This window comes from Lissotriton helveticus, assembly GCF_964261635.1.
Source record: "Lissotriton helveticus chromosome 1_1 unlocalized genomic scaffold, aLisHel1.1 SUPER_1_unloc_34, whole genome shotgun sequence".
Lineage (NCBI taxonomy): Eukaryota > Metazoa > Chordata > Amphibia > Caudata > Salamandridae > Lissotriton > Lissotriton helveticus.
In genome coordinates, this window is record NW_027611675.1 from 1,345,535 (window position 1) to 1,406,482 (window position 60,948).

At 45.8% G+C, this 60,948-nt stretch overlaps 1 long non-coding RNA gene and 1 pseudogene across 1 annotated transcript; one reads left to right on the top strand and one right to left on the bottom strand.

The window, feature by feature from the left end:
- Positions 1–18,785: 18,785 nt before the first annotated feature.
- Positions 18,786–20,154, top strand: LOC144805948 (uncharacterized; annotated as a pseudogene).
- A 22,937-nt stretch (positions 20,155–43,091) lies between these two features.
- Positions 43,092–49,748, bottom strand: LOC144805943 (uncharacterized). Its single transcript, XR_013605636.1, has 3 exons — positions 49,635–49,748; positions 43,515–43,638; positions 43,092–43,338 (listed from the first exon to the last, which is right to left on the bottom strand). It is a non-coding gene; the product is annotated as an uncharacterized LOC144805943 (long non-coding RNA).
- Between the last annotated feature and the right edge of the window lie 11,200 nt (positions 49,749–60,948).

A 60,948-nucleotide genomic window follows, 5' to 3' on the forward strand; every position in this document is an offset into this window, starting at 1 on the left:
ACCTGGCGATATCTCGCTTGGCCACAACAAAACCTAGACGGCAAAACAACATTTTGGACCTCAGTAGATCGACATAATTGGGAATCCCAAGGAGAAAACATTTAGGGAGGGTCCAGTAGGATCGAGTCCTTAAGAACTCTGTGAAGATCTCGACAGTCTTTCCCGAGTAGGTCTGAATCAAAGGACTGCTCCAAACAGTATGAAAGAAGAAACCCTTCCCGTCTAATCATCTCAAACAATAAGAATCTTGTTCCGCAGCCATGGCGTGAAGCCTCTGCCTACCATAGCATACCCTATGAAGAATTTTGAACTGTGTTAATCCGAGCCATAACTTTATGGCCATCTCACTTCGGTGCATTAATGCTGCCTTCTAATCAATATCTTCCCACTGTCCCCCACGCGTGAAATATTTTTGTTAACTATCCAAACCGGGCTCTGTCTATCAGTCGGTTGATACTTAGACGGTATATCCAGGCCACCTTAGAGGTGTGAATTTTTTAATGAGTTAAACACATTGGTCTCAAAGTGCGACATGCTTTTAAAAATGCTTGAAGCACTGATTCTCGCCTATAGCTGCAAAATCTGCCATATTGCCAGTTCAGTTGTTTTGCCCAGTTTGTCCGATTTTCTTTGATGGGAAAAGTCCTTAGCCGTAGGCATAACATTGGAGCGTCTAGTCATTCTATTTACTGACTCTTTAGGATAAGGCTGGATCTCTTAAGTTTTTGTTGGATTTAATGATCAGATGTTAGTACGGAGCATCTCCTATTTTTTTTTTTGTATCAGCTTTACGAGAGGTGGCTGTACCTTATTTTTTCAGAGTAAGCCTGATAGATGAGGATGTAACAGTTGATGCAGAGACTAACTCTAAACTGATTTTTAAATCATTAGCCGTTGCTTCTAAGTTTAATCCCCAAGGGGTCTTTATATCTCAAGTAGAGCTTAATGTTCCTGGGTCAGCAGTAACTAGAGAGTGTTAGTATTTCATATATAATGGCTTGCACTCCAGCTCTTGCCTAGTAAAGCTTAACTTCAGCCATAGCTACGACTGCTTTGTGTGTTTTAGTAGACAAAAAATTTGCTTGTAGGAATTAAACTGTATCTAGAGTGATTTACAGTTTCCCAGGGTATGTTTGATGGCCGTAGGAAACGGTAGGCAGTAGTTTGGCAAGCACAACTCAAAATATTGCCTTGGCCGATGGACTGTGCAGGTGTTTGTTTAATTTGCAGAGATCAAATATGACTGCAGACGCTCTTCTCTTAAGATACTGTAGTTGTGAGCTTGCTCTGCTTGCATTTATTAGGCAACCATACTCCCAGATAGTTATAATTTGATGAAAAATCTTCAATTCTAACCTCCAGTGCTTATTCGACATATGTTTTTAGTTGCCGGATATCACGACCGTAGTGTTTTCAGTTTTAGCAGTAAGCATATTATAAAAGTTAAATGAATTCAGCTGGTCCAATGGTCCCTGCGTTTATTTCTAGTGCGGTCGAGGAAGATTAGGTTTTCCGCATATTGAAATACAGGGAGTCTGTAAGACCCAATCCTTGGTGGTATTGTTTTATCTTTTGACATGACTTGGCACAGGTCTGCTGTATATAAAGTAAACATAATCTGTGCTAACACACACTCCTGTTTTAGGCCTCAATTTATCTGTATTTTAAATGTTACTCTGTTTTACGTTGTCGAGCTTAATGTGGACCCGTGTTAGAAGAGAGAGAAATAATTGCCTTCTGTAGGGAAAAATGCCTAAAATCGATTTGGTATTACAGAATTATATTTTCCTCTATAGACCCTCAAATTCTTGCAGTAACATTTTTGCCTATGATTTTGCTTCTAGGTCTCAGTGCAATTAAATGATAGTTCGATGGATCAATGGTGGATCCCTTTTTAGGTCTCGCCTACGCAGCGCGCATGCGCTGCATAGGAGGACCTTTAGCCATCGCTCTGCTGTTTTTGGAAGCACATACTCGTGCTTGTGACGGCACCCCCCTTGCGGGAGCGAGCAGCGGCGCGCATGCTAATTGGCTGTTGCTCGCTCCTGCAAGGGGGATGGTGCCACAAGCATGAGTGTGTTTGAAAACAGCTGCTGCTTCTTAGCGCGATCGCTTTCACTGTCGCGGCCGCATTGCTTTTACAGCCGCGCGGCCAATGCTTGTTTTATATTTCATCATCAAAATCTTTATTTCGGCTAAATTGCCATAAAAGAGAATGCACACATACATACAATACAACAGGAAAATACATTTCAAAAAATTAATCAACAATTGTAAAAACATTGAGCCAGCTTCTTGGTGCAGGTCAGCCTGGCAAAACACTATAATTAATCCATTAAAAAGTTAAAAATGCTACAAAATAATTACATATGATGATGATTTTAAAATTATACAATTAATCTACGGGCCTAGATAGGAAACTTCTTCTCTTCAACCAAAAGGTTTCCACGTATTTTGCTACTGCAGACACTATCATGGGAGAAAGGTCAGTTTTAAGAACCCTTTATGCCTGCATGCAGTGAGTAAAACATAGATTTCTGCAGGCCGGGACTATCCACTTCCTTCTTGCTTGCCCATAAGATTGGCAGAAAAAGAGTATATGCAACTCGGTTTCCTATTTGTATTTAGTCATTAAAAAGTGTCCACGCGATATGCATTCTTAGTTTCTTGAAGAGTATCAACATTCTAGTAGGCAAAAAATCGCAGGCTACAAGATTAAGAGCGAAACATAAGTATGATTTTTGGGCCAGGAGCTGTGACTGTGTTATCTTGCTGACGGGACTGTCAAACATGCAGTCTCTTGCGTCACTTCTTAGCCTCCATATGTCCAGGTCTTCTCGAGGCACCTCGTCCTTCAGCCACACCAACTGCGTAACATGCTAAACATTAGGATCGACAGTCCCACTTGTGAGCTAGTGCTTCGAAAACAGTCAAAGGAGCTGCGCATCCCCACCAGTGCAAAACCTGGTAGCCGGTGCAGATCCACCCCAGTGCACACGCTAAAGCCAGTCAGGGCTCCGAGAGGCCGTAACCTCTGCAAATTAACATGGAAGCCAAGCCGTTGCAAATGAATGCATAAAGAAGCAGTATTTTCTTTCTCCCGCTCACCAGTCAGACTTAAGGAGTACAGACCAGCCCCTCCAACAAAGGCCCACCCGAGAGGTACACAACTACCGCCTTGGGTGGCATGGAGATGCGGAGGTGCTCCTGAGCAAACCTAGCACTGTCAACGGACACCAAATATTGGTTGAGATCAGAACAACGCATTCCGAGACTTTGAGGCCCATACGCTGGAAGGCGGAAAGGAGATGTGCACTCTACAGTCGGCTGAAATCCCGTACTCGCTCAAGGGCAAATGAAAATATTCGCTGATCAAACATCATCTTGGGCCCGATTCACAGAACTAACTTAAGACAAAATCCTAAACTTACTACTTTTGGTATTCACAGAAGTTAGGATTTTGTCTTAAGTTTGTCTTAAGACAGACTTAAGACAAAATCCTAACTTAAGTCTGTCTTAAGTCTGTCTTAAGTCTGTCTTAAGACAAACTTAAGACAAAATCCTAACTTCTGTGAATACCAAAAGTAGTAAGTTTAGGATTTTGTCTTAAGTTAGTTCTGTGAATCAGGACCCTTGTTTGGAAGTTGAACTTTGTTATGAATTCCGGGATTCTCCCCGTGAACACCATAGAGTCCAGTTTTCCTGCTGCAAACCACTGCAATCTAGCAATTTAGTCCAATTGAGGTCAACAAAACTACAACCCACAGAATGCATTTGGTTGTTTGGACAAAAAAATCCGGGACTGGATATGACTTTCCTGAAAACAATAACCCATCTATTAATTTCGCTTTAAACGCTTTTCTCCCATCATACAAAACCAAAGTAACACTCATGTCTTGAGCAACCAGATGCTTAAAATGCACGAGTATATTATACGCAAGTAAACTTCTGGGTTCATCTCAAGGAGAAATGGGTACATACGGTTCTATCGATCCGTCAGTCATCCCTCCTTTACAGAGCTTCGCTGTAGCGCGTGCAGAAAACACACGCTCACTTTCTGCACCGGCCTTATATATGCACACAAAGGCAGAGCTCGGCCGGTGCCCAGATAACGCGTTTTCCACGGCAGCAGAAGATAGATATCTGTACTTTGAAACACTGGTTGCATAATATGTAAACAGCCACAGGTGCCGGACCCGCCCACCGCCTCGTGAGACTGGACAAGTGAAGAGGCACACCACGCATGACAAGGCACCCCCCCCTGCACACCGGTGACGGATTTCAGGCCAGAATCGCGCAGAGTCAAAGTTGTGAACGTTCATGTTCCCACTGAAGAGGCTGACTTTTGACCTAAGAGTACAACAATCACAAATACTCAGAATATTTTGCTCTCATGGCAGAGTCTGCGTTTCACGTCTCAACCAAAAATTAACCTATCTTTAGTGTTTATTTAATCTGTGCTGGCGGCTGCAGGTGGCAGAAACTAGCACACTTTATTAGGTCATAGCCTACCTGACAGCACAGCTGTCTTGTTTGTTACCGACATCTAGGGAACATGCTGAAAGGTCCCCTGGGAATACTTCCGTCCATTGCTTACTACTGGCTTTGTGGTTTTTAACTCGCATGTGCCTACTTTTTATTTGTTGACTCTGTGTGTTTTTGTCTGTTCAGCACACACTTGTCCCTTCCCTTGCCCAAGCCGTACTTACTGAATTAGTCACCCACACCACTTCACTAACTCTGCACCACCACTCCACACGATGCCACTCACACCACACTGCGTTGTACTTTGTACCACTTCACGCCAGTGCACTCTGCCTAGCCACTCTGCGCCCCTCTAATCTACTCCGTGCCACTCTACGCCACTGTACTCTGCCGTGCACCACTCCACTCTAAAACACTCCACTCTGCGCCACTCCACTCTGCACCACTGCACTCCGTGCCACTATACTCTACTCAGCATCACTTTTCGCAACTGCACTATATGCCATTGTACTCCAAGCCACTCTATTCTACTCTGCGTCGCTGTGCTCTATGCCACTCTAGTCTGTACCACTGCACGCTTCTCTACTATACACCACTGTACTCTACAACAGTCTACTCTGTAACACAGCACTCTGCCACTTTACACCACTGCACTCTGTGGACCACTCTAGGCCCCTACACTCTATGCTACTTCACTCTACCCTGCATCACTGTGTCACTTCAGTCTACGCCACTCTCATCTGCAACACTGCACTCTCCGCCACTGCACTCCACTTTGCACCACTCTACAGCGATGCACCATACGTCAAAAAACACTTAAGTACTCTAGACAACTGCTCTCTACAACACTGCCCTCTACTGTGAAACAATCTATTCTACGCCACTGCACTCTATGCCATTTTATTCCACTCAACGCCTCTGAATCAACCTTGTGCCACTCAATTATAATCTACGGCGCCGCATTCTATGCGACTGCACTCCCTGCCAATTCGGTCTACACCACTTTACTCAAAGCCAATATACTCTATGCCAGTAATTCTTAACCTTTTGACTTCTGTGGACCCTGATTTAATCATTACTGGAATCTGGGGACCCCCACCAAGTCATTACTGAAAGCAGGTGACGGACTGAAGCATTTTCGATAATTTTAACTACAAAACAATACACAAATACAGAAACAAACACTCAAGCACATAAGTTATGAAATATTTTATTTATTTCACCAACAAATCTCAACATTTTAATGGGAAGGTTGCAGCCTTTCTAAATTCAATTGAGGCCACAACCATACATACTCCATTCTGTTGGATGCACTTGCACTGCTCTAACAAATTAATCTGGAGGAAACTAACTTAATTTCTAGCCTTAAATTTGAAATTCCTTCACATTTATAGAAATTTTTCAAATGTAAAATGTTGCCTCTTTATTTGTATGCTCTTTATTAATCTATTTATATTATTTCACTATCTGTGCAGTCACACACCGCCTAAGTAGGCTTTGCGGACTCCCAGGATCCTTCTTAGTCAATAGGCCTCGCCTTTGGGACCTTATAAGTGTTTAGCTATTCAACAGTTGATGTTGTTGCACCAAGGATATTGTGCTGGATAAGTAAACACTTACAAGGTCCCAAAGGCGAGACCTATTGGCTATGCCAATGCTTTTTGTTGATTGGGTGTAATATGGATCCTCTCCATGAGTGTGGAATTCGAGCTGACTCGGAGCAGTAATAATATTGGTGTCAGTATCGATTTTAAACACGGACCCAGACAGTCCAATCGGGCCGGGTGCCCCATACCTTCAGAATGTTTTTGAGACTTTACTAACAGCTTTCTTATTAAACATGATAGCTTGTCTATCTTTATCAATGTTTTCTGTGATCTTCATCTCTTCTGCCACATTTGAAGACTTAAAAGGAAATTTGATTGGTTTGCAGTACGGCTGGTGGACAGAATTTGATGGAGTGTGGGGTGCTGGTTTTTGTTCATTATATAAGACTTTAGCGGTTTTAACCCATGATTCCATGGCAACCCCATTTCCCCTTACACAGGGTTTACTAACTAATTTGTAAATATATAAATTTACTATGGTCGCTGGTAGCAGCTGCCTATCTGGTCTATCATTCACAGTCCAGTTCTGGGTCATGGCATTGATCTGTGTCATTTGTGGTGGCCTCTGTATATCTGTTCTTATCTGTGACTTTGCTTTGCGGTTATGTTGCGGGTTTTTTGAATGATTGTCAGTTGATTCTAGAGGTGCGCTGTAGAGTGCTTATGGAGCCCTCAGCGTTTTTCGGTTGGGAGGGCCGTGCCCTCCGCTCTTTCCCTTCTATGAACTTCCTCCAGTGGCAGTGGGGATACCCTCAAGTGATCTCCAGCACATCGCTATTGCTTGGCGGGCCGTGATCTAACCTAAGTCCATAAATCTAGACTGCACTTTCTGGGGCTGCGAGTGAGGATATAGGCCCAGTAGACATGTCTCCATGGTTAACACATGTGCCTTCTCCAGGTTGCCCACTCCCTAAGTCTGCTGTGACCTCTCGCCAATGGATGGGCAAGTCCATATCACATGTTTAAAGTCTGCATCTGTTCTGTGGAAACTGGGGCATTTTTTGTCTGTTGTCAACAAAATAATGTTGTCTTTGGGTGTAAGTACATGGTGTGTAGATAGTTAAATCGCGTGTAGTGAAATCTAGTGTGTCTGGAGTCCTCACATGGATATGCCCCTATATGACCCCACTCGTTGTCTTAGTTTTTGTCCTATTACTTCCTCCCAGTATGGCCTTAGTTTAGTCCGTGGGGTTGCGGTCAATGCCTACAGGTTTGTATAGCTGAGAAATGAGCTTGCACCCACTGCCAAAGGTAAGTACAACCTGTAAGACGTCATGTGTTTTGGATTCAATGTGGCTGCCCTTCCACAGTGTCTGTAGGGAGCATGTTAGTGTCCCATGGGTCATAGATTGTGATTCTGGGAGTGTGTCCTAATCAATCGGGGAGGATAACTCTCGTAGTTGCCCCTCTGCGTAGCAGTCTCCACTGTGGCAACCATCAGAAAGAGCTGAGCTGGACCCAGAGCCAAGTCACCAGTGTTCTGGGCCCGGCTCACCCTGACTGGGCCACATTAAAAGGTTGCCAACACTAACATTGACATGACACATGCTGCACTGAGATCAAAGCACAACTCTGCCAAGTGCCACGCTTGCAGGGGTAAGCGCTTTGAGCAAGCATGAGGAGCTAAATATGCATAACATTTGCGTTTTAGTGGGGTGATGAGGGACATGACCTTATCTGCTACTGAAGATGGCTCTTCTCACTGGGAGTGCAAGTTGCCAGATCCAAGTCTGAGCTTCACAGTTTTACGCCAGTCGTATTGAATGCATCTAGCTCATTCCCACTCAGCACGGAGGCAGCTTACGTTAAAAGAACATCTTGGGAGTAAATATGTGCTGGTGTCTCAGCTGACTATTGTGGAACCTGGGGATCCGGGTGCTGGTTCCAGCTTCAGCGCTTTCCTGAAAATCTTAAGATCTCTTAATCTTCCTTTGCCTAAATGTTAATTCAAGAGATGTGGAGCTCAAATGTGTAAATCCTCATTTGATGGGCACAATATTGTTCTGTCTGGAAACACTTGCATGGTTGTATTGTGCTCTGTTTCTCTTTAGCTAGGGTAGCAACATAAAAATACCAGTACCCACACCTATACACAGCAAGGTGGACATCTCAACATGCAAAGTGAGGCATAGGCACTCCTCCGAAACCTTTTTCTGTTTCTTGACTGCTGTCATTTCTTCCAAAGTTGTAACATTCACCCCCCAATTGACCGCTTCTGGTCCATGTCTAGTTAAAGGTCACTCATCTATGCTCAGCTCGCCTGATGGTTACAGGCCTACTCATCTGTCCATGTTTGCTGACACTGCTCTGAAGCTCGGCACTTTACTAATTTTTACAATTCATCATAATAATGTGGGATCTGCAGCATACACCCCCTGGCTGCACGCCTTGATTCTTATGGCAATTAGTAATGCTATCTTTAGCAAAAGAAATGTCTTCAGATCTTGTGCAGGAGCCTTTGGAATGAGCGGAAGGAGCACTGTACTTACATTAAATGGCAGTGAGGCTGTCAACTTCCTCGTTAGTAGAATGTTTTCTGGGTATAAGAAACATTCCTAGCACTGTAAGCTTCCCTAGGTCTCTCCAGTGTTTGCCGTTGTATGTCAGAGGAACGCGCACATGGATGTAAACTTAATTGGTCTTACGTACGCATGACCCAAAGGCAAATCATAAGCTTTGCTTCAGAAAGTGGAGACTCACAAAACTTAGTTGTTTAATATTATAAGCTTCAAGATCCAGTTTGGATCTTCTGTAGACTTGTATAGCTCAACCCTTTCTACTGTAATCTAGGGGAAAACAGAGACCTTGTTGGGGGTGATCAGTCCCATTCTGTTCTAGCCTTCTGTTTGGACGGCAGTCCTCATGACGGGTGCCCGAGTCGGTTCAGTGCTGCAGTAGTTACATTTAAATTTGGTTTCTGTGTGATGAGCAATCTAGGTGCATCAAATCTAATCACTTTGCTGTTCGGTAACTGGAATGTTTTGTTTTTTAATATTCATTTAAAGTACTAGAATGGTGCTCAAATGCACTGTTAAAGAGTTACAATGGAAGCTAGACAGTTGCGCAAGTAGGGCATCAATATATGAGAAAACTGTGAGTAGTTCAAATGGCTAGTGGTAACATGGTAAACAAGCATTGCAAAGCTGAAGATTTTACTACCACTTATCCGTCATTATTTGTAAGAAATTGGATTGTTATTTGGGGTGGAAGGTTGACTTCCCACTTCAGGGAATAATCACAACCCTTTCCAGGGTTAACCCTCAGCGTCCCTGAGCTCGTCCCCATAGTCCCTTTGGCACAGAGCAGACAGGCTCACCTAAGGGCAATACGCAAGGTATTTATGCAGCACTGAAACAGTAATAACGCTGAAATTCAAAACCATAAAAATATCAAGCCAAATTAGAAAACGAGTGTACAATTATAAAGCAAAATGAAAAAAATATCCATTAAGGGCTCCGGTGAAATAGGAATTTTTAAAGTTTTATGTGAGAAACAAAGTGCCAATGAACGTGGTGTGCAGCACCTAGGTGTAATTAGAGGCTGACTGTGATGGAGCACAGATCAAATACACCAACCAGGTTCGCCCTGGTCAAAGATTTTACCTACTGATTTATCCCTTTAATCCCTAACCCACCACAGAAGTAAAATGCTAAAGTCCCTCAGGGGTGGCACCTAGATTCTCAGAGTGTCGGGCAGAGGGTCCATTTGGCACTGGTCACCTGAGCAGTTGGAGAAAAGGCTTCTTGTAGCTTATTGTACACCTGTAGCTTGAACATGTGGTCATCCAACTGACCCTTGGAATCCACTTCTTTTTCCTGGATTTAAAAGAAAGCCGGTCCAGTGCCTCAGGGTTCCTCCTAGGTTGCCAAAGAGCAGGTTCAGTCATTTTCTGATCTTCATCAGGTCAGGAGTGTTCTGTAGTATGTGCCTGGAGGTGTCACATTTATGCCTCTTGCATGCTAACGGTTGGGAATGACAGCTGGGCAGCCCCTAACCAGTGAGGTTAACGTTTCTGGGGCCAACCGTCCCCAGTTTTGGCACTTCCTCATTCACCCTATATATTTTTTTTTTTATCTCATCTTTGGAACTTCGATGGATCGGGTGCTGGCATCTTCAATCTTCTCTCTGTGCTTCGATTTGACCCGCCATGAGTTCTATACAGATTTTGTCCTGGAATATAATAAAGTAAAAAATATACTTTCTTCGTTCTTTAAGAGCATGGTGTTACATTAACAAAAGAGAAATGTAACTTCAGTAGGAATGAAAGAGTAGCTGGGGTGCATTATTTCGGTGGAGGTGTTTGTCCAGCGTTATGCCTAAAGATCTGGTGGAATCCACAACATGTGGAATGCAATTGAGGGCCGTTGGATGTTTGAGCCAGTCTTGAATGGGGGTAGTATGATTGTGGGGGGCAATAAGTAGAAATTCTGTCTTGAGGGTATTCAGCATAAGGTGATTGTGAGGTAGCCAATGTTGAGTTTTCACAAGGACAGAAGGAGAGTTTTGATATTGTCAGGTGAAGAGACTTTTAGGTATATTTGATTGTCATCTGCGTATATGTGACAATATATGTTCGAGCGGTTCAGAATTTCTGTAAGTGGTTCCATGTACAAGTTGAAGAGAGTGGGTGATAATGCAGATCCTTGAGGGACCCCAGTTGCGATCGGGGTGTTGTTAGAAAGGGAATGGTTGACTTTGATTCTCTGTGATCTATTGTTATGTTATGTTAATATTTATTTATTAAGCGCTCGTACACCCTTAGGTTTCATGGCGCTAATGTCAATGATCCTGATACATTCCTTAAACGTATGCCTGTTTGAATAACCACGTTTTCAGGGACTTTCCGAAGATCAAAAGATTGTCACAGTTCCTGAGTGTAGTAGGGATGGAGTTCCACAGAGTGGCCGCCAAGAGCGAAAAACAACATCCTCCATGCTTCTTCCTTTTAAAGTGAGGGGTGGTGAGCAAGTTAAGATGGACCGATCGCAGGTTGAGCTAAAGTTTATAGACAGTAAGCAACTGTCTAATAAATTTAGGGCCCTTGCCCTGCAATGCTTTGAAAACTCTGCAACCAGTTTTGAAAGTGATCCTTTGGGCCAATGGTAACCAATGAAGTTTTTCCATACCAGGTCGGGCTGATTGCCATTTAGGGAGTTTCCATATCCGTCTGACCGCCTGGTTCTGAACCATCTGGAGTCGTTTTAGTAGTCCAGATGGGAGCCCAAGATAAATAGCATTTGAAAAATCTAGGCGGGAGAGCACTAAGGCTATGGTTACCTGTACAACTGCAGAATGGGTGAGCAGGTGGGCAATTTTCCTAATTTTTCATAGTTGGAAGAAACTGGGTGATACAACAGCTCCCACCTGACTTCTGAGTGACAGGTCGGCCCCAAGGATGACCCCCAGGCTTCTGACTGACTGGGAAGCCTTGGGCGGAGCTCCCAAGTGTAATGGCCAAAAATGGGGGCCCCAACTGAGGTCGCTCTTCCCAGGCAAAACTAATTCTGTCTTGCCTGGGTTGTGCTTGAGGTGGTTTAGATCCATCCACCTTTGTATATGCAACATAGTTGCCTGAAACTCGTCAACAGAGTCTGGTGTATTCAGGGGAAAAATTAGCTGCAAGTGCGTCAGCATAATTGAAGATGGTGACTTTCCGATGTTTCAAAGAATATAGCAGAGGTCTCAAATATAAGTTAAATAGGAGTGGTGAAAGTGACCATCCCTGTGGCACTCCACAGAAAGAGGGTAAATACTGAGCTGTGAATGTGCCTAATCTCACTGACTGCAACCGATAAGGGGGCGCCCACGAGATGCGGGAGACACAGCAGGGAGAGCAGAGCCCGGTGTCTGGCCCGGCTCTGGCCCGGTGCCTGGCTCGGCTCCTCGAGCCAAAATGAACCGCTCTTTGGCTCCCTCCCGCCTTAAACTGCTTCTGTTCAATAGAAGTTAATGAGGGAAAATACAATCTCCTTATTATTATTTATAGATCTCCCTCTTTTAAAATATTTCCATGCATGCATTGGTGAAGTAAGAGGCAAGACCCTTCCCACGTCAGCCCTGTGTATCGACCAGGTCGATATCAGGCAACATTGAGGTCCATGAAATCAAATACAGCCGGTATCCTGAACTCAGGTCTTTGAAGACTCTTTATACATAATTATGAAGTCAAAGGAGTTTTGGTGACATTAAATATGTGCCTAAGATCACACAGTTTTAGCCTGGAAGCTATGATTTATCCAGGAGTTCTGGGTTCACTGTGTAAAAATCAGCCACTAATTGCGTATTTATTTGTTTTTCCTTTTTAGTGTTAATGATTTGTTTTGACCCTTTTCTGCAGTTCTTATATGTTACAAGCTCAACCCAAAGTTATTTACATGACCACTAGTTACATTACACAAGGTCACCTTCGTCTTTTAGGCACAGTAAGATTAAGATCATGGCAAAATTCACCTGAACATAGGCTAAGGAAATTTTGATCACATTCGTACCATCACCAGTATTCCTTACTATGACCAGGGACCAACTAGACAACCTAGTCATTATATTTGCCATTGTCATGAATCAACGGGTCTTTCCTGTTTTCTACCCTATTGCTTTACGTTGCACAGGATGTTATGTATACGTGATTTACCTGCATTTATCTGTTGTATAATTAACCTCACTAATTGTAAAGCGCTCTGATATCCGCAAGGATCTTGTTCGCGCTCTATAAAACTTTCAAAATAAATAAATAAATAAATAAAGGAAGCAATCCAATCCAGCGCGGTTCCGCTGAGGCCGGCCTGCTCGACACGGCTCAGCAGGATGTTATAATCAACCGTGTTGAACGCGGCCGACAAATCAAGGAGTACCAGCGCCTGGTGGATGTCTTTATCTGCGTTGGCTCTAAAGGTGTCTTGAACTGCAAGAATCACCGTTTCCGTGGATTGTGAGGGGCGGAAGCCAGCCTGATTCTGTTCAAGGTAGTCAGTTTGCTCTATAAAATTTGAGAGGCGGCTAAACACGTGGGCCTCCAGGAGTTTAGACAGGAAGGGAGCAAAGAGATGGGTCTATAGTTTGCCAGATCCAGCGGGTCTATACCCGGCTTCTTCAAGAGTGGTACACGTGTGGAATTTTTAATCGAGACAGGGACCTTGCCCTGTGAAAGAGATTAATTCAAGAGTGAAAGGATGCTCAGAGGCAAGGCTGAGCAGACCTCTTTCAAAATATGTGGAGGGCAGCAATCATTAGGGGACCCAGATTTAACCCGTGATAGAAGCGCCGGGAATGAATTTGAGTCAATGAGAGGGAGAGTTTCCAAATTGTGTGGATTAAAATATACGTCGTCTCTATACTCTGAGTCAGAAGACTCAGAGATGCTCTTCTTTATGGTTGCAATTTTCTCTATGAAAAACGTGTTAAGTGAAATACAGAACTCCTGGGTAGGTGCCTGAGTGGGAGCAGTTCTGTCACTATTACAGAGATCGTTGACTATTTTGAAAATATCCTTAGATTTGTTTTGGGACTATAATATTTTCCTGGAAAAGTATTCGGTTTTGTTCTTTAGGATAGTTTTTAAATATTCTCTACGGGCGATCATATATTCTTCCTTATCTTGCGAGCAGTATTTTTTGCTGCAGGTTCTTTCTTTCTGGCGAAGTTCCAATTTCAAATTTCTCAGTTCGGGGGTAAACCATTTATGGGCCTCTATACTACAAGCGCGAGAGAATTTAACCACTGGGGCATGAATGTCTGCCACCTCAGATAACCAGTCTGTGATCTTTCCTTCCATTGTATCTACTTTGTTGCCTAATGTAGGTTGTTTGGATTTCAAGGTGTCTATAAAGGCCGACGTGTTGACAGAATTCCATTTTCTGGTTATACCTCCCGATTTAGGTAGAGATTTAATGTGGCCATCCAAAGTAGTCGTAAACTGGATTAGATGATGGTCAGACCAGATACAAGGTAAAATGGAAGGGATTGAGAGTGATAAGTTGTGCAACCATATCTGGTCCAATATGTGACCCCTTTTGTGAGTAGGAGCAAATATGTGCTGGGTCAAGTTAATGTTCGCGAGCAGTTCCTGAAGCTCGGCTGCCTGAGCTCTACCCGCTTCATGATTAAACCAGTAATTCAAGTCCCCTACTAGGAGTACTTTCGGGAAATTTACTACTAGGGAGGCTATCTGTTCTCCTAAAGATATGGGGAATGTGGTCATAGGACGAGGGGGGCGATAGATCAATACCAAAACCAGAGCGCCACTATCTGCATCTAGCTTGATGATAAGATTCTCAGACTCAATGAGGGCGAGAGGGGTAAGGGCCCGAAATTTAAGTTTTTTGTTGATGATGGCAGCCACCCCGCCGCCCAATTTTCCAGGAGGACAGTTGGGTACTAATATATAATACTCTGAGGGAAGTGCAGCTAGAATATCCGGTAGAGAATCTATTGTGTAAGGAAACCAATTTAAAACTGTGCCTGATAAGCCCATCCTTTTTTAGAGAAGATCAATCAAGTTATCATGTTTGACGGTGTCGAACACTGAGGAGAGATGCAGGAGAAAAATGTAGGCAGCTTTCATTTCGGTCAAGATATCTGAGTGTCATCAGTAATGTGCGTCAGGGCAGATTCAGTACTGTGACCCGCTTGGAAACCTGATTGGAATTGATCAAGGAGTTGAAACTGATTGATGTGATTACGCAGTTGTGTGTGAACATATTTCTCAAGTAGTTTGGCTAGGGTAATGATATTGGAAATGGGCCTAAAGTTGTTAGGATCATTTAAGTCTGCATTTGGCTTTTTAGGTATGGAGGTGACTTGGCCAGTCTTGAGGCAATCTGGAATCCTGCTTTGTAGGAGAGATTCATGGACAATCTTGGACCAGAGTGGGATTATGGAAAGTATAAGATCTTTGAAGAGCTTAGCGGGCATTTTCCCAAGGGTTTTTAAGAAGACGGGCAAGGGTTTTGCCGACCTGGTTACCCTCCCCATATTGGCGAGCGCGCTCCTCCGACCTAGGAAATGCGTTTCTCTGTGTTCAGCATCCTCAAATTCCGCTATCTTAGCCTTGATCTGACCAAGGGTCGTGAGCTGATTGGACTTGAAGAATTCTAATTCAAGCGAGTGAATCTTTATCTAGCCACTGCCGATCTTTCCTCAGTGAACGTAGAACACCTGCTCCCAGCGGGCGCCAGCTGGAAGTCTCCAGCTGAAGGCTCTATTTGGCGCGTCTGTTAAAATAAATTCTAATAGTATTGTATCGGTTCAGGCAAGATGGGCACAGTGTCTAACCCAAGTGTCCACGTCACAGGATATGCGTTGGTAGTCAATTTTTGACCACGAGGGGCCCACAGAGGAAATGCAACTCCCCTCTCGGCTGGATTGGTGTTGGCTGCGCCAGAAATCTATCAGATCCTGGTCTTCCATAAGGGCCTGCAGTTGAGCCGCAGCTCAGGCGTGAGGCCGGCGAGAACCATTTGACCTGTCCTAATTGGAGTTGAGAACTACGTTAAAATCACCTCCCCATAGCACTGCCCCGGGGCCTAGGGTGTCCGCCAACCGCCGCATCTCACTAAAAAACTGGGGCTCCTCGGTGTTGGGGCCGTATATTGATATGAGTCTCACTGGGCGACCTCCACTATCACATACGGACCCTGTGGATCGCATATTGCAGTGCGCGTGTGCCATGGGAAGCCCTTTCTGAGAACGATGGCTGTGCCCCTGGCGTAGTTGAAGTATCCCGCTACGAACTTTTCACCCATCCTTCCCACTCGCAGGCGCGAACACGAGGCTCCTATCGGATTCAGCTCTTGTAAAAAGCAGAGTCTGCTCCATATCAATTAAGAAACGCGCCGCATCTTTCTACCGCACTTCAGGCCCTTCACATTCCAGGTTACAGCTTTTAGCGTGCGTGTCTTGTCAGCAGTTGCAGTCATCTCAGCGTTATCATGCATCCACGCGCGCCAAGAGGGAGAGCAGAAGCCAGCATCTTCGGACTCGTGATACAGATTCTCTAAATGAGTTGGAGGAAATAGTCTGGATCTTGGATGGTGGGAGAGAAGGTTTATTATGGGCGGTATTGTAATGAAGTAGAAAGGAGTGAATGTCAGCATCAGACATAGTCAGTGATCCTATGTGGCATGGCGTGATGGTTAACGAGGCCTAGATTTCCAGGTAAAATTTGTCTTGTTTTCCAAGATGAGTCTTGACTTTGGCAGAGTTTAGCCGTAGTGTGGAGGCATGATTGATTATTCTTGAAGGACATGTAGAGATTACACCGCTCCTCCATCATTGAAGAAATGATTGATGTCTGCTTGATGTCTTTCAGTTCAACCTCAAGGGGGGGTGCGGGGGTATAAGGAGTGGTTAGTTGGTCTGGTGATAGGAAGGGAGTGATGTCGCCTCGTAAAAGGAACAGTGGTAGGTAATGTAGGTTCCACATAGTCCCGGATGAAAGTATAAGTGGAGTTTTTTTGGAGGTTGGGGGCTGGTGGTTGGTGGCATGGAGGGGGTATGAAGAGTAGAGGGAAGTGGTGTTCTACAGTTTTCCTCCATGTGTCTTTTGTGCTCTAGGGGAGTTGAGTGCCAGGTGTTGGGAAGCACAGTGGATGAGTGGGGTGCTTCTTGAGGTAGGAGTGATGAGAGGAGGGGAGTTTAGTAGGCTTAGTTATCTAGAGTGCTGTTATTTATTGTTATGGGGGTGAGCATAGGGTGATGATGTGTGAGTAGCAGGAGAAGGCCAGTTCCCTCCATAGGTGAAAGGGTGGTCCTCAGTGGGCTTCTTGTGTTGAGGGGCAGCAAATATCCAATGGTTAGGGGGTCTGGTGGATGGGTTGGGTTCCACCTTGGGCGAGGATGGGGAGGAAGAAGGGTAACGATTTGAACTCAGGACCCCTAAATTGCTAATGATGGAAGTTTAACCTGGGTGAGGATTAGGAGCCAGTTTGCAGTGAGCTCAACCACATTTAGTTCTGTCTGCAGCAGTCTCTCCCTCACCTTATGGCGATCCAAATATTACTATCAATGAATATGGAATCCATTTATTCTTCTAGCATCTGTTTCAGTTGGGTAATAGCCATCAGTATCTGTGGAGTGGACATTTCATCCGCCCGTGGAAATAGGCCTTGTCTGCTCTGCTTGTTCCATGCTGGGCCTCCTCTTACCTCTGTATATCTGTACATTTTTAGTTACTGGCCTGTTCTAGAAGATCTATCTCGGCCCATAACTACACAGAATAGTTTTTGCCACAGGGGCCTATCCCGCTCCTTCAAATTATATGTCTCAGCAGGTGCTCTGCTATCCCCTGGGTACCCCCTCAAAACAGCGGCCCAGCCCAATGCAGGTCAGACTGTCTTCTTCAGGTCTATCTGCCACTTTTTACCTCCAGAACAAGAACATGAAGGAGAACCAGGCAATGTCCCCCGAGGCATGAGCAAGGACCTAGCCCTCAAGCCTCCCTCTCATCCACTACCGCCCACGTCTCAAAGGTTAGTAGCTGGAAGATCCCTTCTCAGCAACCTCTTATCAGTTGGAAGCTCAGGGTTACCGGGTCACAGTCCCAACTAAATGATCACGTCAATTGGGAGGGAGGAGGGGTTGCACAGGTGGCACCTGTATGTCAACTTGTATGCACTTCACAGGCCCGGCCCTCTATGCCTTCTCAGGCAGGCCTCCTGCAACTGTATACGCTCTCTGCATCAGCAGTCCGCAACGCAGGAAGGGCAGGGGCAGTTACCGCTTGGGGACTGTGCTGACCTCATCTCCATTATCTAGCCGCTGTCATTGTGGCAACCATCCTCCAGGCTTCTAGGCTCCAACCAGCATTGCGTGCCCCAGCGATCAGTTTATTTCTAGGAAACCATTCAGCCCCAGTGTGCCCGGCTGTGCCAGTACATCTCAGCCAAGCCTCTGCAGACGTCTATGCGCTTCCCATCATGGTTTCGTGGGGCTCAGGAAGTGGAGTCTGCGGCCCCCTTGGTCCTCCAAGCTCAATTTACAATTGTTGGGCTGCCACTGTATGGCACTCACCTTGGCATCTGTGTGCTCGATCATGGTAGGAAGTCAGTCCGAGCCCCCTCTACCACCTGGAAGGCTCTATGCGTGGAACCTCTTCTAGGGGTCTGACCTCTAACTCCTTGGGAGAGTACTGGATTCTGTAGGATTAGGCTGGGTGCCCGGCAGCGCAATCGATCAAGGCTTCCATTCAGCCATCTTCCTGTGTCTGCCTTTTACAAGATTATGCAAGTTTCACATTTAGTTTATTCATTTTGATATCATTCGACATGGCAAAACAATTTGTTTTTAATTCTTTTACGGTCTATACAAAATGTAAATAGATTTATCATTTTATGTTACTGATATGAGTGAGTGCACACTTATTGTTAATATATCAATCTGCTTTATTTTATGTTGGTCTCATTTATCCTTGCCTCAAAACCTTACTAACTCTATCCCATCGGAAAAGTACATGCATTACTTCCAGAATGCTGCTGTTCACTGTTAAACATTTTTGTTAAAATTAGTTTACACCTTGAAAGATTTTTTACTTTTTTTTTTTTTTGTTTTGTTATACTGCAGGTGACCACAAGTGTGGACAGGAACAAAACTTAAGGATTCTGTCATTTGCAGCAAATAGACTACAAAGAGAGCGATGTTCCAGAGATTTTAGAAGAAACCAATTTCTAAAAGCTCGATTTGGCCAGGAAGTAACGACAATACTGAGCAGAGTCGCCGACTGATTGTAAATGCAATTTCTGCATTCTCTCTAATTTCTTATATGTCAATGAACCCTTAAGTTGGGGGCAGCAAGGACACACATGATCGAGGAGATGGAGGGTTTTGTGACTGTAAAGCAAGAGCCAGAACAGCAGCACAATTTGAATCAAAAAACAGTGTACATTATTTATAAGACTGTGCAGATTGCAGAAGTAGTGTACCCATGCACTTCACAAGAGACAAACCTAGCTTGTAATTTGAACAACACAGTACAGAAAAAGAGGTGCACAGGAGAGATACCTTATCAATGTTCAGAATGTGAGAAAACCTTTACTCAACAATCCTACTTGACTCGACATATGAAATCGCACTCTGAACAAAAGCCTTATCAGTGCTCTGATTGTGAGAAAAGATTTAGTCAGAAACACTATCTGACACGACATGAAAGAACACATTTGGGACAAAAAATATATCAGTGCACTGAATGTCCAAAAATGTCAGCAAAAAAGTGAGTTTAATTCAGCATGAAGGTGCACATGCAGGAGAAAAACGGTATTTGTGTTCTGAATGTGGTAAAACCTACCGTCATAAAATCAATCTCACATTACATGAAAGATCACACTTAGGACATAAACCATATCAGTGCACTGAATGCCAGAAAAGCTTTCACGATAAAAGTACTCTTGCTAAGCATGAAAAAATTCACACCGGAGAAAAGCCATATCAGTGCAATGAATGTCAAAAATGTTTTACTAAGAGATGTAGTCTAACTCAGCATGAAAAGACACACACCGGAGAAAAACCCTATAAGTGCACAGAATGTGAAAAAAGCTTCAGTCAGAAAATCCATCTCGTACATCATGAGAGAACCCACACAGGAGAAAAGCCCCATCAGTGTGAAGAATGTCAAAAAAGCTTCAGTCAGAAAATTCATCTGACCCAGCATGAGAGAACTCACACAGGGGAAAAACCCTACTGGTGCAGTGAATGTCAGAAAGGATTCAACCACAAAATTAGCCTGACTCACCATGAGAGAACGCACGCTAGGCACGCCTCCGCTCAGGAATGATGTTCATTCACATAGTTCCATGTAAACTAAAAGAAAGTACAACATATGGACATTAACCTGAACTTAACCCCTACAAGTGCAGTGAATATTACGCAAGCTCTAATTCTGAAATCAGTCTTAAGGATGAGATAGCATGGAATTGCCCAAAAAAAGTTAGCAGTGCGCTGCAAAACCAAGCGGCTAGGGTTTGAATGTATGAATAACTCAGTCTGCCTAGGCGTATGAGGGAGAAAATATCCGGTTTGCATGAGAAATAATATCTTTGAAAAGCTAAAGTTAGAATGGTAATCTGACTTAATGGGTGAGCGCAAATCTAGCTTGGTTGCAAACCCTGTTTAAGGTGGAACTTGTAAGGGCTTTTTTTTAATTACAAAATCCCCCAATGCCCCCGCATTCCCGCCAACGCCCCAGCATCCCCCCAACGACCCCGCATCCCCCCAACACCCCCGCATCCCCACAACGCCCCTGCATCCCCACAACACCCCCGCATCCCCGCAATGCCCCTGCATCCCCCCAAAGCCCCCGCCTCCCCCAACGTACCCGCATCCCCAACGCACCCGCATCCCCAACGCACTCCAGTCCCAATGCACTCTCACCACACACCCCATTCACCCCTAATCACACACCCCCCACCCACACACATCCCCCCCACAACACACTCACACTGTTTTATAAACATTCCCATGCCAAACGTTCAGCAGATTGACATAAAATAAGTTGCAGTAGTAAGAGAGCTGCTCCCTCCGGTGACTTTGCTCATGGAAAAGGTCAAGGCGATTACATATATAAAAAAGAAAATTGTGATGAGCAAAAAAGTGGAAGCAGTTAACTGAAATGCTCTTCTCTACATTCCTACAACAAGCTAATGAATGAAAGCCAACAGGGTAATTTAAATGTGCTGCTATTCAAAAAGCCAAAGAGACTCTAGCCTTGGGACGTTGTCATACTAGTAAAACAAATTGAAACTAGTGAAATGATTTAAGCTGCTAGTTATTGAAACGTCCTGACTCTGGTGAACAGTATATTAATGTGGCAAGTTGTTCATGGACCCTAGTGTGGGAATTGTATAATATGTACCAGCGAACAATGCATGGAGATTTTTTGAAGAGTGTCAAATGTTGGAATATGCCTTTAGGGACAAAAAATGAAAAATTACAAACCATTCTGACCAAGTGTAATCGATTGCGACCAATTGTTGCCCAGTATGACCTATTAAAACCACTTCAAAGATATTGCCTGTGAAAGGGAAAACACAATCAATTCTACGAATGTATCTATTTTTGCACAGAATATATTGATAGTATTTGTCAATAGTGTAAAGATTAGTAATGTAGAACATTTCACTAACGTATCCTTCCTCATGGAATCTTTTGTTGTGACTCCTGCTGTGTGTAAAATGAAAGCCTATTCAGAGACCTGAATCAGAAGAAAACATAAATAGTCTATCTATAAAGATGAAATCTCGCAAACATCCGAAATATGGTAATATTGCCCCTGTGCACAAATTAAGAAGTGCAGGTGTTTGAAAAAGCTACTGCAAAACTGATCCTAATGTTTCATAGTGCAGAATACAAATGGTCCGTCATTTTTCACGATAGATGCAACTTTGCCTCGGGGTGGGGCTGGGGGTGGGGGGAGGGTCATCCAGCACCAACAACCCGAACTGACATCTGTTACCAAAACCCAGAACTGACATTAGACACCAACATCCAGGACTCACAATAAGTTAACAACTTCCAACAACCAGAGCTGACATCAGTCAACAACATCCAGCACTGACATCAATTATCAGCATTCATCAACTGATCCGTGAGTGAGACTGAGGCCAGGCTGACTGACAGTTGTTGAAGCTTAACTCACTGGTAGCTAAGGGCCGTATGTAGAAACCATTTTTGCGGTCTGGCCATTTCTGGCCCCAAAACATACTTTTACACATGTACAAAACATACTTTTACACATGTACAAAACATACTTTTACACATGTACAAAACACACGTTGTGATTCGGTAGCACATTTCCGAATTTTAATTTGTCTTTGCGATTCAGTATTTGAAAGCGGCGTGTTTAGGACGTCCCTCCCAAATACTGAATCTGAATGGGATGTATGAATGTTTTGCGACCAAATTACAGTTGCATAATTTTCAAGTTTTACTGACTCCTTGAAGGAGGTGTTCACCCATTCGCAATGGGGCCCCTTCCCGTTTGAGAACAACAAAAATAATATATTTTAACAGCAGGGAGTGGTCCTATGAAGACCGCTGCCTAATCTTAAAAAAATAAAATGATAGTTAAACTTCAAGTTTTTTTTTCAAAATGCATCCTGTGTCCCTTTAAAGAAAATGGGCCGCATATAATAAAAAAAAAAGTTGCTTCATTAATAAGCAATCACAGATATGGTGATCTATGATGGCTGCTATTCCCAGTGGGTCTCAAACTGCGACTTACCTCATGAATATTCATGAGGTAGGTAGATTTACAACAACCTAGGAATCGCTGAATAAAACTGAAAGAGTTTCATACATTTGGGATAGCGATTTCCTATTTGTGATTCACAGAGAATCGCAATTCGGAAATCGCTAACCCTAAAATCTGTACATATGGCCCTAAGCTGCTTCTTATATCACCTGAACCTGCCGAAAACACCTGAAATACATCAATTTATTTTGTTCTTGAATCCTCAGGTGATTAAGTCCTCACATCCATAAATGTTCGCTTTTCATTGGTTCAGGCAAAGTGGTCTACTGAATCAAGGCGGACAACTTATTGGTTGTCTGCGTTTGCCTGGCCCCAGTCCCTTCTCAAAGCAGTGTTAGCGCTGCAGCCTGCTGAGTATAAGGGGTTAATTACCAGGGCATGTTCACCCTCAGTTACAGAACTCTATAATGTGCCGAAATAAAATTAAAATGTGTCTCTGAGGCAAAGTCTTGTCACTCCTGTTCAGTTAAAAATAAAATAAAAAACTCAGGAAGCACACGAGATGAGACATTCAGGGAAGGCTGTAAGACTCTACATTTGGTAACCAGACAGTATTCCGAACATCTTGGCTTCTGTGGTGTGGCTTGGAGTGACCGTCCTATAAATCTGACTCCTCCCACATACTCTGAAAAATGTTACTGATTTTGTGTATCACAGACCCTGAACATGGGGATTGTTTCCACTGTAAAAATAAAATCCCACTCATCACCCTTTACCCTGGTTTTTCTGCATAATGCCAGAAGCTGAGCAGTATACATTATCCAGTCTAAATCGATGAAGGTCGTTTAACTAGGGTTTCTGCCCCCATTCTGTGTTATGTAATATGCTCTTCCCTGTGTTCCTCCTTTGGTTTGTAAGCCTTTCTGTTGTAAAGCACAATGTTTTCATTTCAGTCCTTTGAAACGAATAAAGCCTAGAAATTGTACTTTGTCATGTCGTGTATAAAACACAACCACCCCTTGAAGACATCAACATGGAGGGAAACCATTTCCATTGCCCTATATGGATGGGAGAATTATTTCTATTGTGACACTCATTCTGTCTGCACACAAGAAGATTTCTCATTTGTGGCACCTCATCAAGATATTGTATGATTACATGTATTGGTGGCCTGCTTCCTTCAATGCAGGCGATGTTCTGGTACTGCTCCCTTAAGAAAAACATTTACTGGGCATCTTTCCGCTGTTTCTTTTGAGGAAAGCTCTTTATGTTTGTCTCCTTCCGCGATCTGCCACCAACCAGAAAGGAAAACTGTATACTTTTGTCTTCAGTGCAAGTCTGCGGGCATGCTATGATGTGGCCGGGTCACTAATGTGACCTAGGATCAGTTACGTCACCATTGTTTGTCCCTTTCAGCTAACTTGTAGATGCATAGCCCGGACATCCTTTTGCTCTACATACCACGCCCCTTCTAAAAACAAATGCTAATATTTTGATGCCATTAAACAAAACAGTTGCATCTCTGAAAAGCTTGGACGTGTTTTAACTCTTTACAGATTGATTTAGAGAGACTCACCGGTGTACTCTAGTTCTCCTTTTGCAAGCTCCTGCTTGGCCCACTGGCATTTTATGACTAGTTTGGACCCAGAAGAGGGAAGAGTCCCTGCTAGAGTCAAAAGGAGGTTGTTGCATCGAGAGGAAGATTGAAAAGGGTCTCTCCCCATGTGGCTTGAATCTTTACCTTCAGGGCTTGATTCTGATTCACAGGATTATTTGACCAGATTATGTTGCAAACACTGTCGGTTGGATGAAATTGCTTCAAGAAGCTGCGAGATGAAATTTTGCAAGGGTTTTTTAACCAGAGGAGTACAGATGATCACAGAATACCCCCGAAAGGGCTCTAGGTTTGGCAAGTCCTAGAACTCTCCTGAAGAGGAGAATTATGTTAAAATAGCTTACCCATTTTAGACCAGTGACAACATGCAAGTTGAGCCATGATCCACCTCCTACTGTGCCAGCTTTGAGCCAAGCCAACAGCTTTGCTTCTTTGGCAATGATCTGCCAGGCACCAGCGACAGTTTTAAACGATGGACTCCATCTGTGATGCAGAGGGCCATACTGAATGGTGCTCGTTCCCACCCACGTCTTGAACATCAATCAAAGGGGCGTTCAGTCCACAGGGCCAATAGCCGCTTCCACTCCTTTCACAGAGGTGCGGATACTTTTTTAAACATGTTGTTTGGCACCTTTGAGCTAAACTGCAAGCACCTATATGCCGCCTGGCTACTCTCTGCCACCCACGCCTAGATTGAATACCCCCTCGTTTGGCCAAATCTTTTTCCCCCAATCCACAGAATTACAGTTCGAACTGAACAACACTCCCCAGCAGAAGTGCAAATGCGCTATACTCCCATAAGATGTCTGTAGGTGGTAACCCCGGGCCAGGGATTGTTTTTATAGACATTTTAAAATTTGGAATCCAAAAATTAGCTCCAAAAGTGTTATTTTTATTCATTCATTTTTTTTCTCTTGCTAAATTCCAATCTGTCCTGGAATATTACATTCTTTATTTCATAACTGTATTGTTTGTGTTGGAGATAACACCTCCCACTACAAACACCCACCACTCCCTGAGGAAAGAAGAATCATAAGGCTTTTATTGCCATAAATCTCACCATGTGGCCAGTTCTGTTTATTTTCATCTGACACTAGATAGTCACCAGATCAATCCTATTGAGGACATTCCTCTCGTTGAGCTGCCAGCAACCCAAGGATCCTCAGGAACGCACAACCCGGAATATTTCCCACAAGTCGCTAGTTCCTTCCTCACAGCCCTAACAACGCCACTCAAAAGGAATACTATTCTCGGAAACCACCGTTCGAGTACTTGCAAATTATAAGTGTGATTATTAGTCGGATGGTAAGTGGATATTACTGGTCAGGTTGTCTAACTCTAGTTCAAATCATTGCAAAGCTCCACATTTCACATCTATCTGTGTGAACCTCACTGTAATCTGCAAGAGCTTGTCTTGTACAAGCCTAAAGTCAACAACCAGACCGAGGACTACCAGAGACGTTCTTTCATCCTAATTTGAATGATATTGTGCCCGATGTATCAAGATTGCATATTGCGATTCTATAATTGCGAATTTTACCGATTTGCTATTATCGAATTGCAAAATGCAATGTATGTAGGTTTTGGCAAAATTTTTGCGAATTCTACATATTCCTTTATTGTGACTCGCAATTTGCAAGTCGCAAATAAGGAATGGCATCCCATTCATTTCTATGGGCCTAGAGGCCCATAGGAATGAATTGGAATTGCATGCACAATTTGTGAGTACCCAATAGGTACTCGCAAATTGCCCATGCAATTTCAAGGGTGCCAAATGGACACCCTGTTGCACCACTGAAATATGCGTGTATGCACATCTGGTGCACATACATGCCCTAAGAAAAATGCTAAATTGTGCATTTTTCTAAGGATTTGCAATTTATCACCAACTTTAAGTTGATGGTAAATTGTGATTCCTTAAAGCAGGGGCGCAATTTAAAAATAATCTCAAAGATTGTGATTCCTTTTTTGCACTTGACTTTTGGGTTGATACATCCCAAAAGGCATTTTCGCGTTTACAAAACGGGCTAATTCTGTGAATCGGTCCATTTGCGAATGGGAAAATGATTAATACATCTGTCCCTCTGTCTCTCCAGCACCTTATGCAGACCCATGTGATATCGGCACCATTAAACAAATAATGTATAACTTAAGTCATGTGGATCAATTGAAGATAATGAGCCCTACTCACTCCTTGATTATTACAAAATGTGTATTGTTACAACTGCTACACCTATTGTTATATACACTGTTTTATGCTTCACATGCAATTTATAATTACAGTAAGCGTGTGAATAATATCCTTCCTGACCCCCAACTAACATACCAAATCCTACATCTATTCTTGTTACTGTCGCTATTCATAAAATTGGTAAACTTTCAGTTGTGGGCTAAGGCAGATTCTGTTGCATCTATTAAATATCAGATGCAACAGCTCACACTGACAGTTTGAACATCAATAATCTTATTGTGGCTCTTTTTAATTAGTGAAGTAAAAAGCGAACGAGTTACTCCCGCGCTGATGGCAAACACAATTCAGACGTCTCACCCATACTTTCACGGCTCTACATAAGACTGGCCCAGAATACCTCAACAATCACATCTGCTTTCACAAACCTTCCAGACACCTCTGCTCGTCCAGACTCCTACTTGCACAAATCTCAGGCATAGTGAAAACCAGATTCAGTGGTCGAAATGTCTCGTACATAGATCCTAAAACTTGGAACAAACTGCTGCTACACATCAATACCTCCTCCTCAGTTGATGAATTCTGCAAGAAGCTGAAGACGCGGCTCTTCGAGTAGTCCCACTAGGCCCAAGGGGTGCCTCGACTCACAACGACTCCGCGTCGGGCTACCCTGCTGGGTGATAGTCGCTCTACAAATCTGCATACCACAACAACCTCGCGCTCCTCTTACTCACAAAATGAAGTAATTGAACGCATCAGAACAATTAACAAGAACATTTTATGGTAGTTTTTATCCATTATTCTAAATGTCATGAATATTTGTTCTAGGAAAATATATTCACCATAGCTTTATTTGATCACTGAAAATATAATAAAATCATGAAAGCAATAAAAACACGCATGATATTAAATACATAAAATGCATAAAAACATCCAAAGAGAAATGTGGCCATTCGGTCATATTAGTATAAGCAAAATAATGATTACAACTCTGACTTATTGATCTATCATTGCCTGTGATGACATTCAAGGACATATGTTGTTCTTAAAACCTTAGGTTGTTCCCAGAACATTCATGATTCCTATTTACACCTTCTGTCCGGTCCACCTTCTTAATACCATTTCCATGTTATTTTTAATGTATATTTTAATATTATTATCATTAGTAGTATGTTATATTCTAGTAGCAATTCAATAAGTTTTACTTCGACAATTCATGGCATAAAATCATTTTACAGTTACAGTCGGCATATGAAGTATTACTTTTTTTTAAAGAATTACATAAATTACATACTATTTTTTCTCATATGAGGGCCAAAGCATCGCAGCATACAAGTAGGTTAGATTCAAAATCCGGGCACCATCCATTTTCCAATGTCCTCAAATAATGCTCCATAGTGTTGATGTAAGGCATCTATATGATACATTAGATTAGAGTAGGGCTAAAATATGTTTAGTTATAAAGAATTGTATTCACCTGAGTCCCATTTGTTGGTAAAAGATTTCAAAGTTGAAGTGCCAACTCTGAAGTGAAAGTAGAGATTTCTTTCAAGACGCACAGTGATAATGTCCCAGTAGAATTTCACTAAGGAGTGACGTTTGAAATCTAGGAACCTTCCTGTCCATGGCTCTCCACCTCTCGCTTCGCATTGCCAGATCCATAGCCAGTAATGAGATTTCTGATGAAGGGATAGGTTTGCCGGATGGGATTCCCCAAAGTACCCTCATACCCATATCTAGTAGAAAGCTTTTAATTTGCTGTAGCCACTTGATTTTGTGAAGCCTTTCGGCATCTATAACATCCAGTTGAGCCAAAGCTTAGTGAGCAAGTTCAGGTGTGGACCAAGCCCTTCTCCATTACACTAACGGGTGTAGTTTGACTTTATTAACTAACCCTGTTCTGCCCAGATCAAGTATCAGAGGTGGGGGAAGGTGAGTTGCACTTTTTCAGAAACTTGTTCTCTGAGAGTGTTAGAGAGGAAATGTTTGCCAAACTCCCCAATTTCTGAAGCATATGGAGCCCACCCCAACACTTTAGCATCATAGATTTTTAAAGTTGGACCGAATTGATTTAGAAAAGGAGCGACTGTGTTCCTTCACTATAACTCAGATAATCTGTCTGTGCTTAGGAACCGTGGCATCCACTTGTGCTTGCAGGACATGGTCGAACACAAGGAGACACCAAGATAATTAAATACATCTTCCCTCAGGTGGCTTGTCCACCAACATTATTCTTCCCTAGTAAGATCTATGTTGTTTGAAAGACATATATTTCGTCTTGATGGCATTGATCTCAAGATCTTGCACTCTGCAGAATTCCTCAAAACGGTGCAGGTCACGTTGTCGACATCCTGGTGTTTCTGAGATCAGCAAAATGTCACCCGCAAACAAGGATATGGGGCGTTTTGTACTGGCCAAAGTAGGGGCATTGGTAGGAAAGCAAGAGAGAATATGAACAGTGCCATTAAGGAAAACCTTGGCGAATACCTTTGCTTATAGGTAGCTGAATCGTCTCTACCAGATACACCGTTACCGAAGGTAAGTAACTCGTACTTTACCCTGCCCACTCCAACGAACCTGGGCAAAATTGCCTTAATGCATATGATTTACCAGAGAAAGTAGATCTAACGTCATGCTCAATACAAGGTACCTTATTAGAAGGGGGATGGCGGCATATTTTTTTTTCTTGTCCTATGCTAACAACATTTTGGGAGAGAGTATTTGAATACTTTAGTAGGGTGATTGAAAAAATGTACAAACCTATAGTTGAAGCAGCTCTGTTTGGCATATCTTGTAGGGAGGCTATTCTTTCGAAAACTGAGAGTCATTTCCTTGCAATTTCAATGTTGGTTGTTCGTTCATTCATTTTATAGAGCTGGAGATCACTCAAAATACCTTTGTTCGAAAAATGGCTTATGAAGATGAAACGTACAAAGCTTTTTGAAGAAGCTTATGCGAAACGAGTGGGGGCAATTATGACATTTTCGTGGATTTGGAAATATTTTGTTGACTGCTAATTTGATGATGTATTTAGCTGTATACGCATTTTTAACTATTAACCCAAATTTTTATTTTTGATCAATTTTTTTGTATTTTGTAAATATTTTTTGATTCACGATGGCTGTGCTCACTAAAAACATTTAAAAAGAGGACTGACCATAACTACTTATGGGGAACCCAATCAAGTGCTGATTTGAGGTCGACGAAGGTAGCATACATGCTGCCTCTGTCGATTTTCACTACCCCCAGTACAGAAGTAAGAAACGGAAAATGTGATCGATAGTGCTGATCTTCTTGCGGTAACCTGCTTGCAGGCGTGAAAGGATATCATTATCAATTATGCAATCTTGGATTTTAAACAAAACAAGTTGGGCAATGATTTTTGGGCTGAATCAATTAACTAATAGGCCACTAGTTCCCAGGCAGGCACTGGTCTTTTTTATAAATACAAATTAGTGCAGCTCCCTTGGAGGAAGCAGGAATGGGGGCACCACTCGAGATGGCAATAGCCAGAATGAGTAGATACTTAGACCACTTTGCCCCATCTTGCAAAAATACATCAGCAAGAATGCTGTCTGGGCCTGACGCTCTGCCTCTGGTAATTGCATATAGGGCTTTAGCGACATCTGCACCATCATATGGACCTCAGACTGAGGCTACAGGAAAAGATGCCAATGGATCATTTAGCTCACTCCTGGCAGCATTAGAGGAAGTGACCTCAGACTATAGATGGAAAAAATGAGCAACGGACAAGGGCAATAGAATTATGGGGCGGGAGGGCTTGCCCGTCTCTACCCCACTTAACTAGGTTCCAAAATCTAACAGTCTTGGCAGAGGAAGCAGCTTGGAGGTCTTTCCATCTCCCCTCATCCCTCTCTCTTTTCACCTAGGCCTGAGTTTTATAGAGTTTCCTTGAGAAGTGGACCTGCTGCATATCTTTAGCTTTTATTGTCCTGACCAATAGGGAGCGATTCTACTGTGCTCCTTATTAAACCAACTTTTTGCTGTGAAAGGGGACCTGCGAGTTCATGATGCAGGATTGAGGAAGTAAGACTATTATTAGTCAATAATTGTCCCTATGTCCTGTGCGCTAGATAGCCTAGTGGACACCTCCTCTGAGCCAGGTCCTCAGTAATTGCAAGCAAAATGTCAGGGAGTCAACAACCTGGACCCATTTAATGCACCGCGTGTCACTTGACGAGTATCCCTCCTTGAAGTGAGTTGGGCATCTTTTTTAATACAAAAAGATTCCAGAGTGAGACAGCGGGGATTATGGTTCAATCTCTCGAGGATACACGTATCCATCAGGAGTGACCGAAATCTCAAGTCTAGAAACATGTAGTCCATGAGACTAGAATGAAACAAATTATTATATGTTTTGGCCACTTTCCTGTTAGTGGAGGATGTACCATTGACTGCTCTGAGCCTCATGTTAAGACTTTGTACCATCTGGCCATGGAGCACATCCCCCTGAAATTCCAGGGAAGGAAGTTGTACCTAAAGGGTTGTGTCTGCATTACATGTGTTGCTCATATGTTAACCCCCCCTATCCAACTCTTATACCCTAAAGATAGGCATCACATTCCCCTCCTAATAAGCTTGGGTACAAGTACAACAAGAAAACTTAACTTCCCCTCCCCAGACTGAGCTGGCAACAGTCAGCTGGCCAAACCGATACATAGCTTGTAGCATGAAACCGTTCAATAAACCCCCACCACTACTACTCCGTCTGCTGGGCCTTCTTGCAAGGGGTGGCTTCTCCTGCAGCTGCCACAAATTTGCAGTTGTCTGGATCCATCTTAAATGTGACTACCAGCCATTGTCTCATGCAGCATGGCAGGCCAGACCGCACAGAGTATCTATCAGTTACGCCTTCCTCTGAGCCAGTCGTCGGTGGTGCCCCCCGGTCAGGTTGTTGTGGGGCTAGTGAGTAAAAGTCCCCATTAAGTTATTCATCCTCTGCTGTCTGCAGAGTAACCGCGGGCCCATATCGCAAAGATCTCAGTGTGCTCTCTCTGTTCAAGGACCAGGGGATAACTCGGAGCACTACTCCCTATCCATTCTGGTCCACTGGGCATGAAAGATGGATGGCACTTTGAGAGCCGCTGCTCTTGCCAGCACTGTCTGAGATTCAGAGGGCCGAGTTGGTCTCCCCGGCCTTGCTTTTCTAATGTCAGTAATTTGTAAAGGGCCTACCCAGTTGCATGCAGTACGGACTTGAGAGCGTGTCTAGGCAGGATTAATTAAATTCTGGTAGCAAAATGAGGGCCTTTTCCAAAGAGGATAGATGTTACCAAGGAATACCATCTCCAGTTACAACTGATAGAGAAATTCCATGTACCTGGAGATTCTTGAAAAACTTTCTGCACTGTGCTAGTACAGTCCGTATGTTTATTCACTCATTACCATTTGCCGGTGGAAGTTCAGATCGATAAGCTGAATTAATTCTTGGAACTGTATTCCTGGCATCAGCTCTTGGAGTCGTGAATACCATGTGCTTGTATTATAATACAATAAAGTGAATTTGCTATTCCAAAGGTATCACATCCAAAAATTTGAATTATGCTACTCGATTCCTATGTTTGTAAACTCACTGTGTGCTGAGAAGAAATAACCACACTGCACTACCCGTGGCTGAAAAAACAGGAAGATTTATTTTAAGATACACTCGTCATTAAATTCTTGGTTACATAATGCTACCTCCTCGTCGTGAACTCTACTTATGCACACCGGAGAGGTCCTGCCAGTCGCTCTGCTGCTAATGCCACGTTCTGTCTGTTCAAAGTTGCTTCCACTAAACTCCTCCTGTACAAATAAAGTTATCAAAGTTTACCCGAGTTCCAAGCTACACACAACTCTTGGGTGTTAAAGTTCCACTCAATAACCCTTATACTGTACCCGTGACACAATTTCTTACCTAGTAGTTCGCGTGGTCTCCGCCAAGGTACTCCTCTGCTCCCTCAACGTAACGCGTCTCAAACGACCAGATGTTTGAGCACTGGCTGATGCATGCTGGCTTTGAGCCCCTCAGTAACAATATAAACAAAGGACGAGTGCCCTCTAAAAACAACCGCCTTCTTAAATCATGTTGTTCTCTCCCTTGCTACTGTGTTGATATAATGATAGAGGTAAAAAATAAACACGACAGATTCTAGAATTATTTTAATAGGAGTCAAAATAAACTTAACAAATTCTAAAAAATTGCTTACTCCTAGTCCTTATCCCAATTAAATGCAGAATTTATTGACTTCCCTACTAATGCCCATGTATGCCAGTTGGGAATATCCCAACACTATAAACAAAAGATTCACCCCCATTTTGAAGTATGCAGTTCATACTATTCAGATGTTGTGTGAGGGACCAAGATAAACAAGTTGAATACCAGGACTCATGAGGATAAGCTCGTAGTCCTGACTGCACTCTCTGTGCCCCTTATAACAGTATATGTCCTGCACCAATGCTGCCTTTACTCATCACTTTAACATTTTAAACATGACATACAGGGTGCTAAAAAATGGTGCTTAAACAAATACAAATGTAATGTCTAAAATAGCAAGAATCCACCACCAGAAATGTAACAATTGGCATTATTAAGAAAACCATCTGCTTTATAGAAAACAACTCATGTCCACGTTGTCATTGAGCCCTCTAGGCTCTATAGTGTCAAATCGCTTTATCCAGTAAATCTCCCTTTAAGACAGCACCTGGGCATTATTGCGTCCTACTCGTACATCCACTTCTATCATTTTAAATCTCAATTGTGAAACAGTGTGTTAAGACTCCAACCAGTGTACCACCAAATTCGAATTCAAATTTTGACTTCTCATCATGCTATTATGTTCTGTGATACAAAATTCAACTTTTCGCTGTCTTGCCAATGTATAATAGTCCACCTGGACATTTTATACCATATATGACGTTTTTTGTGTTGCAAGTGGTGGAGTGGCATAACTTGATCATCTCACCTGATTTAGGATGTGTAATACTCTCCCCTATAATTACATTATTGCATTGTACGCAATTATGGCATCGTTGTCTGCCTGTCTTTTTTTCAACCTATTTTACAATGGTAAACTTGAGTTTCTCTTTTAAGTTTCTGGCGCGAGTATATGCAAATATAGGTCTGTTCTCAAGAAGTCCCTTAAAATCTGGCTCATGTTGGATTAAGTCCCATCTGCGATTTATGATTCTCTTGATGTTCCTTGACTTTGTGGAACATTTTGACACAATTACCAGTCTTCTTAGGACGTTGCTGTAACAATTCATGCCTGCCCATCCTCATCACCTTGCTCTCCGTGTCTTCCAAAAATTCTGCTGGATACTTCCTTTGTAAATACTTTCTTTTTTGTGCTTTGGTGATCTTCAACCCTGTGTCTTGAGCTGAGCATATTCTTCTTATTCTGAGGTATTGAGAGAAAGGTAGATTGTCCACCAACTCTCTGGGATGGAAGCTCTGATAGAGAAAAGCATTGTTTCTATCAGTAGGCTTAGTATAAACCTTGGGGCTTACTCTGTTCGGTCTTTCTGTATGCTGACTTCTAAAAAATACAACTCAGTCAGACTGATGTTGCTGCTGCATTGTAATCTACTGTCAAGAAGGTTCAATTCCACTATCTTGTGCTCCAAAGTATCTGATGACCCCTCCCAAATTAGGAAGATGTTGTCAATGAAACGACAATATAGTAGCAAGTTCTCCTTCCATAATGGTTTTTATGGAATATTTTCCCCTTCAAACTAGCCATCAAATATTTGCATATGTCGGGGCGCCGGCAAATCCCATTGATGTTCCTCTCAGTTGTAAGTGAAAGTTGTTGTTCCACAAAAAGTAACTATAATACAAACAGAAGTGTAGAAATTCCAATAGAAATACTCTATGAGCTTTTATGTCCAATTAATTCAACAGTGCCCATTCCACTGCTTTTATACCTTCCCGGTGGGGAATTAAAGTATACAATGATGTCACATCGATAGAACATAGTACCCGTTGTTGCCACACTTCCATTGGTAAAGCACCTAGCTTGTTCAGAAAGTGCATGGTATCTTTGATGTAACTACACCATAACTGGACAATAGGTTGCAGAAATGTGTCCAAATATTTCCCGATTGGTTCAAACAATGAGCTGCACCCTGATACTATGGGTCTGAATGATGGATCTACCAGATTTTTATGAACGTTTGGAAGCATACACAAGTGTGGCCTCCCAGGGAACGATGTTGTCAAAAAACATTTGGTCACTAAAGTGATCCATCCCATATATTCTACTTTCTGTAAGGTGACATTCAAGACCCCTGCTGTTTTTGGTGTGGGGTCTTTTTCTAGTAACATGAAGGTTTGTACATCTCCAACATGATCGTCGACTTTTTGTTGGTAGAAACTTTGATCCATCATTACTAATCCTCCTCCTTTGCTGTGGGTTAAAACACCAGATTTGTGTTCATGGGCAATGTTTTGATAGTATTCTTTTCCTGATTTGTTAAATTGTGTCTGCATTTTAGGTTGTATTACAGTTGCTCCGAATCCTTTTTCACCAATATTTCAAATGTGTCCAATAACTTATGGGATACTGGTGCCTGGTACGTGCTTCTAGGTTTGAATTCCATGAACTCGCTCTTATTCAAAGTTCCTTGTGAGGGTGCTATATTGGGAAAGAAGTGTCTCAGTCTCAGAGCCCTCATAAATTTAAAAAGAGATATCTCACTTTCTAGCCTGTTCGTGTCATATGTACCCACAAATGATGTTCCTTTTTCTAGGACTTCTGATTGTTCTGTAGTTAAAGATAAAAACGACATTTTAATAATTAGACTTTGGCCTGCTTTCTTAAGTTCTTTCTTGCCTTTTCTTTTTCCTCTGCATATTTTCCTTTTGTAAATTGGGCTTTTGTTGATACTGTTGCATTCAGTGGTTGCCCTGATTCGTGTCCTGAGGACAAAAAAGTCGATTGAGTAGAGGCAGTTGCTAGCTTCGGTTCTTGTGTGGAGATCATTTTTAGGTACTTGGATGCTGGCCTATGGAGCTCTAGATGGATCTATGTCTTTCTCCGAAACTAGGCTCGCCGCTGATGATTTATTATTAGGTCTCTTTGTGTTCCTTCTCTGAGAGTAAACCTCTGCCCATGTATACACCTCATTGAGCTTGTAGTCTATCGTATCTCTTTTGAACTTGCGTAATTTGCTTACCTGTATCCCCTTCGAATAGATGTCTCTTTTCCTATTTATTTCCTCCAAAGTGTTTTGCCACACTTTATCCCCCATTCTGCGTGATAGCTCCTCCACTAGCAATAGGATCCGATCCAATGAATACTTATTTAGAATACTGTACCATCTGTCCATGAATTCTGTTAAACTGAAATCTGTATAACATGGGTTTTATGGATAATCCGAACCCCCGTGGAATCCTTTTCACTTTGTGATATTCAATAAGTGTGGATGCAAGAAGACGTTGGTTGAGTCATCTTCTCAATAGATATTCTAACTGTTTCAATTGTTGGGTAGTTGAACCTCTTTGTGCATTAAACGTTGTTGTTTCTCTTTCTAAAGCATATATGTCAGTAGCCTGCTCTGCCGTATATGCCTTAGTGTTTGCCCTGTTGTCTGTTAAACTTGAAATGGAGTCAAACGACATTTTAAATGTGTAGGTTATGTGCCAGGGTGTCAAAAATGACCTTCAAACCTACTGTAAATGCTTGTGCACACTAATATACCCTCTACGTATAAATCTATGCAGTGGCCTGCTCGCCGGGTGTGTATGTTGTCAATCAGACACTCCTCCTAACTCCTGGACCTTCCTGTTTATTATTGTTTATGTTTGGTTTTATTATAGCTGCAAATATAAGCCCCTGAAGAAGGTTGTGATTGTGACTGAACTTTGGATCAAGAAGTTGTTTTATTGCATTAGGTGTAAAGATGAATAAACCTCAGTAATGGCCTATATGTTCATAAACCAGATAATTGTTTTGAGTTTAATGTTAAAGATTTTTATATGAGACAGTCTTATTACATGAGTGATTAACATATATGATACATTCGTTCGGCAGTGCCCCGGAGTCCAAAGTAGTGTTTTCTTTGGCACAATTAGGGGCAGTAGCAATGGACACCACATCCTGTATCTTCTCAGAATCTGCCCTGATCCTCTCACTCTCTTTTTCTTGTCTTTGCAGTTCCTGGATGGTCCCAGTCTAGTCTTGAGTCTGACGTGCAACCTGTGCTTTGTACAACACAGATGCTTCTGGTCTTGGTACTAAACCAGGAGTAATCAAGTCCATAGACCTCTCCTCTCTCTCATCCTTCGTTGGCACCGGTAGACTTACTATCAATGTTCACGTCCACTCCGGCAACCGGGGACGCCATGTCATCGCCACTGGCTGGGTAACCTGATGAAATTGGGGCTAGATAGAATCTCCCCATTCTTGGTGCAAGAAATTTAATTATTCTTTTCTCAAGGAATAATCATACCTCTTGTCAAGGGTGAACCCTTAAAGGTATTACATTAACCTGAGTTCAGCCCCCTGGTAGTTGCAGCACAGAGCAGACAGTGCCAAACCAGTAATAGAGTCAAAACACCAAGAAATAAAAATCCCAACTCGAATTAGAAAAACAAACCAAAATGACAAAAACCGTAAATCTGAATTTTTAAAGCTTAGATGGAATAAAGTGGCTAAAAGAACTGAGTGCCAACGGTAGTTAATGCTCCTCCTGGTACAGATCTTAAAAGATTCCTGCGTCTGTCTTTCTAAGCTGGCCTGTCTGTCCGATGCACGGTCACTACTGATTGTTTAAGTTTTGCTCTGTTCTGCTCTGGTTTTCTCCATTGAATTTCTCTACTTATTTAACACTCAAAATATTTTCAAGATTTTAGCTCAGTTTTGCTTAGTGTTTGTATCTTTTAGCCTAGAATACTCTGCAGCTGCTCTGGAACATGACGATGCATGGAGCTAACTCAACTCATCTTATTGGCTGCTTAATATCTGTTTTGGGAAATTACAAGATCACATCAACAAAATCTATATTTTCTGAATTATTTTATGATAACAAAACCAGGTAACTGGTACCGCACACATTTGCTAAACACTTTGCTGGATTAAATCAATCAATCAGCATTTGTATAGCGCAGCCCTGTCACCCTCTAGGGGTATCTGGGCGTTGTGGATGTGACAACTCTGTTGAAGGGGCACGTTTTGGGTTTTTGGTGTCCTGGGGGAGGGCGGGGCACTAAGGCAGTAGAGGGTAGCTGACTTCTGGCTAGCTTGACAGGAGAACTGTTGCAGGGGAGCCGGCACATGGGCCTGCTCCTGAGTGTGGATTTCTTCAGTTTCATGACAATGTAACGTGACCATATGTCTCCCCATCGGATCCCTCCTCCTAAGGCGACAGGCCCATATCTGAGCAGCCTGTCATCCTAGGACCCCAGCCTTCCTCACTTCACCCGAAGTCTGTAAGTGGCCGGTCCTGGCACCTCAGATCCTGGTGTGGTTCTTTAGAACTGTAAATGTGAGATGTGAACGCAGGGCTGGCGCTAGGCGTGGCCAGTGTGGGCAGCTGCCCAGGGCACCGCGGCCTTCTAACTATGACTGGCCCCCCAGGAGGCCATCATCCTTTTGAAAATGTGCCATTGTACCACTTACAGGTGGGAAACGCACTCGCTCGGGGTGTGCAACCGTGGTGCAGCTCAAGTCCAGAGGCGGGGCCGTGGGCTGAAGGGGAAATATGACCCCCGCATCCCTTTCAGTTGCGGCAGGCTGGGCAGGGCAGGGTTTGTGGCCGTGATCAGCTTTCCTTTGCTGGCAACTCTTTCCCTTATCCTAATCACCGCATCTGCACGATAATTGCAGATGCTTGAACTGGTGTGAGGTGTGAAGTGAACCCTGCCCCTGCATGAATGAAACGCGGAGCATCCAGCAGGACTCACAGCAGAGCCGGACTGGGAACCAAAACCGGCCCTGGCAAAGTGCTCGGCCGGCCCCCCCGCCCCCTGGGAGGGAGGGGGGCGAGCGCTTTGCCGGGGCCGCTTTTCAGCCGACCGGGGGATTGCCCGGTGCCCACAACAGCCAGTCCGGGCCTGAAACCGAGTGACCTCACATCACGATCGGCGCTGCTCAAGTTCAAAGAAGGGAAAGGGCGAAGAGCAGAAAACGGATTGAGAAGTTATTATTCTTGTCTTTATTTTTGCAACTCTGTTATATTGTTTTTTTTTCAAACAAGCATGTTCATCCATAAGAAATGTAAACAGATAAATAGTGACTCCAGTGGAATATACGCTTGGTGTTTTTTTATTTTAAAGTAATTTACATGAAAAAAAGGACTAATGAAAAATTGGGTCGGTAAAAGAATAGTGGAGATAACATTGAGTTGGTATGAGGGGTGACCCCACATCCATCCTCACAACATCAAGGGGAGTGCAACGACCCCTCCAAGGTACACCCAAACTATTTAACCTATCAAACCACACTCCATTCCTTGTTGTACACATCTGAAAAGGTAGCACTACTCCCCTGCATCATGTTTGTTCATATCTGAAATCCCGAATTCCAGTGTCCTCGAGGAGGTCTAGTGCTCTCTTTTGCTTTTAATAGAATTATTGAGGGAGAGGCACATCTAAAAGGGGTTAGGCAAACGAAAGACAGTAAGAGGTGGGGAGATGACAGAGTAGAACAGAGAGGAGCGAGCTGAACATAAGGGGCAAAACAGATATATAAAACAAGACGCTTAAGGAAAGGGAGATGGGGGAAAGAGTGATTTAGTGATGGGTATGTAATGGCAGAATCAATGAGAGAAGGGAAGAATCTTAGTTAGGTAAAAGGAATAGCATGCAAAGGATAAATGTAATAGGCTTGGGGAGAATGGGAGGATGGAAGGGAAGACAATGTTGTAAAGTAACATGAGCAGTGGTGTAACACAAAATGATGGCCCCCCCGCCTCAGAATATAATAAGGGGCCCCAATATTTCACAAATATTCATTGGTCCCGGGCTGAATGGGGCCCCTGAAGTGTTGTGGGCCCATCTGTGCTGCAGGGGCCTGTATTGTGTCCTGGCACAAGACGTGAAGCAAGGTAAAAGGCCAGCCAGAAGAGTGATAAACAGCTGTGCATGTAGGGGAGAGGTGGAAGCTTGAGGGACAGATACAGCAAATTGACAGTAGAGGTAAGAGAGAGATAAAACATGAAGAGTTGAGCATGGAGGGGAGAAATGAACATAAAGTGGGGGAACCAGTGAACAAACCTAAGGCTGAAGAGTAACATGAAAGGTGAAAGGCAGGGCTGGGATTGAAGAGGTAATTGTAAAAGAAGCAGAATCATCAGGAGAACTTAAGTGTCATGGAGAGGGTATGGTGAGTGTTGGATGTAAGATGACAGGACAACCAAAAGCAGGTAAGAGGCAGGGGGAGGTAGATTTTAGAGAGGTAGAACCAGTGAGAGAAGGTTAGAGGCTGCAGAGAGATGAGAGGTGAAGGGTTCAGCAGGTAGCTTAGAGGTGGGTATAATAAAGGCCAAATTATTGAGAAAGGTGAGAAACAGTAGTAGAGATAAAGCAGAGAGATTGATGTAAAGGGACAGAATCCACAAAATAAGGTTTGAGGAAGAGATGAGAATAAGAGTAGAGCATGAACGGAAATAGGGGGTGTAAGTGGCAAAATCAATGGGAAATGATTAAAGTGTTCAGGAGGATGAACATGTAGAGAAGATGTAAATGGGGCAGAGCCAGTGAAAAAGGTTATAAGGCTGGGGGAGAGATGAGCAGTGACGGTAGTGCATGGATAGGAGGCATGGCTTTAAGAGAGACATAACCAGCAAGAGCACAGAGGCAGAGTGGCAAGAGAGAGAAGTGGATGGAAGAGAGAACAACCACCTAGAGATGAAGAGTCAGAGAGGAGGGGAAGGTAGATGTTAGATGTGCAGAACCAGCAAGAGAAAGTTAAAGGTTTGGTGAGAGATTGGAACTGCAGATTAGATCAGGGAGTTAGAGTTTGCTGTAAAACGGGTAGAATCAGCAAGAGGAGAGAGGGAAGGAGGAAGGGGAGAGGTGTATGCAACGGGCAGGAGCAGCAAGAGAAGATAAAAGGAAAGGGGAGAAGGAAAAGGCATAGCTGTATTTACTATGGCAGAACAAGCACAGAAGATAAAGACTGGGTGGCGAGTTGAGAGGTGAAGAGTAGGGCAGGGAAGAGAGATGGGAACGTAAGAGGAACAGAATCAGCAAGTGAATTTCAGAGGAAAGGTGAAAATATGAGCGGTAAAGAGTAGAGCATGGATGTATGAGGGCCAAGATCAATGTAACAGTGGCAGAACCAGAGAGAAAATGTAAGAGGCTTGAGGATTGGGAAAAGAAGAGACGTTAAGAGGAGAGCATGCTCAGTGAGGTGGGTGTAAGAGGGACTGAACCAGCAAGAGGAGATAATAGGCTGAGCAAGAGGGGAGGTAAAAAGTAAAGCACAGAGGACAGAGGAGAGAGTTGAATGTAAGTGGGCAGAATCAACCAAAAAGCGGTTGGAGGGGAGGTAAAAGTGTCTTTGAACTAGCCTGTGCCTCTAAGTACATTGAGACTCCTGCCAAAGTTTGCAATTACCTGACTCTTTATTTTCCAAGTAGAACATTTGGCTTATATTTGAGATGTGTATCATCCTTCACAAAAGTTTGTGATCTTGAACTGTCCTCAACATGTCTGTGGAATTACAGCCTGCACTTTGTGTACCCTTACTCAAATTTGACTTTTTTATTAAATCTAGTTCCCAGATGGATCCTTTCCTGCCCATTTTATGAATGGATATCCAAAGATCCCAGCTCCTGATCTAACCTCCATTTGCAATATCGCCCTTGCCTCGTCATCTGTCCCTATCATGTAGGAAAAAAAACCTGAAAAGCTGCGTTTGTTTCTCTGCTCAAAAATTCTTCAGCAGGTTTGAAGCTTCTCAGCATCATCTAACAACTCTTTACTGCCTTTTTCTGAAAAATCCTTGAAAAGGCAGTCAACTGATGAATCTCTTTCATAGGAACTAATTTACTTATTGATCACCTGACAGTTGGATTCTGACCTCTCCATGTGTTGAAAGTAGCATTTCTTGCTGTGTCGGACAGGTTGAGTCTGAATCTTGATAAGGAAGGCAGAGCAGCCTTGTTATTACTAAATTATAGTGTCACATTTGTTAGATTCCCATCCGGTTCTATGGAATCAACTGGAACAACCTGGACTACAAGGTATTCCCCTGGCGTGGCTTATCTCTATCCTTTCGGAGAGGCCTGGTCTCTAACCAAGAAAATGTTTTGGTCTTCCATGCAATCAGTAGCTTTTTAGATAAACACAAATTCATTGAAACTGTATAGCGAAATATAAGACATTTGCATTTCTAAGGGACTTTGTACCATATCACTGCTCTTTGGTGGCCTGTGGAGCTGGGCCAATCAACCATCATGGTTCCGTTAACAACAAAATCTTGGATTTATTTACCAACGTCTTCTCGCCTTGTCTGGGCAAACAGTGTGTTATGTACTTCTACTACATCCATATGTAACACATAATCCTGCATTTGCACCCCTGTCACTGCCGCAAGACAGTTGTACAGTTAATTATCTTTTCACAACCAGATTACGCAAGTATTCTCTTTCTTAAACTTCCCACCTTTTGCATTTGGTACCGTACAGGTCATTAAGAACAGTGATTGGATTCTCATCTGAGGCTGCCCTAGATGCTCTTTCTGCTTTCTGTTGATTCCCGCTATCAAACGATCTCTCCATTTGCCATTGTGCAGTGCATAAAAGGGCCCACTCATTCTTCAGTACTGTATTATTATTTCTATTTATTCCAGAATCCAACACTCAGTAACAGCCATGCTCCTGTGCCATCCTAAAATGAATAGAGAACAAATATACAGGTAGATCCTTCTCCTTTCTAGCTGCACGAGACTGGAAATGTCTCAGTCTTGAGCTACAGTGAATCTGAAATCTTCTGGGGAAAAACTTAAAACTGGCCTTTCCATGCATTAGTATAGCCTGTACCTCTTCCTTCAAAATCCCTTAGCGCCAGGATTCCCTCTTGGTGAGGTGTTTTCATTCATCTCTTTCAATGGAACAATAACTAAAGACATTTGCATTCGCTGCACAATTTGGTGTAATTTAACATAACACCCCGAGGAAAGGGAAAGGTGAAGAAGCTCAAACATCTTGTAACAGTAGTTTGAAGGCCTATTAGGTGTCTGCTCCAATGTGTTTTAAAGTTCATCATTTGTCACTAACTGTCCAAGAAACTAGAGCCTTGCATGCTACACGCTAGTTATCATGTCCAAAAGAGTATTAAAATACATGTAGCAGGCTGCTGCACAGGGTCTGTCTGGTCATGCTCCCAAAGACAACCTGATCACTGTCAAGTGCAGAATGACAATGGGGAGGTCTGGGCAGCACAAGATGATGTGCGCCTCTTCCCACTGTAAATTATCCCAAAACACAAATAGCAACAGTGAGGCCTGAGGAAATTGCTGCTTTTCAGCAGTACAGTTTGAATTAGCCTTGCTTTAGAGATGAGAAGAAGGGGCAGCATACAGGAAAAGGGGTCTGCAGAGGGGAGCTGACAGAGGAGTGAGTGCTTCATTCTATAGAGTACATCATCACACATGTGGTGATTAGCCAGTCACTGAGCTTAGGTAAGTTGGTGGCCAGTAGTTTTAGGAAGGCAAATCGTTTATCGGTGATTGGAAGGACCAAAAGAGTATGATTAGGAAGCTACTCAGAACAAATATTCTCTACCATAACACTTAATATGCGCTATACATCGCTAATATGTAAACACCCAGGGAGCTGGCCAGAAAGACAGAGGCATGTCACAACGCACAGATTAGAAACATATCAAAAGTGTATTATAATTTGTTAGTATCTTATTTGTAAAATGACCGTATATAACATCCCACGCCACACTCACTCACACATTCATACCAACAGATTCATACTCTCACGTACCATAACACCCTGAAAAATCAGAAATCCAATCATACTCATGCCAACAATACAAGAGATAAGAATAAATGGACCAATTTTAATAGATAAACATAACAAAGATTGTGAGCTGAGAACAGATGAATGTTCCAATATTCAGGTAGCGCCACACATATCCAGGGTCTTCAAAATACATTGGCATAAGGATAAAAATCAAGAACATGGATCATCAGTTTAGACGTGGTCCATAAAGTAGAAACAACACCAACGCGCGTTTCGGTAATCGACCCGGTGTGGGTCTCACCTTCCTCAGGGAAGAAAAATCCAATGGCGTGGCTGTGGGACAAGCCTGTAATAGATACACGCCATCAAACATACGATGTTCAAATAATGTTTTCAAAAGCAATACGATGAATACATATGATAATGCGAAAATAAGGAATTAAAAAAAAGAATAGACGTATCCAGTCAGCATATGGACAAAAATTAAACAATGTAAGCGTCTAAAGAACACGCAGGTCTTACCGTAAACGGTGCTACAGGAATTTAGACAAAAAAGAGGGTAGAATTCCATTCCGGCTAAGTTCAAAGTGCATAGAGGAAGGGACAGATATATCCTCCGCATATATAAAAAGACGCCAGGTTCCATCTAGATAAGGAAAAAGAAACAAAAAGACAGAATACTAACCCGTCGTATAAGGGAACACCAGCATCTTCTTAATAGAACGACAATAGTCACTAAAGAAAGGAACTAACGATAAACATGGACCTCAGACAAGGGAGCAGAATAAGGCTCTAATGTGCGTACCAAGTATAAAAATAAGCAAACAAAAGAATATTATCAAATAATGCAGGGGATCCTCTAGTAATGACAGAGCCTGGAGGTCGAGCACAAGAAAGAAGCAAGAAGAAGGGGATCTAAGAATCCTCTCTCAGGCCAAACACTTGCTCAATCGGTTAGAGAAAGGGATTGCAAGGCAAAGAATATATAAAAAAGGAAGAAGAAAAACGGGGCAAATAACCAACCTCAAAAGGAGGAAAGTTGATTCAAAGAAAAAAGAGTAAACGGAAGAGCATAATAGATGGATTTCAAACTAAATCAAAAGCAATGCAGGCGGTAGGAGCCCCAAACAGCAATTACGTTCAGGCTCTGATAATGGCAGTCTCCTGACTCTCATTGAGTCCTTTGTCTATTGTGTTGAGAGTATATATCCACAAGACCTCTCGATGATGATTAGGAAGCCTGGGATATGACTGGAGAAATTTATGGATGATGGACATGATCATTCAAGGGTCTTGCATTCAATTATCTCTTTAACCATGATCCAGTGGATTTACCTGAGAGTAGGTACAATTTGTTTCTTACTTCTTAGGCTAAATCTGAGTCAAGTGAGGAGTCTGGACCCATCGCAATTTGGCAAGTGTCTCTCAGTTATTAACGACATGTGACTTAAAATCTTTAAAACGGCAAATCTCAGGGATTATGGGAGATTTATTTTGAAAGTCAAACACCACCTTCCCAACCTATTCAACATTGCTAGATTTAATTTCCATGTAAGAGAAAACCACCCTGAGACTGCTATAATAAATCCCTCTGATTTTGTTGCTTTAATTTACTACTTGTCTGTTTAGTGACTGGCTCCCATTGTAGCTTTTGGCAGTTTTTTCCCCTTGGAATACATTCTTGTCTCTATTTAGATATCTCATCTTTATATCTTTGAGTTAGTTTAGCTCTTTTCATCTCAGAATAATGAAGTTTGAGCATAGTTAGTGGGTTTTAAGCATTCAGTTTGTGGGAATGGTCTAGCTTTTGGTGCTCCTGCCACCCAACCTGTGAATGTTATCTGTGCCATCTCATCCTCTTATTTTCTTTAATCAGTGCTTTCTATTGTTTACTGGAGCATTTGCAAGCCACTCTCCTGAACCAGCATGGATCCCTTAGTGTTGATGCCCATGCCTACTAAAAGGAAATGCTACCATATTGGGGTGGGGGGTTCCGGGGCTCTGCCCTGTGGTCCTGGCTTTACAGCACGAGAATTCCGCCACAGGTACACTCGATGACAGCTATCCCCACTGAGTGCTGGCTCAGCCAGGGGATGTTTGTATGCTTTGGCGAAAAGCTCTCTTTCCAACAACTGACCTAAAATTGGATTAGTCTGAGGTGTGAGGGAATCAGTGAGTGCTTGGTTTATAATTTTGGCATCTACCCAGTCGTCCTCATCTAGTTCGCCTATCTTGACGGCCCAAGTGCCCCTCAGGTGCGTCATGGTGTTGGGTGTGTTGATTACAAGGGTCCTATATAGTTCTGATATATCTTTGCCTCCAATTTTCCCCATCATAAGTTTGGGTTCCAAAGGATTGTACCCGGGGAGTGGATTGGAATTGTTCCCTATTGTTCTAGTGTGTCTGTTGAAAGAACTGGTTTTGGTGTAAGCTGTCTAAGGCCAGTTGTTGTCAAGAGAGCACACACACCAATGCGGGAATTATTTCCTATTGTTCTAGTGGGTGTCTCTATTGAAAGAGCTGTGATCATTGTAAGTCATCTAAGGTCAGTTGTTGTCAAGAGAGCACACACACCAATGCGGGAACTGTTCCCTATTGTTCTAGTGCGTGTCTCTGTGGAAAGAGCTGTGATCATTGTAAGTCATCTAAGGTCAGTTGTTGTCAAGAGAGCATGCACCAGTGCTGGGAATGTTGCCTATTATTCAGTTGCATGTCTCACTTGCAAGAACTGTGATCGGTGTAAGTCGTCTAAGGTCAGTTGTTGGAAAGAGAGCACGCGCCAGTGCGGGGATTGTCCCCTATTGTCTAAGTGCGTGACTGTGTTGTAAGAACTGGGATCGGTGTAAGCCATATACTGAGGTCAGTTGTTGGAAAGAGAGCTTTCGCCAAAGCATACAAACATCCCCTGGCTGAGCCAGCACTCAGTGGGGATAGCTGTCATCGAGTGTACCTGTGGCGGAATTCTCGTGCTGTAAAGCCAGGACCACAGGGCAGAGCGCCGGAACCCCCCACCCCAATGTGGTAGCAGGGTCTTCCCTGTCACCAAATATCCAGTCATTTATTGGAACCATTTGAGCTGTCCAGTAGTACAGTTGTATATCCACTGCCCCCAGGCCCTCATATGTTGGCGACTGAATACCCTTGGCATGTGCTACCCTTGCAGCTGAATCCCTGCACACATAGCCATTGATCTCAGATTCTATTTCGCCAATGCCCTCGGCGGTATCTTTGTCAGAAGTTTGGGAAGGTAAAGAGCCTTTGGGAAAATGGAATCCTTAAATAACACAGTCAGTCCCAGAAGATTGAGGGGAGAGCACTCCAGCCTGACGTGGTTACTAATCTTGCATTCATGGCACTCTATGTTTAACCCCAGCAGATCTTGGGATTGTTAGTTATCTGTATCCCCAAGTATGAGAACGGGCCCTGCTTCTGTCAAATGTGGAGGTGTTTGAATGATTCTCTGGTGGGAGCGGTGGCCTGTTGTCCCAGCCCCTCCCCCGGCTCCACGCCGCCTGTTGTCCCAGCCCCTCCCCCGGCTCCATGCCGCCTGTTGTCCCAGCCCCTCCCCCGGCTCCACGCCGCCTGTTGTCCCGCCCCCTCCCCCGGCTCCACGCCGCCTGTTGTCCCAGCCCCTCCCCCGGCTCCACGCCGCCTGTTGTCCCACCCCCTCCCCCGGCTCCACGCCGCCTGTTGTCCCGCCCCCTCCCCCGGCTCCTCGCTGCCTGTTGTCCCAGCCCCTCCCCTGGCTCCACGCCGCCTGTTGTCCCAGCCCCTCCCCCGGCTCCACGCCGCCTGTTGTCCCGCCCCCTCCCACAGCCTTCGAGGCATCTGGCTATATCCGCCTGGCACAAAACTGGTCATTCCTCGTCCACTCCCATATCCTCATCTCTATATATTTCTGTTCCTGGATGGCCCACTCCCCCCAACCCGGTCCCTCCCGTCTTTACCCAGCAATCAGAGCCGATGATGCCTCACTGGCGCTTTTTTTTTTTTCTATCTTTACCGCGCATCCCATACCCACTCAGCAGTATTAACCGAGCAAGTTACCTACCTTTATCCCTCGACATTATAAATTAAGCCTGAAGCAAATTACCAAAACCCAGCGCCGTGTCTTCTCTATCAGGAATCCCTGCACCTTCGCCTATCTTAACGGCACTTAATCAGTCATAATAGTTAAGAGGTGAAATCACCCTCTTCCTCGAATGACGTTACCAACCCGTATAACAGAGACCAATCCCAATGGTATGCCTGCCGCTCCCGTATATCTATCCCGATCCCTTTAAAGAGCAATGTAGAGCACTGTAGAGCACTGTTCGTCTAGAAGTGAACCCCCACGCCACCGTGACTTTCTTCCACCGCTACGTGCTCCCACCCCCCCCCGACATATCCTTGACCCCCGCAGTCCGGGGCGCACCCATCCACACTCCTCCTGCAATCCTCTCTCCGTGTCCAGCATGCCCAGCCTGAACTGTAAACTTACATCCTTCTGGCCAGCATCACCCTCCACCGCTGCCGCCCAGATGGGTGCCCGCCTGATCCTGTCACACTTTTGAGACCTTTGACACACTCAACAGCGAGCTCCTCCCCCCTCTCCCGCATCCGGGCGAAGCCAGCTGTGGAACACAATTGCCACCCACTTTGTGCCTTATACTACAGCTATGCACCATACGGGTGTACCCAAAAGGCAATCCTTAGGGCAACTGGTCTGCGACCCTCGCCCGCATTCCGCGACCCTCGCCCGCATTCCACGACCCTTGCCCGCATTACGCGAGCCTTGCCCACATTCCGCGACCCTTGCCCGCATTCCACAGCCCTTGCCCGCATTCCACGACCCTTGCACCCATTCCGCGACCCTTGCACGCATTCTGCGACCCTTGCCCGCATTCCCCGCCCTGGGGAACCCAAATGCTTTCACCAGCAGACCAATAAGTGGCCACATAAACAACACCTGTACGCAACCCACCACCCCGGCAGCCTCCCACAGCCCCCCGGGTCCCCGAGCATTGACGCGTCCCCGTCCACCTCTAAGCTCGCAGCTGTCTCCGCCACCCCCAGGTGCCCCCAATGCCCGCGCCTCGAGGGCCCTCCGCATATCACTCTGAATCGGCGAGGCACTCTGGGGCCCGGGCACAGGGTGCACTCACTGCCCCCACCGAGCCTGAGTCCAGCCTTCCCTACGGCTGACAGCCCCAGAGCTGGTAGCGGGCCGTGCAGGCCGCGCCATGAACCTCCGGCTGAGAAACCCCCCCCTTCCTTTGCAATTAGACTCCCTGCGGCCTTTTCTTTGGGCCCCTTGACCTCGTACCCATGACCTGACTCCGGCATTGATGCTCTTTACGGGGGCACCCATAGCGCACGCCAGGACCAGACCCTTTTTCTGGTACTTTGATGACATTTATAAATCTGCCCAGGATCACAAGATGTGGATCAGGCTAACCCCCCCCCCCCCAAGTATGTAATTAGACTCCTTCCTTCTTATCCCAAGTATGCACAAGTGCCACCATGGCCTAGTAATGTTTGTTCTTGTGCTTGAGGGCCCTCCTTATATTGCAGTATTATACCTCTGCGTCTATTTTGTACGTCTTTTTAACCTGCTCACGTCCCTTTTTCCTCCTGTAATGCACCGTTTGCTTCCTCTTATATTTTGTTGGCTCACGATTGTCACTTTTCCGTCATGTAATGTAACGTTTGCTTTTGTACTTTGTTCACTTGTAATGTTCTCCTCATGTTTCAGTTCTGTTCCTACTGTGAAGCGCTGACACCCTCGGGTAAAGTCCGCGCTATAGAAAAACACATAAAATAAAATAAATAAAATAAATCCCTTGGGCTCCCGACTCCTCAGCTATTGCTGCACTTTCCCTTCACACGTGCCCGCCCCTCCGTCCACCCCTCCGTGCCTCCTCCGCCCCCCAACTGTCGGCCAGCCAAGCCCCCTGCGCTGCTGCGCGGCCCCGCTCCCTTCCCTCGGGCAGAGCTGCCACCGAGAGACTCTCGCGGACGGGCTCCCGCCCGGTGCGACCCCCGCACCAGGCCCGGCCCCAGCGCCGTCCTCTCCCGCAAACCGCTGCCCTGCTCCCTCACACACCATCCACCCTAGGGGCCGAGGGCGTGGAGACTGGGCGTAGAACGGCGCCCCAGGGGCACCAGCCGTCCGCCGCACCCTCTCCCTGCGCGGGCTCGAGCCGCGGACTCGCTCTGAGGGAATGAAGAGCGGGCCTCGCGGCGCCGCCCCAGGGGCACCGGCGCCTCCGTCCTCCCGCGCGAGCACCCGTCACTTCAAGAGCCGAGGGCTGACGGTCTCCCACTCGCCCCACCGGCCTGCCCCATCGTGTACCCGCGCCGCTGCCCCCTCCCTGCAGCCCTCAATACCCCCCGGTCCGTCAGCCCGCTCTGTCGGCCGCCCGAGCATCTCTACTCTCCTCTCCTCACTCCCTTCTTAATGGCGCCTCCGCCCGCCCGCCCCTCCCCCCCGGATATTCACAGTTCCAACCAATCACGGAGCTTCTTGTGGAGAAACCCTACAAAAATTACAACAACTTCCGCTTCTCACGGCCACACGGGGTGTGACCCGCGGACAATTGGAAAATCACCTTTAGATAGAACATTTCACCGTCCGCCAATGACAAAAAGAAGATAACTTACTACTATTAGAGTGACTTTACACCAGTGACGTGCCAGTCACTTTCATGAATTCTTGAGAGTGCACAGCTACAGGAGCTCCTTCTCCAATTACACAAACGCCTGTGTCGCCTGTAGTGATGAATCGGGTGTTTGCCGCAGGGGCTTCTGGGTATGCAAATGTCTCTGGCTGGCCACGCCCCCTCCAGTGACAGCAAGGCTTGAGCAGCAGCCCCATGGGGGCTTGTGCTCTGGATCCAGGGAGTGAAGAGTCTCAAAATCCAGTAATAATCACACAGCCAACATTTCAGGACAGGGAGGGGGAGATTTAAAATAGAAAATCATTAGAATGAAAAACCCCCTTGACTTCTTTTGTAAGCTGCCAAGGTTTAAGACTGCGATGTGTGACATTTTCATAATTTCAATGAAATTATGAGTGACATTTCAATGAATACCAATGACACTTTCTTAGTTGCAAAATCAAGCAACGAAATCAAGCAATGAAAATCAACTCTTTAATGTTGCTGGAGAGTCTATTGATTAGTATTTACATTTAAGTAACAAGGCTTGCAGGCATAAGTTTATCTATGTATCTTGGATAGGGAATACATAAAAGTACACAGCAGGATTATAACTCGCCCATTAAATTTCGATCCCCCTTCAAACACCTGTTTGCCCAGAGACCGAGATTGTAAGTGTTTGATGCCTATCACACTCGGTAATTACCCTTTTTGTTCAATTTCAGCAAAGCAACCCTGCGGGAATTTAGCCAGAGGAAAAGGCATGGTATGTATAGGACAGGCACATTTTGATGCATTAAGGAATACAATTACCATGCTATTGACCCACAAAATCAGAATTGCCAACAAATATCAAGTAGATAAATAACTGAAATAAAGACTCAGCCAGCCTGTCAGGCCTCTTAAAACTATTTTATTCTAAGTTTGAAACTATTCAAAAAACAGTCTGACAGAGTCTGCGTTTCTCATGAATAATAGCATTGAACCTCGGGTTACTGCTTTTCTTCTCCCCACATCTCGCCGTCTAGCTTTCCCTCTACCCATTTTATTCCTCCTCCCAGGCGTCCATCCTCTTCCTCTCGCTTTCATCCTTCTATACACCGCTCACTCTTTCTCAAGTCCTCTTCTCCTCCTCTTTACCTTCTGGCTCACATTCCCTCTGCATCTTTCGCTCCCTCCCTCCTTATCTTTCACTTATTCCTTCCCGCCTCTCTCACGCATTCACTTCCCGCACTTCTCCTTTGTCTTCCCATCTCTTCTATCTTTGTCTCTCGTTTATATTCCATCTCCCCACCTCTACCCCTCTTCTCTTCCCTCCTATTTGCCCTTCTCTCCTCTCAAGCTCTTCCTCCCCCCTCTCTATTTCCGCCCGGGGAACCTTTTACTCATTCTCCTCGCATCTCTATTCTCCTGTCCCACCGCTCTCTACATCTTGTACTCTTTCTTCCTTCTTCTCCTATCTCTTCTGCTCCTCTTTTCCCCCATCTCAACCTTGTTCTGCCCCCCTCAAGGCCTCTCCCTTCCCTCACCTCTTTAGCCTTGGCCTCCTTTCGCACTCCTAGTTCTTCGATCCCATCTCTCTTTCATCTTCCTTCCCACCCTCTCAAACTCACGCCTTCCATTTCTTTACAACCTCCCCCTTTCTAGCTCCTTCACATCTCACCCTTTTCTCCCCTTCTTGTCTCTTCACCTTTCCCCCTCCTCCAATCTCTCTTCCACTCGCCACTACATACATCCTCCTGCCCTCCCCGTTTGCGTCCCCTCATTATTGCTCCCTCTCCCTCCCATCTTCATTCTCACGTCTCATTCGCAGCTCCTTCAACTCTTACTTTTCAGCCCCACACCCCCTCTCCATGCACGCGCCAGCTCGAATCGGCCACAGGGGTTTGGATGACGTCCCCAACTAGCCCGGGCTCCGAAGACTTTTCTCGTTCAGGGGAGGAAGAGAACTGAAACATTAACAGCTGGCCATATGATCATCTCTCTAACTCAGCAAAGGCCACATCACAGCCCATCGGGTGACGTTTTTCAGCACACACAACCAACCAGTCCACACAGAACATGCCGCACCCATGCACAATAAGTTTCAAGAGAGCAAGTAATGCTCACACGCCAACCCCCTCCACCATACGGCCTACGACACCAAATCACGCATGTAAAGCTAAACAGACAGCCAACTAAGGTGCACAGGACTCGAAAAAAGTCACGAGCTGAGTCCGACCGCGAAGGAAATCTCACAACCCTGGCAGTCTGGGGGCTACAGCAGTGGCAGTGGCAGTGGGGAGGGGGGCTAAAAATGAAGTAAAAGTGAAAACTTACCCCCAGGTCAGCGCCGTCTCTGCTCTGGTTTGGGGTCCCGCATTGGCGCCTCCCGCCTTCAACGTCTTCCAGCCTTAGACTAGCCTGACTGCGAGGTGTTTCACTCTCAGCCAATCCAGGCGCTGCATTAGCAGCACCAGGATTGGCTCGAGCAGGGATGCCCCCTGCCCATTAGGAGACCGGGGGCTGCTGCATGAAGCAACCCTTGCTCTCCTAAGGGGAAGGCAGTGGCTAGTAGTGCGCATGTTTGGGCTGGTCATAAAAATGAACAGCCCAAAAGCAAACATGCGCACGATTGCTGCTGGGCTCACAACAACACACAATAGTCTGTCTGTCACTCACCAAAGTGGACGTGGCCCGGTGCCGGAATTATCATGCGTCAGTGACTGTGTGAGCCTCAGCCGCCGCAAGTGGTGAGCCGCGAGTTATAATTTATGGGCATGTGGCATTAGTGGCATTAATGGGGAAATGCCCCAGCGCCCAAATGGACGCACCACCACTGTCTATCTAACTATCGCACTCACTCTATCTATCTATCGCCCTCCCTCTATCTATCTATCTATCTATCTATCTATCTATCTATCTATCTATCTATCTATCTATCTATCTATCTATCTATCTATCTATCTATCTATCTATCTATCTATCTATCTATCTATCTATCTATCTATCTATCTATCTATCTATCTATCTATCTATCTATCTATCTATCTATCTATCTATCTATCTATCTATCTATCTATCTATCTATCTATCTATCGCCCTCACTCTATCTAGCTATCGCACTCACTCTATCTATCTATCGCCCTCCCTCTATCTATCTATCTATCGCCCTCACTCTATCTAACTATCGCCCTCCCTCTATCTATCTATCGCCCTCACTCTATCTATCTATCGCACTCACTCTATCTATCTATCGCACTCACTCGATCTATCTATCGCCCTTACTCTATCTATCTATCGCCCTCCCTCTATCTATCGCATCATCACAGCATCACTCAGCACCACCACAGCATAACTCAGGGGCACCACAACATCACTATGCACTACCACAGCATCACTGAATGCCACAGCATCATTCGTCGCCACCACAACATCACTCAGCGCCACCACAGCACCAATCTGTGCAACCATTCAACAACAACTGGTTCAAATATGTTCTCTCAATGTTTTAAGCTTTATTACAAATGTCACAAAAAGATCTTAATATTTCACTTCGGTTTGTGTATTTTCTTCACAATAAAATACACTGAACACAATCTTCACAAGAGTTATTTACAAACATTTAAGCTATTGCCATTATAAATTACAATAGCTTTTATTTAAGTATTAATTATTAAAACAAAATAAAAGCCATTGTTCTTTGTAATATCAATACATGTAAGTCATGTAAATACAACACATTTTGCATTACAAATGCTATAGGTGTCACAATTGTGAAAGTTAAAACTATTGGCATTGTAAATGACAAAGGTATTCATTTCGCTATTTTCAAAACAAACACATAAATAAAAAATGTGTCATTTACAATACCAATAGTTCAAACTTTCCTAATGCGAGACCTATTGCATTACAAATGCTTGTTTAGGACTTGTGCCCTGCCCAGCCCCTTTGTCTCTGCTCTGCTGACACCTCCTAGATAACAAACACGTCCCTGCTGGAGAGCAGGAGGGTGAAATGAGGAGAAATTGGGACTGTTGGGTTCATTTCTTCACCAGAGGGGCGAAGGAGGGAGGGGGGTTTGCTCTCTGTAAAGCAGAGGGAACAAGTGGAGGCTTCTTTTTTCCTTCTAGAGTCCTCCGCCCCTGTCGTGAAGAAAGTAATCCGTCTCCTCATTTCACCCTTCTTCTCCACAAACCCAGCGCACCTTCTCGTCATTTCACCCTTCTTGTAATCCGTCTCCTCATTTCATCCTTCTGCTCTACAAAGCCCAATGCACCATCTCCTCATTTCACCCTTCTTGTAATCCGTCTCCTCATTTCATCCCTCTGCTCTACAAAGTCCAGCGCACCTTCTCCTCATTTCACCCTTCTTGTAATCCGTCTCCTCATTTCATCCCTCCGCTCTACAAAGTCCAGCGCACCTTCTCCTCATTTCACCCTTCTTGTAATCCGTCTCCTCATTTCATCCTTCTGCTCTACAAAGTCCAATGCATCATCTCCTCATTTCACCCTTCTTGTAATCCGTCTCCTCATTTCATCCCTCTACTCTACAAAGTCCGGCGCACCTTCTCCTTATTCCACCCTTCTTGTAATCCGTCTCCTCATTTCATCCCTCCGCTCTACAAAGTCCAGCGCACCTTCTCCTCATTTCACCCTTCTTGTAATCCGTCTCCTCATTTCATCCTTCTGCTCTACAAAGTCCTGCGCACCTTCTCCTCATTTCACCCTTCTTGTAATCCGTCTCCTCATTTCATCATTCTGCTCTACAAAGTCCTGCGCACCTTCTCCTCATTTCACCCTCCTTGTAATCCGTCTCCTCATTTCATCCTTCTGCTCTACAAAGTCCTGCGCACCTTCTCCTCATTTCACCCTCCTTGTAATCCGTCTCCTCATTTCACCCTTCTTCTCTAGTGATCAACAAAGGCTTCTCTTTCTTCAATCGTCTTCATTCTCCCCAAAGCAGGAGCGTTTGTTAATTACCATCAGGTGTGCAGGACCGAGGACGCGTATTACGTGTCCTGCTCTAACCTGACTTAAAGCAGAGAGAGGCCCCCATCGATATTAATCATCCAAATACCCACACTCCTTTGAACTATCCGTAGCTTTTCTTTCATGTACTATTCGGACGCTTCCTCCAGGAAACGTCTTTCAAAACTTCAAGAAGTGAGTTTCTGCCACATGGAGTGCAAGTGAAGCGTCACTCCTGGATTCACGCATCTCACGTGAAGAGAGAGCGGCGTGTCACGCATTTTAGAGAAGCAAGAACCGCGACCGCCCGGTGAGGTTAGGGCGAGGCTGCACTTGTGGCGATTAACAACAGAGAGTTAGGAGAGAATCTACGAGCACAGGGTTCATTCAAGTAGTTATTCGTGGCCTTAGGGATGAAAGGCAAATGCAATGAGGGTTTGTATGCAGATATTTCGCAAAGGATTGTGGGCAGGCGGTGACGCTGCAGTTGTTTGACCCCCAGTGGTGGAAGCGCTTTCAAAAAACCGACAGTGGATACGTGACCTGCACACTCATGCCCACCGTGTGACACCAGCTCCACTCCCATCACACGGTCGCCGTGTGACACCAGCTCCACTCCCTTCACACGGTCACTGTGTGACACCAGCTCCACTCCCATCACACGGTCACCGTGTGACACCAGCTCCACTCCCTTCACACGGTCACCGTGTGACACCAGCTCCACTCCCTTCACACGGTCACCCTGTGACACCAGCTCCACTCCCTTCACACGGTCACCGTGTGACACCAGCTCCACTCCCTTCACACGGTCACCGTGTGACACCAGCTCCACTCCCTTCACACGGTCACCGTGTGACACCAGCTCCACTCCCTTCACACGGTCACCGTGTGACACCAGCTCCACTCCCTTCACACGGTCACCTTGTGACACCAGCTCCACTCCCTTCACACGGTCACCGTGTGACACCAGCTCCACTCCCTTCACACGGTCACCGTGTGACACCAGCTCCACTCCCTTCACACGGTCACCGTGTGACACCAGCTCCACTCCCTTCACACGGTCACCGTGTGACACCAGCTCCACTCCCTTCACACGGTCACCGTGTGACACCAGCTCCACTCCCATCACACGGTCACCGTGTGACACCAGCTCCACTCCCTTCACACGGTCACCGTGTGACACCAGCTCCACTCCCTTCACACGGTCACCCTGTGACACCAGCTCCACTCCCTTCACACGGTCACCGTGTGACACCAGCTCCACTCCCTTCACACGGTCACCGTGTGACACCAGCTCCACTCCCATCACACGGTCACCGTGTGACACCAGCTCCACTCCCTTCACACGGTCACCGTGTGACACCAGCTCCACTCCCTTCACACGGTCACCCTGTGACACCAGCTCCACTCCCTTCACACGGTCACCGTGTGACACCAGCTCCACTCCCTTCACACGGTCACCGTGTGACACCAGCTCCACTCCCTTCACACGGTCACCGTGTGACACCAGCTCCACTCCCTTCACACGGTCACCCTGTGACACCAGCTCCACTCCCTTCACACGGTCACCGTGTGACACCAGCTCCACTCCCTTCACACGGTCACCGTGTGACACCAGCTCCACTCCCTTCACACGGTCACCGTGTGACACCAGCTTCACTCCCTTCACACGGTCACCGTGTGACACCAGCTCCACTCCCTTCACACGGTCACCGTGTGACACCAGCTCCACTCCCTTCACACGGTCACCGTGTGACACCAGCTCCACTCCCTTCACAGGGTCACCGTGTGACACCAGCTCCACTCCCTTCACACGGTCACCGTGTGACGCCAGCTCCACTCCCTTCACACGGTCACCGTGTGACAACAGCTCCACTCCCTTCACACGGTCACCGTGTGACACCAGCTCCACTCCCTTCACACGGTCACCCTATGACACCAGCTCCACTCCCTTCACACGGTCACCATGTGACACCAGCTCCACTCCCTTCACACGGTCACCGTGTGACACCAGCTCCACTCCCTTCACACGGTCACTGTGTGACACCAGCTCCACTCCCTTCACACGGTCACCGTGTGACACCAGCTTCACTCCCTTCACACGGTCACCGTGTGACACCAGCTCCACTCCCTTCACACGGTCACCGTGTGACACCAGCTCCACTCCCTTCACACGGTCACCGTGTGACACCAGCTCCACTCCCTTCACACGGTCACCGTGTGACACCAGCTCCACTCCCTTCACACGGTCACCGTGTGACGCCAGCTCCACTCCCTTCACACGGTCACCGTGTGACAACAGCTCCACTCCCTTCACACGGTCACCGTGTGACACCAGCTCCACTCCCTTCACACGGTCACCCTATGACACCAGCTCCACTCCCTTCACACGGTCACCTTGTGACACCAGCTCCACTCCCTTCACACGGTCACCGTGTGACGCCAGCTCCACTCCCTTCACACGGTCACCGTGTGACACCAGCTCCACTCCCTTCACACGGTCACCGTGTGACACCAGCTCCACTCCCTTCACACGGTCACCGTGTGACACCAGCTCCACTCCCTTCACACGCCCACCGTGTACCACCGGCTCCACTCCCTTCACACGGTCACCGTGTGACACCAGCTCCACTCCCTTCACACGGTCACCCTATGACACCAGCTCCACTCCCTTCACATGGTCACCGTGTGACACCAGCTCCACTCCCTTCACACGGTCACCGTGTGACACAAGCTCCACTCCCTTCACACGGTCACCGTGTGACACCAGCTCCACTCCCTTCACACGGTCACCCTGTGACACCAGCTCCACTCCCTTCACACGGTCACCGTGTGACACCAGCTCCACTCCCTTCACACGGTCACCGTGTGACACCAGCTCCACTCCCTTCACACGCCCACCGTGTGACACCAGCTCCACTCCCTTCACACGGTCACCGTGTGAAACCAGCTCCACTCCCTTCACACGCCCACCGTGTGACGCCAGCTTCACTCCCTTCACACGGTCACCGTGTGACACCAGCTCCACTCCCTTCACACGGTCACCGTGTGACGCCAGCTCCACTCCCTTCACACGGTCACCGTGACACCAGCTCCACTCCCTCCACACGGTCACCCTGTGACACCAGCTCCACTCCCTTCACACGGTCACCGTGTGACACCAGCTCCACTCCCTTCACACGGTCACCGTGTGACACCAGCTCCACTCCCTTCACACGGTCACCCTATGACACCAGCTCCACTCCCTTCACATGGTCACCGTGTGACACCAGCTCCACTCCCTTCACACGCTCACCGTGTGACACCGGCTCCACTCCCTTCACACGGTCACCGTGTGACACCAGCTCCACTCCCTTCACACGGTCACCCTATGACACCAGCTCCACTCCCTTCACATGGTCACCGTGTGACACCAGATCCACTCCCTTCACACGGTCACCGTGTGACACCAGCTCCACTCCCTTCACACGGTCACCGTGACACCAGCTCCACTCCCTCCACACGGTCACCGTGTGACACCAGCTCCACTCCCTTCACACGGTCACCGTGTGACACCAGCTCCACTCCCTTCACACGGTCACCGTGTGACACCAGCTCCACTCCCTTCACACGGTCACCCTATGACACCAGCTCCACTCCCTTCACATGGTCACCGTGTGACACCAGCTCCACTCCCTTCACACGCTCACCGTGTGACACCGGCTCCACTCCCTTCACACGGTCACCGTGTGACACCAGCTCCACTCCCTTCACACGGTCATTCTATGACACCAGCTCCACTCCCTTCACATGGTCACCGTGTGACACCAGCTCCACTCCCTTCACACGGTCACCGTGTGACGCCAGCTCCACTCCCTTCACACGGTCACAGTGTGGCACCAGCTCCACTCCCTTCACATGGTCACCGTGTGACCCCAGCTCCACTCCCTTCACACGGTCACCGTGTGACAGCAGCTCCACTCCCTTCACACGGTCACCGTGTGACGCCAGCTCCACTCCCTTCACACGGTCACCGTGTGACAACAGCTCCACTCCCTTCACACGGTCACCGTGTGACACCAGCTCCACTCCCTTCACACGGTCACCGTGTGACACCAGCTCCACTCCCTTCACACGGTCACCGTGTGACACCGTCTCCACTCCCTTCACACGGTCACCGTGACACCAGCTCCACTCCCTTCACACGGTCACCGTGTGACACCAGCTCCACTCTCTTTACACGGTCACCGTGTGACACCGGCTCCACTCCCTTCACACGGTCACCGTGTGACACCAGCTCCACTCCCTTCACACGGTCACCGTGTGACACCAGCTCCACTCCCTTCACACGCCCACCGTGTGACACCAGCTCCACTCCCTTCACACGGTCGCCGTGTGACACCAGCTCCACTCCCTTTACACGGTCACCGTGTGACACCAGCTCCACCCCCTTCACACGCCCACCGTGTCACACCAGCTCCACTCCCTTCACACGGTCACCGTGTGACACCAGCTCCACTCCCTTCACACGGTCACCGTGACACCAGCTCCACTCCCTTCACACGGTCACCGTGTGACGCCAGCTCCACTCCCTTCACACGGTCACCGTGTGACAGCAGCTCCACTCCCTTCACACGGTCACCGTGTGACAGCAGCTCCACTCCCTTCACACGGTCACCGTGTGACGCCAGCTCCACTCCCTTCACACGGTCACCGTGTGACGCCAGCTCCACTCCCTTCACACGGTCGCCGTGTGACACCGGCTCCACTCCCTTCACACGGTCACCCTGTGACACCAGCTCCACTCCCTTCACACGGTCACCGTGTGACAGCAGCTCCACTCCCTTCACACGGTCACCGTGTGACAGCAGCTCCACTCCCTTCACACGGTCACCGTGTGACGCCAGCTCCACTCCCTTCACACGGTCACCGTGACACCAGCTCCACTCCCTTCACACGGTCGCCGTGTGACACCAGCTCCACTCCCTTCACACGGTCGCTGTGTGACACCAGCTCCACTCCCTTCACACGGTCACCCTATGACACCAGCTCCACTCCCTTCACATGGTCACCGTGTGACACCAGCTCCACTCCCTTCACACGGTCACCGTGTGACACAAGCTCCACTCCCTTCACACGGTCACCGTGTGACACCAGCTCCACTACCTTCACACGGTCACCGTGTGACACCAGCTCCACTCCCTTCACACGGTCACCGTGACACCAGCTCCACTCCCTTCACACGGTCGCCGTGTGACACCAGCTCCACTCCCTTCACACGGTCACCGTGACACCAGCTCCACTCCCTTCACACGGTCACCGTGTGACACCGGCTCCACTCCCTTCACACGGTCACCGTGTGACACCAGCTCCACTCCCTTCACACGGTCACCGTGACACCAGCTCCACTCCCTTCACACGGTCACCGTGTGACAGCAGCTCCACTCCCTTCACACGGTCACCGTGTGACGCCAGCTCCACTCCCTTCACACGGTCACCGTGACACCAGCTCAACTCCCTTCACACGGTCGCCGTGTGACACCAGCTCCACTCCCTTCACTCGGTCGCCGTGTGACACCAGCTCCACTCCCTTTACACGGTCACCGTGTGACACCAGCTCCACTCCCTTCACACGGTCACCGTGTGACACCAGCTCCACTCCCTTCACACGGTCACCGTGACACCAGCTCCATTCCCTTCACACGGTCACCGTGACACCAGCTCCACTCCCTTCACACGGTCACCGTGTGACACCGGCTCCACTCCCTTCACACGGTCACCGTGTGACACCAGCTCCACTCCCTTCACACGGTCACCGTGTGTGAGAAGTTGGCCTGATAGGTGATGTTTCCAATTCTGGAACCACCGATTATCAGACCAAACAATCCCTTATGGTGTCTGGTTGTAAGTCAACCTTATTAGACAAGATATCCTAGGGGTAGCATGGACTAAGCAGCCTAAAGGCTTAACTTAAGAGGTCGTGTTAAGCGAGCTGTTTTACCACATACAATCCTGTAATATCAAATGAAAGGACACCACACAAGTATATATTATAAAAATATATGTGTTTATTACTAAAAACAATCCCCAGTATTCTTTATGAATAAAGGGGCACAAGCGTTAAATCAAAAGCACTGTTTAAACATACAAAGTTGCACGATTATGGATGAGGGCGGGGGCCACTCAAACCATATACTAAACAAGTGGTATAAGAGATACCAATCGAGCAGTGGTTAGACCTAGGGCCTAGGGATTCGCTGGGAGCAGTCAGGACAAGCAGTGCTGAAGTCGGGAATGGCCCACGGGATTCGGGTGCAGTGCGGAAAGCGCACGCGTGCACCAATGTTAACCAATGGTGCGTAAAAGTTGTAAAGTTAAAGTTTAAGGACA